The sequence below is a fragment of the Rattus norvegicus genome, chromosome 4 (assembly GCF_021556685.1).
Source record: "Rattus norvegicus strain SHRSP/BbbUtx chromosome 4, alternate assembly SHRSP_T2T, whole genome shotgun sequence".
NCBI classification, from domain to species: domain Eukaryota; kingdom Metazoa; phylum Chordata; class Mammalia; order Rodentia; family Muridae; genus Rattus; species Rattus norvegicus.
Window position 1 is genome coordinate 58,455,001 of NC_141537.1, and position 66,545 is coordinate 58,521,545.

At 47.2% G+C, this 66,545-nt stretch overlaps 1 protein-coding gene and 1 long non-coding RNA gene across 10 annotated transcripts in view; one reads left to right on the forward strand and one right to left on the reverse strand.

Annotated features, from left to right (window-relative positions):
- The window catches only part of LOC147994779 (uncharacterized), a 21,346-nt gene extending 13,028 nt beyond the window's left edge, over positions 1–8,318 (reverse strand). For 5 of the 7 annotated variants that reach the window (XR_015685974.1, XR_015685969.1, XR_015685975.1 and 2 more), the window contains exons 1-2: positions 8,049–8,318; positions 487–621 (exon numbers count right to left, since the gene is read on the reverse strand). This is a non-coding gene — a long non-coding RNA (uncharacterized LOC147994779). Of the gene's footprint in view, positions 1–486; positions 622–2,184; positions 2,230–8,048 lie in introns of all 7 variants that reach the window. The other 2 variants (XR_015685971.1, XR_015685970.1) reach the window with 1 other exon arrangement.
- Positions 8,319–17,996: 9,678 nt separating this feature from the next.
- Lep (leptin) lies at positions 17,997–32,167 on the forward strand. Of its 3 annotated transcripts, none has more exons than XM_087656156.1 (3): positions 17,997–18,019; positions 27,306–27,483; positions 29,066–32,167. In XM_087656156.1, exons 2-3 carry the CDS (start codon positions 27,340–27,342, stop codon positions 29,420–29,422), a joined length of 501 nt encoding a protein of 166 aa, XP_087512282.1. In that variant the 5' UTR covers positions 17,997–18,019; positions 27,306–27,339; the 3' UTR covers positions 29,423–32,167.
- The last annotated feature ends 34,378 nt before the right edge of the window (positions 32,168–66,545 follow it).

A 66,545-nucleotide genomic window follows, 5' to 3' on the forward strand; every position in this document is an offset into this window, starting at 1 on the left:
ACACACATACACACAATACATACATATACATATACACACAACACACACAAATACACACAACACATATATACATATAACACACACAGCACACAATACACACACCATATGCATATACATACACATATACACACTAGACATATACACACAATACACATATACACGCAATACACATACACACACAAACACCCACCACACACATGAACATACACACAAAGTCACCTAATATCTTAAATTGTGTATATGTGTGGTGTGTGTGTATGTGTATGTGTAAATCCGAAGATAGCTCTTGTGGAATTCAGTTCTCTCCTCCTCTCAGTTGAGCGCTAAACTAGAACCCAAGTCATCAAGCTTAGCAGCGAGCACATGAGCCATTGTGCCAGCCTCCCTTCTAGCACCCAAGATTGAGATATTTGCTTCATTGAAGGCAAAGTTCACCTGAGCTAGCTTGGCCTGTATCATAGCCACTTAGCCTCGGCTTCTACCTACCTGTAAGCAGCCGACTAGAGAGAGGCCAGGCGGGCATGGCAACAGGAGACCTAGGAGTTTGGAAACTTCTCCGGTCCAGTCTCAGGATCCACCGAGGAAATGGGGCTAACCTTCCTCAGAAGCTGAGAGGAGAGGCTGAGAAGACAATAAATACAGAGGTGTGCTTGTGGAATAGAAACATACCAACAAAGTGCGGGGAGCTCCTCCCCAACACACATTCATTTTACAAACACGCTTCCTCCCAAGACATGCACTAGGGGGCGAAAAGCTTGGAGGAGGAACAGTCTGCTCCCTCAGACTTGTCAGTCTAGTGAGTGAGGCGCGGTGTGTGTGTGTGTGTGTGTGTGTGTGTGTGTGTGTGTGTGTGTGTGTGTGTGTAATAAAATGTGGTGGGGCTGGGGATTTAGCTCAGTGGTACAGCGCTTACCTAGGAAGCGCAAGGCCCTGGGTTCGGTCCCCAGCTCCGAAAAAAAGAACCAAAAAAAAAAAAATGTGGCAAGTTCCACCATCCATCTCCAGGGCACATAGAACCCAAGAGGACTCCTTCCTTACCCTGTGGAACTGGAGGTCACCTCCAGGAGGTGACACTTTGAAAGATGTATACAGTTCTAGCTAGAGAGGAAAGAACAGAGGGATTCTGGGTAGAGGCCGGCTATGTAAAGATTGTAAACAGGAAAGTTACTTCTGGCTCTGTGCAGTGACAGAGAGGGGCACGCCTCAGGCCATAGAGTGTGGAAAGGGAGTGATGGAGCGTGTCCTGTCAACTTATCACCCAAGCTTCAGTGCCCCTCTCCTCCTGACACTGCCTAGAACCACAGAAATGCTAACTTGGCCTTGGCCCCAGCACTCCAGGCTCAGTCTGGTGGAAACTTCTCTCATCTGCCATACGTTAAGTGAGAACACGTTTGTAGGGGACCCTCAGACACAGGCAGATGTATGAATGTCTCGGTTACCTTTCCAGTGTTGTGAAGCAACACCATGACTGAAGCAACTTATAAAAATAATCGTTTAGTTGGGGACTTGCTTACCCCGTCAGAGGGGAAGGCCCTGACCATCATGACAGAGAGTATGGCAGGAGGCAAGCAGGCATGGCGCTGGAGCAGTGGCTGAGACCTCACATCTGACCCACAAACAAGGGGCCTGGCATGAGTTTTTGAGACCTCAAAGCCCACTCCTGGTGTCACATCTCCTCTAACAAGGCCACACCTCATAATCCTTCCCCAAACAGTCCCACCGTTAGGAACCAAGTAAGTATTCAAAAATCTGAGCCTTTGGGGACCAATTCTCATTCAAGCTACCACAATGAATGCACAGAAACGTAGGATCACACCCTCAGTTTCCTAATGGGAGTCAGTGAGATAGCTCAGCTTGATAAAGACACTTGACAGAAAGCATCTCCCCATGAGTTTAATCCCTAAGACCTGCAAAGTAGAGAACCAACTGCTCCAAACTGTCCCCTCACCTCCCACAGGTGTGTGGGTTCAGACGTGAGTCCGCGCATACTCACATGTGGAGGGAAAGCAAGAAAGAGTCGAGTTCATGCCACATGCTGACAAACACACATCAAAACGTCCAAGCACTGCTTGCAACTTGCTGGCACAAAGCTGCCATAGACCCTGCATAGCGGTATAGATTCTCATCACCTATGGCCCCAGCCTACCCAGAATCACCCAGGGCTTCCTGGGTCAGTCAGCTCACCTTGAATGGATCTCAGCACCGCTTCTTGCTCCTCACTGCTCGGCTCTGCCGTGATTGACATGTGAATGCTCAGGCGTGCGGACCAAACAGCTGTTAACCTGTGCTTCCATACGTACCCTGCCCCGCCCCCGCTCTCCAACTCCGGTTTTCACTTTTCTTTTGAGAACACTTAACAGCAAAGGTTAATCTTTGAAGTCCCTAAAGATTTGAACTTTTCGCAGAATTGGCTGCAGCTTCTAGTGGGTTAGAGTCTAATTGGAGTAGAGCAGAAGCTAGGAGCTGTGCTGGGGAGGGGCGGGAAGAAGAGGCCACAGCAGAAAGCCGCTAGTCAGTCAGGCCAGCATCCTCCAGCAGACAGGGAGCAAAGAGGTGACACTAGGGTATTCATGCTAGGTAGGGAGCAGGGCTAAGTGACTCGGGGCAGATGCAAACGGACAGGAAAGCTTAGCACTGTGTTCTGACTACGGTTGGATGGCCCTTCCATTAATCCTAACATGCCAGGCAAATCACGAAGCTCCCCAAGCTCCCCAAGCCACTTCGAAGTTTCCCTTGCCACCTCCCAAGGTCTCTAGATCAGATTCCGCTTAGCTCTGCTCCTTGGATTTATGTTACAGTCAAGCCAGCCAACCTCTGCCCCTGGGGCCAAACATTCCTATCCTTCTCTGGCAGAAACTGCATGAAGGCCAAAGCTGAATTCTGTGAGAACAAATGCACACTTTGAAAGATAAGAGTTTAATAATAGAAGCGAATGTGGGGGTGCATGCTTGAAACCCCAGGCTATAGGAGGCTAAGGCCGAGCGGGAAGGAGACGAGGAGAGCTAACCTGGGCTACAAAGTGAGGCAAATAGCCAATCAAAAAGTGCTTTCTTTCTGTTCTTGCCAAGTCTGAAATATGTGCACATTTGTTTAAAAATTCAAAAAGGGGCTGGGGAGATAGTTCCGTGGGTAAAATGCTTGATGTGGAAATGCCAGGGCCCCGGCACCCACATAAAAGACCAGCATGGCAGTGGAAATCTATAGCTTCAGTGCTGGATGGAAGGATCCCCAAGGTTCCCTAGCTAGCCAGTCTAGCTGAAACTGGGAACTCTAGGTTGAGTGAGTGATCCTACCACAACAAGAAAGGTGGGGATTGATGACAGAAGACCCCCACAGTAGTCAACCTCTGCTCCTACACACATGTGCACAAGAGTACACATCATACATATACACACACAGAGGTGGGGCAAGGGAGGGAGAGAGAGAGAAACAGACAGACAGAGACAGAGACAGAGAGAAACAACTGACAAAGACAGACAGAGACACATACAGACAGAGACAGAGCTCAGTAAGCCCCTTTGTAGCTCCCACCCAGTATCTTTCTCAGAGACCCAGAAATTATTCCTTCTAATTGCAAAGCAAGATGACATCCCGACTCCTAGTTTTAGGGTGAAAGAGGAATTTGGCCATGAACCAAAGATATACAAAGCTTATTAGCTAAGGTTAGAGGTGTGGATCAATGATAGGGAACTTTTTTACCATGTGTCACATTATGAGCACGAACCCCTTAGCATAACAACAACAAAAAATAAACCAAACCACAGATTGCTAACCCAGGCCCACCTCCCAAGACCAGAGCTCTAGGACAGACTGTGTAACAAATGCTGACAGGTGCAGCCTGAGGACTCCTTGTGGATGGTCCTAAGGACAGGTACAGAGTGTGGTGGATCTGCTGGGCTATGCTGATGGTGGGTGTCAGCACTGGGCCTCCCACTGTTGAATTTTTCTTAGTCAACAATAAACTGTTTTCTTCCTCCATTCCTTATGTGGGAAGTCTTCTGAGCTGGAAAGATTTTTGTTTCTCATCCCAATCTCCCGGTGAGTCCCACGCTACCCTACCTACTCCAAGGATGAACAGGAAATCCAGGGTAAAGAAAGGCAGGGGAAGATGGAGAGAGCTGAGGGGCGGGGCATGCAAGCCAGGCCAAGGTCAGTCTGGCCAGGGAGAAACAGCCTAAGTCGGCCCTGTCCCAGGTTCTGAGCTCCCAGGAGTGCGCTGCCCCCGCCCCGCCCCCTCCTCGAGCATCTTCCTCACAGCTCTGGTCCTGCTCCCTGCCAGGTCTCCATTGTGCCTTGATTGTTAATCTCTTGTCTCTCTGCGTTCAGAGCCAGAGTGCCATCAGCCCACTGCAGAGGTTTACATATTTGATTTTCTATATCCTAACTTGTCTTGGTCCCCATGATGAAGCTCACTCGTGTGGAGCTGTTTGTGACAGTTCTTAAAGAGTCGTTTTTATGGGCAAAGACAAAAGTGTACCCTTTTTTTTTTTTTTTGGTGTTTCCTACAAAGAAATACGATGTCTGGTAAATGTTTCAATGAATTTGCTGGAGACACTGAATTGGCTTAAGAGCAGGAGTCCTTTCGAAGGTTGACGGCTGGCTCCCTTATCCTTGCTCCCTACAGCTCGATGGGCGCTCACAGAGGATGAACCACATCACCCTGAATTCTGTCCTGATCCGTTGGGGTGCACTGGCCATTTGGTTTGAGCCCCTAGACTTTCATTCTCAACACTAAGTTGGACCCCCTAGGATGCTTTAAAGGGACACAGGCAAATGAGCGAACCCTGTCCTAAGGTGTCTGCCTTAAATGATCCCCCAAATATGAGGCAGCATCTTTCCTTAAAGGTCCCGGTGATTTTAAGGAACTTCTGAATGGGTCACCCAGTCAGCTGTTGCCTGTGCATTCAGGACCTTGAGATGACAGTTGTGAGGTCAAGACCTGGTCACTATAACACCTGGAGGATTTTCAAACCTCTGATGCCTAGCGACAAACCCAGGCATTCTGGTCTTATTGGGTAGAGCTAAGACTAGGTCCCAAGAACATCTACAACAGAACCAGGGTAAGACTGACTGGGGCAAGAGGAAAGTCCAGGCTATTGGAGACTCAACCCGGGGCTCTGATGGACACCTTGAGTGAATTCATTGACACCTGCAAGCCCCTACTTTCTCACTTTGACCATGAGACTAGCATCGACCACCTTGAAGAGTTGCCTGTGTCTGGCTTCTGCCACTAGAACAGTGTGGGTTAACATCTTAATCATTCTTCCTTGTCAAAAAAGGCAAATTTACCCTCAGTAATTAACTCTACTATCAATAAAAATTCATTTCTTATTAATGCAGAAGTGCTGCTTCCAGAACCGTGGAAGAAGATTCCAGGTTTGCCTGTCTGCCTGGCTCTTGTGGCAGGTGTCACTCCAGTGGAGTCTCTCCTTATCTCATAAACTCCTGTCTCCGGAGGCCAGCTCCTTTGAATCAAATTAGAGTTAATTAAATCCTCTCTAAAACTCACCAGGGGAACTCACAGCATATATTGAAAGTCCTGTCAGGCGTGATAGCACACACCTATAATCCCAGCACTTGGGAGGTGGAGGCAGGGGGATCAGGAGTTCAAGGTCATCCTCTACTACATAGTTGAGTTCAATGTTTGAGATCAATCTGAGCAACAGGAGATCCTGAAGCAAAACAAAAGTCATGGGTGCAAGAGCCTGTTACAAATAAGTGAGTCTTTTCTGTTACACACAATCACATTTGTATCACAGTATGAACAGGAAACCCTTTAACTGAATAACTGAGAACCTAAGAGTTGATACCATGGAGTCTAGACCCACAAGGTGCCTTTGGCCATGCCCCTTTCCTTTTCCAGCGTCCACGTGCTCGATGCTACTTTAGATTGCTGTTTTTTTTGAAAGGTATGCTTGGAAATGCTGCCATTGCCTCTCCAAGGAGCGTGCAATTTCATAGTTCACACTTGCCACCAGTCTCAGCAGCAGGGGGATGCAGATTCATGGCACTGCAGGGTGTGCCTGAATCATTTAAAGACCCTCCTTTCCCAAGGGTGTTCTCTGTCACACTTTCTATACCTGCTCTTGACACAGCACCTCTGACAGGTGTGGAGCAAGGTGACAAAATGGTTGCAGATTCTGCCTGCCTACCTGCCTGCCTGCCTGCCTGTTCAGAAGCTCTGGTTGCGATGTGTCACTGACCCCAACGTGCACTGCAGAAGATACCCTGCTGGGGCCCGGGGGAGGCTGGCGAGAGAAGCTGATGTGATAACTGTATTAGGAAGAGTGGAGATGGGTAAACAGGCAGAAAATGCCCTCTGAAGCCAAGCAGCTCAGGGTGTGAAAAGGCAAGAGTTGGTTCCTGGAGACCTTGGATTACTTTCAAAGATATTTCTACAAGTGACTCTTTGGTCAAGAGGTGTGCATCTTCTTTTTTTTTCTTTTCTTTTCTTTTCTTTTTTTTTTTTTTTTTTGGTTCTTTTTTTCGGAGCTGGGGACTGGGACTGAACCTAGGGCCTTGCGCTTCCTAGGCAAGCGCTCTACCACTGAGCTAAATCCCCAACCCCAAGAGGTGTGCATCTTTTAAGCATTTGGGACACGTTGTCCACAGCCCTCCAGAAAAGATTCTCAGTGTACCCTTGGGCAGGCAGTACAACACCACTGTCTTAATCTCAAGACTGGAGCTGGAGTGCAATTTGTCCTGTCAGCTCAACATTTGCTCTGCCCCTCTTCTTCCCTTGGGCTGGGGTGGGTGTATAGACATGAGAGCGCACAGCACTGCCTTCTGAACTCAGCCTGAAAGAGGCATTCCACAGTCCACAGATAGGGCAACCCAGGGCTCCCTGAAAGCTATAGCAGATGTCTGAACTGCAAAGAGTCTGTCCTTTCTAATTCCCCTCTGTGAGGCATTCCCTTCCCTCCATGGAATGATCCCCACCATTCTGCTTCTTCTTTGGAGGCAGGGACTCCCCCAACTCTTTCAAGGGGCAGCTAAATGTCTAGCTGCTCACGGGCCGACCACATTCTGCCATTTCCTTTGTTCCAGCTTCTCTTTCCTAGCAGATGTCTTAGGATTGATGTGAAGAATTACCACAGCCAGAAGCAACTTGAGAAGGAAAGGGTTTATTTGGCCTACATATCCCGAATCCACTAAGGGAAGCCAAAACAGGAACTCACTGAGCAGAAACCTGAAGGCAGGAGCTGATGCAGAGGCCATGAAAGAATTCCGCTTAGTGGCTTGCTCAGCCTGCTTTCTTACTGAATCCAGGACCATCAGCCTAGGGTGGTCCCATCCACAAGGGGCTGGGCCTTCCCCATTAATCACTAATTTAAAGATGTGCACTACAGGCTTGCCTATAACTCAATCTTAAGGAGGTATTTTTTTCTCAGTTGAGGTTCTCTTCTCTCAGATGACTTTAGCTGTGTCAAGTTGACGTAAAATTAGCCAGCACAGCAATGTAGGGGTTTCCAAGATGCTCGGTGATCTGTCTCCAGCTTTCCACAAGTGGCTTAGCTGGGCCTCTGCAGGACCTTGGGTAGGAAAACCATTACTGGGAGCCTCATCCAGGGAGCTCTCCTACAAAGCCTCGAAACTGTGCATGCCCATTGGATGGCTTTTAGAAATGATCCTAAAGAAATAAGCAGAAATATCTGCAGAGATTTATCTGCAAGATTATGCATGAGAGCCTTGTTTATGGGAAGAAAGAAGATCATTGAAAATGTTCTCAAGTTTCAACCAAAGGGATTGGTTAAATAATTTATGGCACATTGGTACAATGCAGGCGTCATAAATTACACTATGGAAAGATACTTAAAGACGTAGTCAGAAGCCCGAGACAAGTGCAAATATTATGTACTATGTGATTCTGTTCTGATGGAAAATATATACATATAGAAATGCAAGCCGAGAGAGAAGTTATGCATCCGGAATATAAAATATTTAAAAAAAGAATATAAAATATTTGTGATTTCAGGGGAGTGCAATTATCAGAAATGTGAATTCTCTGGATGTTCACGACATGCATATCAGAATAACAGGCACCTTACTTTTAAAGTCAGTATCTCCCAGGCACAGACAGAAGAGCGATGATATGCACAAAGCACTGTCTTAGGAACTGGGGAGCCACACCCAGGAGCAGGCGTTTGCAGGGGAGAGCAACTCCTTGCTGCTGGACCAGCTGCTCAGCCATAGCTCCCCCCTCCCCTGCCACCCCGGGTCATGCAGCAACCCCACTGCTTATATAACCAAGCTGCAGAAGAAATGCACTTGGCAGCCTCAGCCCTGGGCAGACGGAGCTTCTGACTCCTCGGTTCCCTAACAGACCATAATGGGACAAACCACAACTGATGGTTGCGTAAAAGTAGGAAGGATGGACTTTTTTGGCCTCTGAGTTCCACTCTGCTGAGCAGGCACATCCCTTCCCTGCTGGTTACACAGCACACGAGTAGCTGGCTGTGCTTAGCTTCCAACTCTCCTGCTCTGATGAATAATTAACTCTTGCAGAGTGCTTCACTTGTAATAGCACAAATGTTGCTCAAAGCGCCGTAGGTGTCCCCGCAACGTCCCATTACAGAATAGGAGAGAAAACAGAGAAAGCAAGGCCGCCTACACCAAGCCATGCACCCATAGGTGGAGGAGACAAGAGTCAACCCAGCCAAGGTGGCTCCAGGTCTACCCTCAGCACCATGGCTAACAAGCTCTCTCTGGTATTGTTTCCATGGTGATTTTTCCCCCCTAGGAGTGCTGAATTCCTTCAGGATATGAACTACATCCTTCATGTTTATGGGACCAAATAGAAACCAAAGTAGTAAGTGGGCACACTGTACATTCCTGGGGACCTACACCCTGGGGACTTGCAGCCTGCATTCCTGTCCTTACTACTTCAACAGCCAACCCTAGCTGCTGGCAGCTCCTCTGTGGGTGACTACAAGACTGGAGGGTGCCCCAGATGTGTTTTCTCCACTTCCAGGAGTTAAGACTTCTTGCCACATCTCTAGAACATCTTCCCCAAGGATTGCTCATCCCTGGGTTCTTGGAGGATATGTTTTCTGCATATGCTCATGGCCCGGTGCACTCCCACAGCAAAAGTTGACCAGTTGACAGGATATGGCTCAGACAGAAGGCTGCTGCAGCTCCCTTCTTGGTTTTTACACCTCCCTTAAAGCTTCAAAGCTGGCCACCTAGTAGAGACTATACGCTATTACCAAGTCAGCGCTTATCGGAAGAGACACACAAGCCGGGCGGCCTCAGCGTGTTGGGACTTTGGGTGATTTTGCTGGTGGTTTGCTTCCCTGCTTTTTCTAGCTCTCTGAAACAGACATGAAGGGTGTGTGTGTGTGTGTGTGTGTGTGTGTGTGTGTGTGTGTGTAAATTAAATAATGAAAGTGAGAAAAAAGTAACTGTTCTTACTTTGTCCCTGGGTGTGCGAACGGAGGATGGGGTGGGGGTGGGGCTTTTCTCCCAACCTTGTGTAAGCTGGCCTCCTCCTGTGGCTTCCTCAGACTCCTGTCTGATGTTCAAAACCAGCAAATTCCCACCCCCACTCCCTTATTTCATACCTTCCACTGTAGACTAGTTTGTGCAACCTTGTGGGTCACAATATACCACAGTCTTAATCCTGCTGGTCCTTACAATTCTGCCTTCAGGAGAAGTTGCTCACACCTTCTTGATGGTGCCTGGATGCACAGCTCCCTCTTTGGTACTGCACTTGGACTTCAGCCCCACTGACTGTTTAACATTTATAGCATTTTAGCCCCTCCCCTCCCTGCTCTCCCCTTCCCCTTCTTAGTCACCTCCTCGCTCCTGTAGCAACAGTGCTGAGTTCTGGGAAAACTGGAGGTACTATGACTGTTTTATCCTGGTGGGGCATTCAGCAATCAGGGCAGGCGTTCTTACCTTCAAAATGCCTCTTGGGTACGTCTGAATGGTTTGCGTTTTCTTCTAATGTAGCATTGTGTTTATTTACTGTATCTATTTTGCAAACGGTACTTTTTAAATGCCCTAATATCAAACAATCTGAGTAATTTATGATAAATGAAAAAGGTCAGCTCACCGTTCTAAAACCTTTTCAGATACCATATTCATACATTAATTGATGCATAATTAATTCACCTTTTACACATCCTGCCTGGTGTCTCTCTTGGTATCTCATAATGGGAGTTCAGTTTCAACACAAGGTTTGGTGGGGCTGGTCAACCTAAGAGGTCTCTTTTCTCCATCTCCAATGTCCCTTATGTGCCTGAGCACTGCTGAGGCACAGACTGCAGGTCGCTTGCCTTCGCAGCTATGGGGTCTAGCCTAGAACCCAGTGCACAGCATGCCCTCAGTGACCTGGAGACAAGCACAGGCTAGCCCAGTTACTATCTTGATTGAAGCTGGCAGTTAGTTGCCACTCACAACTCATAAGGCCCTCGGATCCGAGAGTGAAGAAACAAAACAAATAATTGTTCATAATTTGTCATCTTGATTTTAGGGTCTCATCCCCAACAATCTTCCCCATATTTCTCTGCCAGTTGACTATTCAAGAATGGTGGTTTGAGCACAGGGACCCACGTTTATGCTTTCAGATGTTCCCACTGGCTGACTACTTGGCCTCCCTTGCTGATGCTTCCTGATATCTGTACCACAGTACAGTAGGCATCCTTTCCTACTGGGTGATGGGTGGTTACAGGAAGAACCCCGATCTCTTCCCGACTCCTTGCATGGCTACAACTGAGCAGTCTCCTTCCCCAGCAACGTTGGCCTTCTATAAGAAGCGTCAGACATGGTGATGGGCGACACTGGGGAAGTGCTTGCCTCTGAGGCTTCACTCTCATTTGCTGTTCTGTCACTATGGAGACAAACACAGGCTAGCCCAGTTACTATCTTGATCACAGCAGCTGTCAGCTAGCTGCCACTCACAGGAATAAGGCCATACCATTGATCCACTGAACCTTGATCTAGGAATTTGGCTGGGGCCAGTTTGCGGTGTCACTCATGACTCTAAGATTGTGTGTTTGCTCCAGGAAGAGACGGCAAGAGGATTACCTTTAAAAGGTTCGGAGTCTAGCTGTAGACAGCCCAATGGGTATAACAATACTCACTAATCATGGGCTGAGATCAAAGAGATATCATTAGTAAGACACTGTAACTGTTTTTAAAAAATCACTAAAACAATTGATTGCTCATCATTAAAAAAAAACCCAAAATCCACAGTGGAAGAGGAAGAGGGGAAAGGGAAGGTCACAAGGAAAAAACCAGAGGAAAGGGGAAGAAAGCAAGCTTGATGCTTCAGGAGCAACTTGGGGTACTTCTTGGGGAGCATCTCTCAAAGCCCAGGTGGGAGAACAGTCCTGCCTAAAATGCCCTCAGTGGGCTGCTGGGAAAAGGTGCAATCATTTGTCCAAAGCATCCCCTTACACCTTTACCCTCTTGTTCATTAAACAGGGACACATTCTCTCTGACAAGGCCAGGCAGGACCAGATATGCCTGTGTACTAAACATGAAGCCCTACACTTCTCTTTTTTCCAATGCCCAGTGGCTAGATCTAGCATTTGATCAATGTCTGGGACATTGAAGGACAGCTAAGCTGACTGGATTGCTGAGAGATGAAACTCAATCCTGACCGCCTTGGCTAGCCTTGAGGCCCACTCCAAGTGACAAGGAGAGAGTAGAGTTAGCGTGCTTGTCAGCCCTAGGTTTTCACAAGCTAAGCCTCACTGGAGTCCTCTCTTGGGAGGAGAAGAACAGACCTTCCCTAAGTAAGGGCAAAGGTGAGCAGGACAAGGCTTGATTGGCATCAATGGTCCCCTTCCACTAAGGACTCAACTCCCAGCTCAAACCACCCAAGTAGAACACGATGAAGTGAAAATTGCTTTTGGAGAGAACTAAAGAAATTAATTCATCATCTTTTAATGAACAAAGACATCAGGCAGAAGTATAGAGAGCTGAGAAACAGGAGAGACCTGGACCCACAAGTGACCTCTGAGTCTGTGGTCCCACGGAGGCTAGCAATCTGACATCCCTGTCCAGACTTTAAATATTGCCTACTAGTGTGAGGACCAGATGCTTGCAAGGTATCAGCCATCTTGCAATCTCAGGGCCATAAGCGCAAGGACACAAGAAAACAACATCAAAAGAAGAGAATTCACAATGAAGCTACTCCGTGAAAATGCACCTGCCATCCTTGGGGCTCCTGGGGAGGAGAGATAACTCAATATCCTCAGTGCTTAAACCATTGTTACTTGCAGTCAATTGCATATGCAAATTGGTACAATCTCTACGGACTGCAACTTGGCAATATATTTCTATTTTGAATGCACGTACCCTTTGAATGATGATTCTACTTATCAGAATTTCTCCCGCAGGTATACTCACACAGGGATCAAAGGAGTGTATTTAAATATATAAGTTACAACATTACCTATGTAACAACGTGGTGAGGTCGATTATGGTACATCCGTAAAATGGACCACACACTGACGGTGAAGAGAAAGACTCGGGCCCATGTACAGCGGAAAGAAATTATATTCTAGATATATTGAGGGAAGGGAGTAAGATTAGTAATGGTTGGAAATAGATGTTAGGAATGTGAAGATATTTTAATGCCGTTTTTTGGTAAATGTGTAATGGAGATTTAAAATTTTCCAAAATATAAAAAAAAAATATTTAAAGACAAGAGTTAAGAGTAGTGGTGTGGGGGGTTGGGGATTTAGCTCATTGGTAGAGCGCTTGCCTAGCAAGTGCAAGGCCCTGGGTTTGGTCCCCAGCTCCAAAAAAAAGAAAAAGGAAAAAGAAGAAGAAGAAAAAAAGAGTAGTGGCGTGAATTGGTATGGATGTTTTGTTGTTGCTGTTGTTGGTTTTGTTTGTTTGTTTGTTTATTCACTTTACATCCTGATCTCTGCTCTCCATTTCCCCTTTCGCCTCTGAGAGAGTAGAGGCCCCCCCACGCCCACCCTGATCTCCTCACCCAGGCTCATCAAGTCTCGGCAGCCCTAGGTGCATCCTCTCCCACTGAGGCCAGACAAGACAGCCCAGTTAGGAGAACATATTCCACAGACAAGCAACAACCTTAGGGATACCCCATTCCGGTTGTTGGGGGACCCACATGAAGACCAAGCTTCTGACTGTTACATATGCGTGGGGAGGCCCAGGTCCAGCCCGTTGTGTATGCTCTTTGACTGGTGGTTCAGTCTCTGAGAGCCCCAAGGGCCCAGTTTAGTTGACTCTGTTGGTCTTCCTGTGGGGTTCCCATCCCCTTCAGGGCCCTCAATCCTTCCCCCAACTCTTCCATAAGAGTTCCCGAGCTCCACCCACTGTTTGACTCTTGGTGTCTGCATCTGTTTCAGTCAGCAGATGGGTGGAACCTCTCAGAAGACATGGCGTTCATCTACTGTGCCCCACAGCCCTGGGTTGTAATCCCAGCACCACATGAAAAAGAAAAAGACAGGCAGTCAGTCAGTCAGACAGACAGACAGACAGACAGACAGAATATTGACAAATATTAACTTTCATCTAGATTTTAGTGTTAGATATAATTTCTTTATTTCCTCTTTATTTTATTTTTTTATGATTGGATTTTATGTAGTAGCCTGGCTGACCTCTGTTCCTTCACCTCTCAAGGCCCGGATTAGAGGTGTACGCCAGCATGCTCAGCTAACTTACTCTATGTCAGTGCTGCTCAGTTCATGCAGGATCCCTAGGTAGCAGTTCCCCTAGTGTCCTCTAAGAAGTTGGCATTGGGGTGGCTTAGCTTGAGACGGTCAAGCTCTACAAACAAGCTAAGCCTCCTCCTAGAGCAAAGTCACAAAGATGTTGAGAACAGAAAAACTTGATTATGTATGAGTGCTAACGTCTATAGACAGAAAGTGAAATTAACTCATTCCCGTAGGATAAAAAGATTCCTCTTTAAGAAGTAAGTGCTGGGCTGGAGCTTTGGGTCCAGGGTAGAACACTCACTTAGCACGCTCAAGGCCCTGGCTCCAATCCCGAGCAAGGTGGGACTGTCCATGTGGACATTTTCTTTTTCCTTAGCATACATTAATTGTACAGAGTTGCATGCTCCTTGTGGCATGTTCACACGTGAACATACTTTGATCATAGCCACATATGTCCCACTGCCATCTCGTCCCTCTTTCTCAAATGGCCTTCATGGGTATTTTTTTTTTAATCACAAAAGCATGGAAATTAGGAAGGTGGAAATCCTTCCTAATTACATTCCCAGCGATACATTGTATCTCAGTGTAAGCCTTCTACCTGCTCATAGGAGATCTGGAAACCCATGCCATCTTATCAATTTTCTGAATCAAGGTTGGTAGTTCTATGCTGGCCCAGCTGTTCTGGAACTATGCAGACCATGCTGGCCTTGGGCTTACAGAGATCCACTTCCCACTGTGTCCCATCCCCACAGGCTGGGCTGAAGGCATGTGTCCCACGGTTTGCACATTTTGTAATCTTATCCATTGTCATTTAAAATATACCATGTTACTGCGTCATGAATATCATTTTGCAACGTGGCTTTAAATGTCTGTACATTGTGCTAACACTGCTGGCCAGTAATGTTGCTAATTCCCTGGGCGGAACATTCAGTGTTATTTCCCTTTCTTGGTGGCGATCACTTTCTAAGCCACTGCTAACGCTGATGCTGATCCTTTCTGGTTTCCACACATACCTACCTTAATTTCCTCTTTCCCACCTTAGACTTTATCTCCTTCAATAAACAGCTGTAGAGAATGGGAGTGTAGGTCAGAAGTAGCACACATACTTAGCACCAAGAAATAAATACTTATTAGGAATAAAACAACCAGATTCTGACACAGCAATTATATAAGTCTGAGATATTTGGGGGAATATGATGTGCACTTCCAGGACCTTAAAGAATTGCTACTGCTTGATAGTGATCTTATGGTTAAATAAAAAAAGTCTTAGTTGTTAGAAAATACTCAAATATTTAGGGGCGTGACAATGTCACAGTGTCTGCAATTTGCTTTAAAGATTTTTAAATATTTAAAAAAGTTTTAATAATTTTGAAAAACTGAAGCTACACTATGGGAAGTGGTAATTGTTACATATGGGTAATAAGTATAATTCGTTATATTATTTTTCTTAGAATTTTTCATTTGAAAATATATGTTAAACCCAGAAGACATGGGTTATTAAACAAAAAATATAGTATCAGGGATAACGCCTTACAAGTTATTGGTCAGGGAGGTCTCCAAAAACAAAAACAAAAACAAAAACAAAAACAAAAACCTCAGCCCTTGGCTGCCCTCCAGAACTGGAGAGTAAGGACCCATTGCTGAAAGCACAAAATTCTTTGGGTGGAGGACAAGAAAACGTCAAGCTGGATTGACCTGGAAACTTCTTCCTTGCTGTCCTGTTTACCCGGTGCTAGCAGGTGCTTTGCAGGTGACCAGTCGAGAAACGCCATCAGTGGTATTCTCCACGGGTGAGCCCTGCATGCTGCAATACCACCTTGCCAGGCCAGATGTAACCACAAACACAAAAGCGGCACAGCCGTTATAGGCGTAACCAATTGATTTGGGATTGGACTTGAGGCCTACTTCAGAACTTATGCCTAATACTGTAAATCTGGCCAAAAGCCCAGCTTAGAGAGGTTATAGGCCTTAGCGGGGAACTGTCTACTGTGATTTTGCTGAATGGGCATGTTGTCAAGCTGCCTTCTAAACATTCATGTTTATGCCCACAGACTAATGCTGCCCTCCACCTTAGCCAGAGAAGCCTCTCCCTGAAGTGGCCAGCAGTTAATGCAGAAGCTTATAACAGGCTAACGTGCTGAGGGTGCGTGAGAATAGAATTCCTATGTCAACATCCCCTCCTCAGACCTGGGGAACCTTACAGAAAAGGGTAAAGAATGCCACAGTCGGAGGATAAGGAAGAACGGTGTGAAATACCATCTTCTGGGCATGATATGACGTTTACTGCAGCCGTGGTTACCTCTGCAAACCTAACAGGATCAAGCCAACACGATCACTCAACATTCCAACATTGGAACTAGGGCGTGAAAGGGGGCAGGAGGCAATGCATTGGGGGTGTCTTGGCGATAGAGCGGAGTTGGGGTGCACATGACCAATATACACTGTTTACATGTATAGCATTGTGAATGGAGACATAAAAAGATAATCTAGCTTTGTGCTAGGTAGGTGCTGAGCTCTTAACAGTGCTGGGCAGAAACCTATAACCTCACAGGGTGGGTTGTCTTTGAGGAGCGTGCTAACCCTAGGAAGTCTCAAATACAATGTGATGGTTGCCCCCAGGCACCACCTTGAACCTGGTCTTCCTGGTTTCTTTCACACCATTACCACAAATACATTTTCTCAGGTTTAAAAGAAGTCCCACTCCTTTCCAGTGCCCTAGATCTAGAAGCACATTCATAATGATGTACACTAACCCGACAGCTGTGTGGTATATGGTATCCCAGAAGTCACCTCAGCAAACCTTTCCCGGGGAACCTACATGGTGTTGGTGCTGTGAAGGTACCAGGTTGTCAAGGGTAAATGGCAGAGGCCCCTGTTCTCTGTCCATAGTCAAAGAAGCCTCTCAGATGGAGAGCAGGGCCTATGCAAAAGAGGGGGCTTCTGTAGGCAGAAGGGATGGACTAGCCTCCGGACATAGCCATAGAGAGGCTGGCAGGACTGAGACCCAGGAGAAGCCAGCGCAGGTGTGCGGGCGTGTGTATATTTCATAGTTTGCAGGTTGGCAAACAATTCCTGCTTTGCAGGCCAAGAGGAAACTGAAGGTGACCCCGTGAGTGCTTACACAAGAGAAAACAAGACAATTTTTGGTTGACCAAATTCAGAACTTTATTTGAGGATGCTAAAGTTTAAATTTCTTTTTTTTTATATTGGATATTTTATTTATTTAAAGTTTAAATTTCTTAAACTTCTCACATCAGAACAAACATTCCTGTTTGTTTCCCAGCCATTTAAAATGATTTCTTTAAAAAAAAAATCATGGTTGGGGATTTAGCTCAGTGGTAGAGTGCGCAAGGCCCTGGGTTCAGTCCCCAGCTCCGGAAAAAGAGAGAGAGAGAGAGAGAGAGAGAGAGAGAGAGAGAGAGAGAGAGAGAGAGAGAGAGAGAGAGAGAGAGAGATCATTCTATTTCGTGGGTGGTACCAAACCAGGCCAGTCAGGATTGGGGTGTAGTCGGGGTCCTTCTACTCAGTGTAACTCTCTGGTTGGTTCTGAGGGCGATGGTTTGTTTTCAAAACTGCTTTCAGTTGGAGTGACCTCAATAGGCCTGATCCAGTTGTTCAACCTGGCTCCCTGGCTTTCTCTAATCCTTAACAGCTAGCTGAGGTTTTAAGACAGGAAGCCAAACTCTTCCGTATCTTTTCCTCCCACTAGGAACCCAAAGATATTTCCTCCTAAGGGGGCGGGGCATTGTTTGATCGGGCACAAGCCCTTGCCACCTGCCTCTGGAACTGGTCCAGAGCATCCCGAAACACACTTGCGAACTTCGAAGCAGGTGCATTCTATGTCATCATAAGACGAAATGAGATGACTGTCTTTCGGGTACCAAAGGACAGTTTTTGCCCTGAGCGTGCGACTAGTTTCCCCTCTGAGCAACCGGGTTAGGTATGCAAAGAGCCGTCGGAAGAAGCAACTGGTTCTGGCTCGCTGGCCTCCCTGTCCCAAAGCAGGCCTTCTATAGCCCGACTGCTCCCCGCGGTGCTGGCAGCACCATCCCAAGGGACCCGTCCTTAAACTACCTTAGACTACCGCTGCTCTGTAGCTGCTGGCGCGACCTCCAGGATTACCCGGCTCATACCAAGCGCCCCCAACTCGCACTCGAGGGAGCGGCTGAAGTCCTCCCTTGAGGCACCCAGAGCAGGACCTGGCTCCTGCGTGGAGCACTAGGCTGCAACAGCCACCGTCGCTGACCCGCTGGGTGGGGCGGGAATTGGCGCTCGCAAGGACTGGGGCTGGCCGGGCAGTTGCGCAAGTTGCACTGGGGCAACTATAAGAGGGGCAGGCAGGCATGGAGCCCCGGAGGAATCCCTGCTCCAGCAGCTGCAAGGTAAGGCCTTGGGCGCATTACTTTCTCCTCCACCAGTCTTTCTGATAGCACCCCACCCAGCCCTGGAAATTAGAGAAACTGAGGCAAGAAGGAGGTAGTGTGGACAGCTTGGTGCTGAACTAAGTTTTGCAGGGAAGGACTCTGCAGACGGAGCGAAAGAGGCTGGGAGCTGAGGGGCATTAGAATCCTGGCTGGGCCGGCCTGTGCCCACAGGGCACCAACCTGTTCTTGCAAAGCCAGCCAGGACTCCAAGCCTGTCTTTGGTCTGCAGACTTGAGATGATTAGGGGACAGAGATGAACAGATCCGGCAAGGCTGGGCGTGCAGTGGAGCAGCCCACAGCTTTCTGCCTTCCTGAAGACCAGATACAGCTTCGCTTTGCTGTAAGAATTCATTTTCCATTGAGGACCTACCTAGTACTAAAACTACTGTTAAGTAGAGATAGGTAGAAAAACTGTCAGGAAGAACACACACACACACACACACACACACACACACACACACACACACACACACCAAATGAACCATCACCAACAACGAAGAAGCTAGGATAGGACTCTTTCCACATCTGTCCCAAAGCCATACAAATTATCTTCTTCAGAAGACAACAGAACAGCAGATCGTAGGAAAGGCCTGGAACCTGCACCCTTTTTCACTGGCAGGCATTTCTACCCAGGATGGTTAAATGCACATTGCCAGCCTGAGGCCCCAACATGCCCCTCCTTCAGCTGTCTTTCTCGCTGGGGTTCATTAGACTGCATTCTGAATATGGTGCCCATATACTCCTCTATGTCTTCCTCTGGGAAGTGGTGCGTTAAATATGGTCAGATACCACCGCGCTGCCTTGTGTGAATTGCTACTTGGGAGAGGACAAGGCAATCAAGTCATTTCTATTGGGAGCATAGTGTTCAGGGGAGGTAGGCAGAGGGCGGAGACTTGGTGGCACCATTGTGGGAGCATAGGTTCTCTGGGCGTCCTTTGCAAGGTGGAAATGGACTTCCAGTAGTGAGAGTCATAATTTTTTTGTAGAGTTCTTGGTGGACAGTGGTCAGCTGGGACTGGGGGAGCATTTCTGAGCTTTTCCTGATCTGTATGGTACCTAGAACCAAACTTGAAAAGAGGCATGTCTAACAGTCAGGTCACTCTCCTGGAGAGTATAAGGACCACACTGATCATGTATTTCGTTGAGGCATGGAAGAAGCGCCCCTCCCCCTCCCCCTCCCCCTCCCCCTCCCCCTCCCCAATAACTCTTTTTGGGTTCTGTCCTTCCTCAAGCACTCAAGGACATTGGGCTGAGGGGGAACATGCCCATGTTGACTAAAGAAGCATCCTTCTCATATTTGGTAGATCTTATACCCAAGTAACAAGCTCTTCTTGGTATCTGGGGGAAATATTTTCCTCCCCCTGTGTTCCAGGAAAAAGCTCAAAAAGCCAAAGACGGAGCCAGGAACGCTGCAATAAATTCCTGTCCATCAGCCCCAGGCAGATGCCTCGCATGTCTCGGTGACCCATGTGGGACGCAGAGATGGCTGTCCCAGACGATTCCCTTTACGCAGCCATCAGTCTCTGTTGCACCCCAGCCTGCATCCCCCTACAGGCACATGGGGGACAGGGAGATAGAGCAGGGTCTCCAGGAACACAGAATTCTTCTCCTCTGTCTATCCAGTTACCTCCAAGAAATGCAGAGGTTAGATTAGAGGGGAAGACGAGGCACTCGGATACACTAGGAGGCTCAGCACTGCTCCCCATGGGAAGGCAGATGTCCCCCACTCTACAGAAAACTGCCTGTTCCCATCTCTCTTGCTGCCTGTGAGCTCTCTGTGATCTACAATCATGTCCGTGCTGACATTTCACCAAAACCATAGACTAAGTCTCCATCTGTGTGCACATTGCCTTTGCCCTCAGGAGAACCACAGAGTTCTGCAGGGAAGCCACAAAGTAAGCAGTAAGAGATCAGCATGGGTCCCTTGGCAAAGACAGGGCACCTAGAGCACTGGAAATGGACAGCTCGTGGAGGGGTGTGTGGTGGGGAGTCACTGGGAATGACAGTCCACACAGCACAGAACTATGTAGGTGGGGGCGGGGGGGAGGGGAGGATACAGAGGAGATGTGGAGGCTCTCCAAAGCTTTGGAGGGAGAGAAAGCTACGTTAAGACAGTCTCTTAGGTACTTCTGTTGGGCACAAGTAAATTCTAAAATGGCCGGCCATGCCTGTAATCTCAGCACAAGGAAGACAGAGGTAGGAGAAGAGAGTGTTCACAGCCAGTCAGGTCTATGTGAGGGTATCTCAGAACAGAGAAAGATGATTTTCAAGTGGAAGCCACCTTAGGGACAGTTTAGCCTGGTCAGCCAATGGTGATGAAGGATGGGGAATACTTTACTTATTCATTCAACAAAAGTTGAATAAACACCTGCCCTGCGTCAGGCCTTTGATAAATGCCGAACCAAGTGCAGATGTCATTAATGGATTGTGGTACAGCCCCCCAAGCCTCCTGGTGTGTGGCAGGAGCTCCAGATTCCTTCTGGACAGTGCTCCGGGAAGCCACTGAAAATTGATCAGAGTTGACGCAGGAGTTGAAATCTATTTGCTTTCCCTAATGGGAATGAAAGCAATATAACCCCCTCACCCACACTGTGCCTACCAGCTAAGAATGTCAGCATGATTTCTCAAGCAAGGCCTTTGGTTGCAGAGAAGAGAAAATTGCTCCTGCTAAGCTTAGTGACTTTTTCAAATTGTGTACCATGGCCAACACTTGAGGAATGAGATAAAATCCCCACGAGATCACCTGCAGCAAGGGCAGATCCTTTAAAAAAGAACCCCTCTTGAAAACAGTGTGTGAGTGTGTGTGTGTGTGTGTGTGTGTGTGTGTGTGTGTGTGTGTGTACAAGAGAGTCATGGCACATGCACATGGCACATGTATGGAAGTCAGAAGTCTATTTGCAGGAATCAACTGGTTCCTTCTACCATATGGATTGTGGGAACTGATCTCAGGTCATCAGGCTTAGGGGAAAGTGCCTTTACCCTCTGAGACATCTCACCAGACCTTGTTTATCTGTTTGTCTATCTAGAATGTGTGTGAAAGGGGGAGGGGCAGGCATACATGAGTAACAGAGGGCATGTGAAGGTCGGAAGACAAGTTGTGGGTCCAGCATTCTGGTCCCACAGATAGAATTCAGGCTATCAGGCTTGCTATTAACTGTCTTTATCCAGTGGGCTGTCTTGCCAGCCCAAGAGAAATACTTTCTAACTCTATAGTTCAGTAAGATAGCCATGGACCATAATTAGTTGGACAATTCAAAATACCTCATAAAAATTAATATTGAGAAGGCAGAAGAGATGTCTCAGTGGGTAAAGTGTGTGCTAGTATACACAAACACATACTATATATGCAAAAATTAACTTAAAAGAAAATTTTATTATATTTAATAAAAACCTTACTTTTGTTATTTTTAAGGGAAGGGGAGTGATAGAAAGGCAGACAGACACGGAGAGAGAGACAGAGATAGAGACAGAGAGACAGACACAAAGACTCAGACACAGACACAGAGACATATACAGACACAGACACAGATACAAACACATAGACACATACACAGACACACAGACACAGACACACAGACACAGACACAAACACACAGACACACAGACACAGACACACACAGACACAGAACACAGACACACACACAGACACACAGACACAGACATACAAAGACACAGACACAGACACAAACACACAAACACACAGACACACAGACACAGACACAGATACACAAACACAGACACAGACACACAGACACAGATACAGACACACAAACACACACACAGAGACACATAGACACACAGACATAGACACACAGACATAAGACACAGACACAGACACAGACACACACACACACAGACACACACACAGACACACAGACACACACAGAGACACATAGACACACAGACATAGACACACAGACATAAGACACAGACACAGACACAGACACACACACACACACAGACACACACACAGACACACAGACACACACACAGAGACACATAGACACACAGACATAGACACACAGACACAGACACAGACACAGACACAGAAACAGACACAGACACAGACACAGACACAGACACAGACACAGACACAGACACAGACACAGACACAGACACAGACACAGACACAGACACGAGTGTTGAGTTACATTCCCTCAGAGCTAGAGACCGATGACAGTCCTGGATCTACAGTTACTGGCAGCTATGAGCAACTTGACTTGGGTGCTGAGACCTGAACTCAGGTGCTCTGGAATAGCAAGTCCTGTGCTCTCGTGACTATGGTGCCACCTCTCCGGCCCTGACCAAAACATTTTAAAAGAAGTCACACCTCCCGTGTAACATTCCCTGTTCTGCCATTCAGCATTGGCCTCCCTTTTCTCCCTCCCCATCCCCTTCTGAAGCTCAAGAATTGTCATTCTCCTCTCCAAGCTTTGGGTTTGGCATGATGTCCCCCGATTTCATCCAGGTTGCACTGATGGCAGCATTTCATTCGTTTTATGGCGAGTACTATTTCATTATGGATATGCACCACATTTTTATTTATTCGCTCGTACCTCAGTGTGCACTAAGATTTGATTCCGTATCTTGGCTATAAACATGGGAGCAAAGTATCTCTTTGACGTACTGACTTCTTTTCTCGGGGTATCCCTGGGAACAGGACTGCTGGATCATAAGGTAGTTCTATTTTTAGCTTTCAGGACCATCTCCACACTGTTTTCCATAGGGGCCGTATTCATTTACAGTCTCATTAGCAATGTGTGTGCCTTCGCCTTCCCCACACCCGGTCCCAGGCATCTGCTATCTTTTGTCTTTTTGACAAAAGCCATTCAGGAAGTGAGATGATATCTCACTGTGGTTTTGATTTGCATTTCTCAGATATTTTCATGTGCTCCATAGGCAAACATTATCTGAATTTAATTCATAGTAGCATACCAAAGACTGTCAGGGAAAAAAAAATCTACTTAAAAAAAATCTGATGGCTGGAGAAGAAAGAAGAGAGAGTGTGTGCTTTGGGTCTCTTGGTAATCTCTGGTGTAATCAGCCCGGGAAGCTAGGCTGAGTTCAAAGATGGCGGCCTTGGCCAGCAGATGCCTCTGTCACCCAGTGCTTCCCCAGGCACCAACATTTCCCCCATTGCTGCATGGAGGCAGTGGCAGGCCCGACCAGGGCTCTGCTGTCTTCCAGTCTGGATCTGAAGAAGCAGTCAGCTGTGCCCTGCCTTGCCAGTCTTGTCCTGAAAGGCCTGTCCTGTCCCCTGGATGGACGGAAGCTGAGAGTGCTCACGCCTGAGACGACCAGTGTCTTGGGGAAATGAGGGTGTGATCTCATCTGCAGGGATGGGTGACAGCACAGAACTGTCCACAGAGAATCACCTAACTGGGGGCAGGCTGTTAGGTGAGATCAGAAAGGGGGAGCAGCGCTACAAGCCTCTTGCATCACACCAGTCTTGAGCCTTTTTCTGAAGACGTAGCACTGCCTGGAGCTGCCTTGGGGCCTCCCCTCGCCGCTGTTCTTTTAACCTCTCCAGTGTGCCCTGCCAGGGAGTCACAGTGGAGAAGGGGAGGCATGGCATGGGTAGATGGCCACGGGGGTTGGGGAAGAGGCAGGCAGCCCTCAGGTGAGCTTTCCAGTGAGAAGACCTGAGTAAAACAGAAGCAGAGGGCAGGGAGGTAGCCTCCCCATGCCTACCCGTCCTCCTGAATGGCCCCTCTTCCTTCCAAGGCTCTGCTGCAATAGTCCCAGAAGTGAGGAACGTGGTGTACTACCTCAGTGTGTCAGTATGTTAGCAACTCCTCTGCCAGCTCCTAGGCTACAACAACTCCTAAGTTAACCACTCACATCAGAAACTTCCAAAAAGGTTTTTTTGTGGCCAGGTAGCTGCCAGTAACCTTTCTCCCTGCCCACCCATCCATCGGCTCCCTGGAATCACATCCATGGCCCCTTTCTCTTGAGCTCCAACCAACCCCCAATTCTAACTGGCAACTAGAAAGTAAGTATCCTATCATCCTCAGGGTTAACCAAGGCAGTGAATGATCAACTTACATGTTCCCCCTTCCATTGCAATTAGTGGTGTTCATTCTTATAACAGAAGGATACTAATTTGCACTTTAATTTTATGAGCACCATTTATTTATTTTGGGTTTTGTTTGTTTGGTTTTTGGTTTTGTTTTGTTTTGTTTTTGTTTTTTGTTTTTGTTTTGCTTTTGGTTGGTTTGTTGTTGTTGTCGTTGTTGTTTGAGACAAGGTCTTGCTCTGTAGCTCAGTCTGGCCTGGAATTGACAAGAAACTCCCCTGCCTTAGCCTCACAAATGCTAAAATGACAGGTATGCGTGGGTCACCATAAACAACGTTGAGAGCTGCCACATGGCTCTTCTGCTTTTGGTTGGATGATCAGCATTTGGCTGCATACCTGTGCCTAACGGCAGAAGCAAGCCTAGTGGTTATTCTCCATGGCCACACCTCTCCCTTAGGACTTGGCGTCCTTTCAACTGGGAAAGAAAGAAAAATAAGACATGGGGAGAAACTAGTAATCGCCACAACATGGCTATGTACCTTGATGTGTTAGTGTATGTGTGCCTGTGTTGCATAAGCATGTTATGTGCTGTTGGGACATCAGTTCTTAACATGACCTTGATCTCAGGTGGATCTGTGACCACTTCTCTCTGCAAGCGCCGATGTATGTCCCAGAAGCCTGGCCTATCATCTTCCGCACACTTACTTGGCGGCAGCATCTCGATTCCACATTTCCAGGGCGCTGTGATTTATTGCCAGCATCTACTGAGGCATAGTGTCCATGCCGAGAGAGGCCTTGTAAACCTGCCTGTCCGTTCTGATAGTACGGGGTGGCCATTGTGTGAAAATAGCTACGGTATAACCATAGTTAATCTGCTAGTAAGCTTGGTCAGGAAGGAGGGTGTCATTGACACATAAATCTTGGAAATGAATGCCACAAATTATTGTGCTGCAGGGGGGAATCCACAAGCACCAGGTACCCATCTGGAATGCCCGTGGGAGGCACTGGGCCAAGGGTTCGACTCAGAGTCAGCTGCAGGTGCTGTTGCCCTGAGCATTTCAAGCTCTGCCCAGCAATTCCAATAATTTTTAAGTAGCTGGCATTTACTCCCTCAACCCTGAGCCAGGCACAAGTCAAGATAGGCAGGGATATAAAAAAAAAAATTCCTCTCATTTACCCTTCGATGCCAGTACATGTGTTAACTCCACTTCTCTGATAGGACCAGATGAAGTTAACTCTCCTTCCCAGAGACACATGGGAAACAAATAAGCAAACAACAACAACAAATACAGCGCCTGCCGTCAAAGTCTGGGGCCTAACTGTTACACCTGTTTCCTCGGTTGGGGTCTCAGGGAACTCAGTGGGGGATATCAGTTAGCAGCCCCACTGATCTGTAGAGAACCTGTTCCAGGACTTCCGGTGGGCCCCTGAAAACCCGTGAGAATTCCAAACCATTTCTATCTATTTATTCCTCAGATGGGCCCACAGCACTCGGTTCATCTCTCCTTGGACGTTTATGTTTATGCGATGCCTTAGGAGCATCAGTAAATTAAATAAATGTTACTAGAAACCCAACACTGTGATTCCACGACAGTTGATCCGATATCCAAGCAGCTCCCGTGTGACTCAGAGGCACGTAATGTATACAGTGTAGACAGCCTTGGATGAGGGATGATTCACACCCCAGGGAGGGACAGGAAGAGACAGTTTGAGACGTCATAGTCACACTCAGCACGGCACAACCGAGAGCCATTATCCATTTCTGGAATTTTCCATTTAGTATTCTTTTGGATCACAAATGACCACGGGTAACTAAAGCCTTGGCAAATGAAGCCATGGATGGCGGTGCGGCGGGGGTTGGGGGTGGAGGGGGAGTTGCTGGATTTCAGTCTGTCCCGCACACAGCTCAGCCTGACACTTACCGTTTTGACTTTGGGAAACTCGGCTCATCTTTCTGAGCCTCATTTGTTTTCTCTTCTGTAAAATTCAGATTAAAAAGAGCGTACCTTGAAGCAAGCACGATAAATAATATATAAGCAGATTGCTCGTTTTGGCGTACTGTCACAGGGTGAATTACATTAATACTACCACTGATGGAGGACAGCCGTGTTACCTGTTCCCACCAAGACCCAGATGAGGAAGAACAGAAAGAAGTTAGCTTTTCTGCTGTCTCCCCTCTTCATCCTAATATTCATGAACGTCTTTATTATTCAGGCTCATACGTACACCCTTAGTACGGTTCACTGGCTACAGGCTTGCATACATTTAACTTTATTACCTTTCTGCCTCATGCATCTCATCAGGCCTCTGTTTCTTAATCAAGAATCTGCAGAGTGTTAATTTAAAAACCGATGGCTCCATGACTGGAAATTCCAGCATTCTAAGCAACCATGCTAGGTCCTCTCCTGCCTCCACGACTTTGCACGTCTCGGCTCTTGGCCACTTGTGGTAACTGTGTTCTACTCTCCCAGCCTGTTCTTGGTCTTCGACACCAGCCAAGGCAAACCCATTCTGTGATATCAAACACTTGTCCCCTCCCCTTGTGGAGCGCCTACTTGCTTGTCTGTCCCTCCTGTTACCCCGAGCCGCAGGAGGGTAGGAAGTATCTTCCCTCCTTGGTGTCCTGCGTCGGACTGGCGGAGAAATGCTGCTAGGATTCAGATTCCCGGTGGGAGAGGAAGGAAGTTATGGATCAGTAATGAAGACCTTAACAGACATAACAAGAGGCTGCTGCGGTGAGACTAACAGGAAGGGCGAGGCAGCCCTGGGTCCCTAATGATCTTCCACACGCATTAGCTAATTTGATCTTCATAAAAGCTCAGAGAAGGGTAGACCATAGGGAGGAAGGTAGTTTTGAGTGGTTATGTGATATACCTTGCAGTTAGGCAGTGAGTAAATGACAACATTCAACCTAGACCATAAGAGTCGGTTCTCTTTCCCTTGAAATATGCAACAAGACCTCCATCATCATCAAATCCATTTGACAAGACTTGCCCCATGATCTATAGGACACATCACTGTGGTTTTATCAAACTGTCAATACTCTTCCCAAGGGTGGGCATTTCATTGATCTAGGTTCCATAATGAATTGTCTTTGACTTTGACAAGATGGTAGCTAGTTAGGGAAGAAAGCAAATTTTATCTATCCACAGCCTACAGCAGGTTGGCAGCAGCACCACTGGATGGATTTATATTGGGTCTTGAAAATGGCATTCCTTCTGTTTCTAGGTCCAAGAAGAAGAAGAAGACCCCAGCGAGGAAAATGTGCTGGAGACCCCTGTGCCGGTTCCTGTGGCTTTGGTCCTATCTGTCCTATGTTCAAGCTGTGCCTATCCACAAAGTCCAGGATGACACCAAAACCCTCATCAAGACCATTGTCACCAGGATCAATGACATTTCACACACGGTAGGGAGTCTCTTGTGGGGAAGCAAAGGAGAAGTAGGGCTAGAACCAGAGTCTGAGAATCACATTGAGCGCCTTCTGAGTGTCATGCACCCCCTAGAACCTGAGAATTTGTAAGCCTAGGGTGTCCATTCTTCCTGGTTATGGCTCGAGACACTACTGCCTGCTGGAATTCAGAGCTGAGTGGCTCCAATTCTAAACCTAGACTGCTCAGTTGTGCTATGTGAGTACCACATAGCTCTCATTCGAAGCCATCTCAGGGATTTTAACGTTGTCCTATGCTCCCATGATGAAACCATAAGCTCCGTGATAGCATATGGCGGCCATGCTCACATTCACTGCCACAGGAAGCCCAGCCCTCCATGGCTAGCTGAGCATGTAAGGCTCACATCAGGCCTAGGAGAACCCACGTTCCTCCCTGATTCCACAGACCACTCTCTCCCCTTCCTTAGCCCTTTGTTTCTGTCTCTCTCTTTCTCTTTCCTCCATGAAACTACTTCCTTGAGTCTAGTTCCCAGGGTATAAGAATCCCTAAAGGTCATGGCATTCATTCCATTGACATATGACTGGCTTCCCAGCAGTGTCTCCACTGGGCAAGAGGATCTAACGGTTTCTAACTACAGCTTCTCCTGCCTGTTTCTGTTACTCCTTTCAAAGTCACACAGAGAGCAATCTTTCCCTCCTTTACAACCAATCTTCTGTGAAGTTGCTGACAGCTGTCAGTGCCCACCGTAGTCTTTCTCCGAGACTCAGCATCCTACATCTTCAGTCATTTCCTCAGAAGTATCTAAGCGATTCGTATCTCACCACATCTGCTTCCCATCTGTAAGATCTTAGGCAAGTTCTTCCCGTGGTCTTTAAACCTTGAGTTTTACCATCTTGACAATGGTAACATCATATCACATCACCAAGTTGTTCTAAGGCTTAAACGGGCTACAGCAAAAGACTTCCTTCTGGAGCCATCTGGAGCCACATCCTGGCCAATGTGGATGCCTCACAGTGGCCTTGGCAGCCCAGGAGAGGCTCCATATTCAGGATCAAGGACAACTTAAATTAAGACATTTGTACGTTTTGTGGAGAAGTTCTCATCATCTTTCAAAAATAGTCATCAGGGCTGCACATGGAGAGACCCAACTACCCAAATGTGGGTAGAAATGAGAGGAAGCCAGTGGGGAAAACCCTTCCCATAACCAGATTCGGCAGAGTGGGGGAGGGGCACAACTTTGACCCTAATGAGGGAGAACCACACAAGAAGACTAGGAGGGAGAGATCTGATGAGGGTAGGAGGCTAGAGAAAATATAAGGAATGGAGAGCTATGGCTGGTTCCTCACGGATGTCATTTGGAGAAAGGAATTGCTCCACATTAGTCAGAAGCGAAGGGTGGAATGGTTCGGAATGAACAGAAAGTCTGGGAGACCAGCTCCATGGCTCCCAGTCAGCTGACCACAGGAAAATAAGGACCTGAACCAGGAAGGTGAGAAGGAGAGAGGCAGCTCAGGCTCACGGACATGAGGGAGGGCTCTGGAGAGCGATTTCCCTGCCATTTGCTGAGCACCTGTTGTTCCTCTTCCTCCTGCACAGCAGTCGGTATCCGCCAGGCAGAGGGTCACCGGTTTGGACTTCATTCCCGGGCTTCACCCCATTCTGAGTTTGTCCAAGATGGACCAGACCCTGGCAGTCTATCAACAGATCCTCACCAGCTTGCCTTCCCAAAACGTGCTGCAGATAGCTCATGACCTGGAGAACCTGCGAGACCTCCTCCATCTGCTGGCCTTCTCCAAGAGCTGCTCCCTGCCGCAGACCCGTGGCCTGCAGAAGCCAGAGAGCCTGGATGGCGTCCTGGAAGCCTCGCTCTACTCCACAGAGGTGGTGGCTCTGAGCAGGCTGCAGGGCTCTCTGCAGGACATTCTTCAACAGTTGGACCTTAGCCCTGAATGCTGAGGTTTCCAAGACCACCGGGCTCCCGAGGATCATGTTGAGGGAAGAAACCTTGGCTCCCAGGTATCCTCAGGAGAAGAGAGCCATGTGTTCACACCCCTCATCCAGGACCCTGTCCGTTTCTCCTACTCCTCTAGACCGCCCTTCAGAAGGCATGGCTCTGCAAGGCTTGACTAAAGTTATCCGCACGATTCCATGAGCACTAGGAGGGGATTGAAGCCTTGAAGAGGGGATTCTCACCTGGTTCTTCGGCAAATATAGATAAGAGCCGTCCTGTCCCCTCCGTGTTCCACCTCCTCTGGGTGCGTGTTTCACTGTGGCCCAGCGGATGTGAGGAAGGGGTGGGTGGAGCCTCTGGACTGTCTCAGAGTCTTTGGGAGCACCATGAAGGCTACATCTGCACACAGCTGGAAACTCCCAAAGCAGCACATGCTGGAAGACGCACTTATTTATTTATTCTGCATTTTATTTTGGATGGATTTGAAGCAAAGCATCAGCTTTTTCAGGCTTTGGGGTCAGCTGGGGCTAGGAAGGCTCCTAGGGTGCTGTTTTCAATCCTACTGATGGGTCTTGCCCGAGGCAAACCTACTTTTTTGAGTGACTGGAAGGAAGGTTGGGAATCTTCCAAACAAGAGTCTATGCAGGTAGCTCTCAAGTTTGTCCTCTGGTGGCTGGTTTGTTTCTGTCGTGACTGACTCTATGCAAACACGTTTGCCGTGGCATTGCCTGGAGCGCAGGCTAGGTTATTATGAAAAGAAGATGAATTTTGTCAAGTGTAATATGCATCTATGTGCACCTGAGGGTAGGGGATGTGTCAGAGGGAGAGAGAAGGATCCAGAAGCATTCTCTGAATAACAGAGCTGTGGTAGACTTTTCTGAAAAGGCGAGGCATTTTCTCACCTCTGCAGCCACATAGTGTGGCTTTGTGAAAAGGACAAAGGAGTTGACTCTTTTAGGGACATTTGAAGTATACCAGACACCCTTAGAGGGGGCTAAAGTTACAGGCCTTTTGTTGGCATATTGCTGAGCTCAGGGAGTGAAGGCCCCACATTGGAGACAGTGAGCCCCAAGAAAAGGGTCCCTGGTGTAGCCCTCCAAAGTTGCCCAGGGTTGATCCCACAATGCATTTCTTAAGCAGGCAAGTATCCCTGGTAGATGTTTGCCTGTCAATATGTGGTTCTCATCTGATTGGTTCATCCAAAGTAAAACCAGGTCTCCCACCCATTCTGTGGGGCAGTTTTGTTCCAGTGGGAATGAGAAATCACTTAGCAGATGGTCCTGAGCCCTGGGCCAGCACTCCTGAGGAAGTGCCAGGGCCTCAGGCCAGGCTGCCAGAATTGCCCTTCGGGCTGGAGGATGAACAAAGGGGCTTGGGTTTTTCCACCACCCCTGCACCCTTGTGTCACCATCCAGCTGTGGGTGGCAGATCAATGCAAGAAAACTTGATCGAACGCAATACACTTTTAAGACTGAGCACAGCTCTGTGCTCAGCCCTGACTGGTGCTGTGGGCTAGAGAAGCTCACCAAATAAACATAAAAATCAGAGGCTTTTGTCCCTGCGGTCAGACCCTACTCAACAGCGTGCCAAGGCGCGTACTTCGCCACAGCAGCCCCACACAGTTGAAAATACAGTGCTGTCTTCAACGGAGGAGAAAGGACCTGAGCTGGGGGTGGCAGTGCCCAGGGGACCCCTGCTTACAGTCTATAGCATCTCCATACCTTTCAGGGCACATTAGCATCCACAGCTATCGTAGCACACTGTTGACACAGGATAACTGGGATCATAAAAATAAGAAAATACAGGTTGACTGTCCCTTATCCAAAGTGCTCGGGACTAGAAGAAGGGTTTTGGATTTTAGAGTCTTTCCAGGCATAGGTATATTTGAGTATATATAATGAGATATCTTGGGGGTGGGACCCAAGTATAAACATGAAGCTCATTTATATTTCATAATACCGTATACACACTGCTTGAAGGTAGTTTTATACAGTGTTTTAAATAATGTTGTGTGCATGAAAGAAGTTTTCACAGCGTGAAATTTTCTTCTCGTGGCATCATGTCTGCACTCAAAAACCCTTCAGGTTTTGGAGCGTTTTGGATCTGTTAAGAGATGTTTAGCCTATACCTAAAGCTATACTGACAAACAGGTTACAGGACCAGACCAGACCCTGGATCCTCAGCCCTGTGAAGTGTGTCCTTCCAGTCAGGTGGAGGTGAACTGGATCGGGTTTCATGGTGCTGACTAAAAGAGAGGAATTTGAGGTAGATTTTGGAGGAGCTGAGGGATGTGATGTTGTTTTACTAGACAGTGGGTATGTGGAGGGGTAAGAGTCGGAACAGGATGTGACAGGGAAGACTGAAAAGAACGGGACAGAACAACAGGAAGTGCTGAGAGGACTTTGTGGGCCGAGAAAGTGGCTATTGAAAGAGTCCCAAGTGCCACAGTCTGGAGCGAAGGCTTGTGGTAGCTGGTGTCATGGCTGGTGTCAGACTGCTCTGGGGTAGCGCTATGTCACCTTGGTCACCTCATCAAGCTGGAATGTCCTGATCCTTTTGCTCAGAAAACCTTGCACTGTGGCTTGTTCCCAGATTGTGAAACTTCCCATATGCAAAAATGCTTGGTTTGGGTTTTGTTTTTTTTTGTTGTTGTTGTTGTTGTTGTTTTTGTTTTTAAATATATGTGTAACAACAGCAACAACAAATTTTTGTTTTATTTTGTGTAAATTCAAATAAATTAATGATGCCTCCCTGCTTTGTTTTCTGTCTCCTGCTGTGGAGGGGCTTCCAGAGCACTGTTTGTGTGTGACAGGGCAAGGCCTGGCTGGCGTCCAGCCATCACCAGGGTCAGCCCCACCCGGGCTTGGCCACAGCCAGCTACCAGTTATTCAGGCGAAAGGATTACCCTAAAGCCCAGGGCTGGGCAAGGAGCACATTCTGCACCAGAGGCTGTGCAGTCCTGCAAACCGGCCTTGAGAAGCACCAGGTTATTTTTAAAAGCCAGAGTCAAAAGTATCAACAACAAAACCCCAAGCAAATAACCAAACCCAAACCTCACAGACAAACGGCAGGTCAGCCAAGCACACAGAGCCAAAATAAAGAAGAAGGGGGAACCTCGCTCCTAGCAGTCACAGAATAGCCATCCCTTCAGGACCTGGCCTGCTCAGTTCCTGTCCAGAGGGACTGTGGGACTATCAAAGACTGTCATTTCCATGGCAACTTAAAAGACCATGTCCTCAGCAGAAAGGTCATGGGTGTCTCTAAAGATGAGATGCTAAGGAGGACCCCACAAAATCCAAAGTTAAGCAAACCTTCCTCCCTCCACATCTCAATTAACAACAGGTTTGGTTGTTAGTTGTTCGCTGGGGAGCATAGGGGTGTCAGCTTCCCCACCAGCTGCTACAACAGAGGACTATGTCTAGGAGGGTGAACAACAGACATCTTTCCATAATCCTGGATCCTGGATATCCAAGATCAAGACCCAACATGGTCAGGTCTGTTAAGGGCCATTTACAAACTGCAGCTGCTATCTTAATGCAGGACCCTCACACAGTAGAAACAAAGGAGGTCCCTTTTGTGACAAATGCTAGTCCCATTCCTAGAGTTCTTGTGAACTAACCCCTTCTCCCAGACCTCATCTAACTCCATCGGTCTGGGGATGAGGACTGCAACATATGAGCTTGGGGAGACACGCCATTCAGTCCGTGTACTTCTATACAACGTAAGGGAGGGGCTGGACTCCCAAGCTCCTCGGTGAAGGTGGACCACAGGGGGTGGTGCAGATGTCATTTCAGCAGCTCCTTGGGTCTCGAGAGTTCAAGGACGTGGCTGCCGATTTGAAATCCTTTCTCTGCTAGTGTCAGAAAACCAAGGCAAACCACCCTGCTGAAAGAGACACTGCATCTCAGCCCACGAAGATAAGGAACCCAAGCCCACGTCCCTCTTTAACACTTTCCCCTGCGTTTCTGTCTTCCTCTGGCAGCCTCACTCTCGTACAGGGTTTGTGAAGATGGCCTTCAACATCTCCAGGCTTGTGGGGTCCTTGGTGCCCATCACAGCAGGAGATGGACATCTTTTCCCATTCAGTGATACCAATGAACACTCTACGGAGGGCTCTTTAGCCAGGCCTGAGCCACATGCTCCCCTTGTTACTTAGGACAGAGCAGCTCCATGTGTGCATGTCTGGGAATGGGCAAGTGAAGACCCTACTTTTTAATTCACAGAAAAACAGATGAGTGGATAAGTGAGACAATTTGGCTTAACACATACATACATACATACATACATACATACATACATACATACATACATACATACACACATGTGCGCATACGCACACACACACTGAGAGAGAGAAAGAGAGAGGGGGGAGGGAGAGAGAGAGGGAGAGAGAGAGAGAGAGAAACAGAAAATGTATACCTGCCAAAGCCTTTCAAACTCTGTTGCGTTCCATTATGTGTATAACTTGGCTGGCGAAGAAGTCTTTGAACCCAGCCTCTCAGTCCTGGAAGTTCCTGCTACGGCCACCTATAATTTTGGAGCCCGGGACCCACACCTGGTAGACTGGATACAGCAGCCAGGCCTAGAACCATCACCACATACAAACTCTCTTGGAAGAATGTAGAGTAGTGGGGTACCCCCATCCACTCCACCACAGGGCAAGGCTGCTGGGGAGGAGGGACACAGGGAGTTGAGCATGCTTAGGAGAAACTCCTACTGTCCCTTCAGCATCTCTGGGGTTTCTAGCCTTAGCTCACCCAGCACAGGCTGCCTTTCATGGTCCCACAGAAGAAAAGGTCACTGGAGACTCTAGTTCACCATCCTGTGGATTCCTGGAGGTGACATCTTGGGAGGAAAAGGTGTCTGGAAAATGGCAGAATGATGAAGTTTAGGTGTCACTTCCTGAGAGGGCAAAGCTAAGCTCTTGCCCCAGAGGCATAGAAAGGTTCAGCTGTCCCCTGACAGTCTGGGGCAGGCCCACAGATCTGGAGATGCTGTTCCAGGTCCTTGGTGGCTGGGACAGGTTAAGACCATCTTGTTTCTGAGCAGCCCTGAGCCTAAAGGCCCAACCAAGAAGGCTTGGAAAAACTGTCTAGTACTAAAAGGTGTCCCCAGAGCAAAGGCCTGAAGGTGTTGTTCCACCATCTGTGGTCATGCTGTTCAGGCCCAGGGAGGAGAGATTATCCTTCTCGAATTCCTTTTTCTGATCCTTTACCACTCAGGGGCATTGCGGTTTGAATGAGAGATGCCCCGAAGACTCTTGGCATGTGAAAACTTCAATCCCGGTTGAAGTACTGCTTAGGTGATGCAGCCTTGTGGGAGAAAATAAGTCAATGGAGAGAGGATTCAAAGACATAAAGCCTTTCTGTTTCCAGTTGGGGCAGTTCCAGATATAAGCCCTTGGCCTTTTGCTGCCATGTCTGTGTCTTGCTGTCATGCCCCCATTCTCCCATCATGGATTCTTATCCCTGGGACTGTCAGCCAAGATATCCCTTAAACTGCCTTTCTTTGCAGGGTTTTATCATAGCATTAGCAAAGTAACTGATATGGGCGTTCTGTGTGTCTCCCCTAAGACAATAGTTCACTGCTGCCACACAAACATGTGGCAGGCACTACAAAGAACCTTCAAAGTTAGGCCTTTGCCTTTGCCATGTTTAGTGAAAAAGGGCCAGACTGACCAAGCAGCCCCTTGCAGAAGATCCAATCCCAAAGGTTTTCTGCAATTCAGTTCAGGCATCTATCTATCTATCTATCTATCTATCTATCTATCTATCTATCTATCTATCTATCTATCTATCTATCCATCCATCCATCCATCTTTGGTTTTATGAGACAGGGACTCTCTATGTAGCCCGGGCTGTCTTAGAAGTCCTATGTAGACCAGCCTGGCTTGGAACTCACAGAGATCTGCCTCAAGTGCTGAGATTAAAAGCGTGCAGCCCCATACCCAGCTTGACTCTAGATTTTTAACACCTGCATCCAAGTCTACTGATGCCCATCCATACAAACCCACCAGGGTTCCCAGTACATGGCTATTCTCAGCCCCAGGTGATTTACCTGGGAAATCACCCTCTTAGACTAGGGAGGGTAGAACCAAGTGAAAATACGAAGAGAAGTAACAAGGCTCCTGCTGTGATCCTTGTTTCCTCTCCATTCTCCGCCAGTCACCAGCAAGTGCCCAAGGCTTAGGCATAAGGAGACAGGTCTTCAGGTGAGGAGATGCTGGGAAGCCACGAGGTCCACAGCTGGGTACGGGAAGTAACCAATGTATTACGTAGTCATTATTATTGCCAGCGAGTCAGACCAGCAAAAAGAAGGAAATTGCTGCAGCAGATGCTGCAGAGCCCTGGTGTGCTGTGTCGCTGCAGCTGGGGCCAGCAGCTCCTCTATTCAGTACAGCAACATTGCTCTGCCCTAAGGAGCCATCTCAGCCCCCACACAGCCTGTGATCCAGGGTATATGTCCATGAGTGGGAACCGGGGTCTGTGGGGAAACACGTGGCTTTCTTCTGTCCCTGGAACATCATGGGTCACTGTCTGCATAGAACCGAGGTACGCACTGCAGTGCCCACATTAATATTACACTTTCTTCCTGGCCTCACTCTCTGTGAATCTCACTCCTACCTTCCAGGGACACTTGTCCATTCACTTCCTGTACTGGAGTCTACACACACACACACACACACACACACACACACACACTCACATACAATCACTCACACTAACACACAAGCATACACTTACTCTCACATATCACTCACATACACATAACATACACTTACACACACGCATATACTCACACACACATATACTCACTCACATACACATACACTTACACACATACATGAATTCACATATATACACTCACACACGTATACTCACACATATACAATCACTTACACACATACACTTACATACATGCATACACTCTCTCACACACATATACACTCACACACACAAACTCACATACTCCACTCTTCCTCATACACACTCTCAAACATACATTTCCTGTCACTGTCTCTTGTCTTTTTCTGTCTCTGTCTATGTCTCTGTTTCTGTCTTTGTCTCCATCTCTGTCTCTCTCTATCTCCCTCTCTCTCTCTCTCTCTCTCTCTCTCTCTCTCTCTCACACACACACACACACACACACACACACACACACACACACACTTTGTCTTATGCTCTGTTATTGAACTAACCCAAAGTAAGAGAATTTCAAGGAATGTGGTGCAGATAAAACTAGGAAGCAGAGCATGCAGAGCGGTACAAGGAGCTGAAGGAAAGACACCCCCACCTCCTAAGGGAAGGGGTTAAGAGAAGAGGGCCCCAGAGAAGGAGGAAGTCCTTGTCAGAGAAGCATCCGAGACACAGCAAAGATCAATGAGAAGACAGAGTATCCATAGAGAAGGGAGAGGGAGGGCCGTGTTTAAAAGGGAAGAAGGAAGAGGGAAGAAAGTAAAGGATGGACACACATGTAGAAACTCAAACATTGTAGACCAATGGACGAGCCATGACCATTGATTGGGTACTGGGTCCATCGCAGCCCGAGCCCTCTGTCCTCACACTCACACACATGCATACATTCATTCACACACACATACGCTCATTCACACACTCACACACATACACTCACTCTCACACATATACACTCACACATACATACTCACACTCACACACATATACTCACACTCATATACACACTCACTCTTACACACATACACTCACACACACTCACTCTTACACACATACACTCACACACTCACTCTTACACACATACACTCACACTCATATACTCACTCTCACACATATTCACTCACTCACACACAGGCCTGAAGAATTGAGATTCTTTGAGAAGACTGAGTGCAGCGGTTCAGCTATGTACCCAGATTCTACTCACTCTTCCTTTCCTTAACAAAACTCTGAATTCCCAGACATCAACAGAAGGGAAATTTGAATATAGAGTCCATTTTACTTTCATTGAAAATAGATTTTCTCATTTGATACATCTTGACCACAAGTTTCCCCTCCCTCCATTCCTCCTAGTCCCTCCTACAAACCCTCTACCCCAGATCCATTAGAGGTGATGATAGCATGGTGATGTGTAATCTTCAAGCGCTGCCTTACGTATTAGCAATCCAAACTGAAGCAGGTTAGGCTGAACTGGCATGAAGTCTAGGGTTGTAGTGGTTTGAAAGAGAACAGCTCCCGTACAATGTTTGGTTCCCAGGTGATGGACTCTTTAGGAAGGATTAAGAGGTGTGGCTTTGTTGGAGGAGGTGTGGCTTTGTTGGAGGAGGTGTATCACTGGGGCTTGACTTTGAGGTTTCAAAATCCCATGCCAGACCCAGTCTCTCCACTCCACTTCTATCCCCCTCTGCCTCCCCCCTCCCATGCCCCTCACCTCCCACCTCACCCCCCCTTCCACCTTGTGGATCAGATGTAAGCTCTCAGCTATTGCTCGAGCGCCAGCCAAGCCTACCTGCCTGCCTGCCGCCAAGTTCCTCTCTCCGCGATGACCATGGACTCGCCCCACAACTAAATGCTTTCTTTCATAAATTGCTTTGGTCATTGTACTTTGTCACAGCGATAAAACAGTGACTAAGACAAGGGCTTACCTTTGTTATCTACTTCAGAGAAACGCAGGCTCGAGCTGAGATGAACAAGATCAGCACAATGCCGGCATCTGTTAAAGCTCTGTGTTTTCGGGTAAAACTCGCAGATAAACACTTCAGAGGTTTCTGGCTGCCTGAGCATCCTGCATCCCAGAGAAGGATAGTGGCGACTGGGGGAGGGTGAAGACAATGAGGGTATGATGAGGGTCTGAAGCTGAATTTAACTTTCCTTTGATTTCGCTGCCTGGCAGATGTCCCAGGGCGTTGCGGGGGGGGGGGGGGGGGGGGGAGCAGGCTGTCAGAGTGGGTGTGAAACAGTGAACCAAAACAGAGATTTAGCAAATCAAAGAAGGAGAGAATGGGAAGAGCCAGCTGTGAGATGCTGTGGAGGGGAAGCCTGAAGCTCCCAGGGAAAGTCAGAGGAGCAGCCAGCAGGGCCTCAAGCTCTGCCTCGAGCCTACTGTGGCTACTTACAACAGAAGCCATCTCTCCTGCCCAACGGGATCGTGAACGGGGATCGTGAACGGGGATCGTGAAGCGACCACTTGGCGGCCATCCCATCATATTAAAACCATACAGGAAGGACTCCTGTCTCCTGCTCCACTTAGATCACTGTGGAATAAGATACTTAGCTCTTTTTAGACTTTACCCATAGTGAGACGGATGAAACCTGGGATAGGCTCCTCTCCATCCCCCTCCCCCCATCTTGTGTACTTTAGCCCTTCTCAGAGCCACCACTAACCCACCTCCAAGGGAACTCTCTGGAACTCAGGAGATGCGCAGCCAGTGGGGCAGGGCAGGGACCTGAAGAGGGTGCATGAGGCATCCATCTTTGTGCTTCCCCTTGGTACTGACAGGTGGTCCGTCCCTTACTAAAGCTAGTGAACCATCTCAGTTACACGACCCCAGAAAATATCACCAATCAGAAAACCTCCCCTCTCCTCACTGCCTCTCCACCACACACACACACACACACACACACTCACACACACACGCCACACCATACACACACCCCATACACACACCACATATACATCACACTACACATCCATGTACCACATACACACACATACACACATCACACATGCACATACCACACCACACCTAAACACACATGTAATACACACATACATCATATCATACCTAAATGCATATATTACACACACATACACATACCATATCCCACATACACATATAGTACAACACACTCACATATACCATATCGCAGCATATACACACTATATACACACACCACACCACACATATACACACATGTAACACACATACATCACACCATGTCTACACACTTCATCACACATAAACACACATGGAACACACACATACATCACATCACACCTATATACATACACATACCACATCACACACCACACAGACATACATTATACTACACACACATACACACATCACACCACACATACATGTACCACATATACACGTATAGCGCACACACACACACACACACACACACACATTCCTGCCCCTCAGAGTCTTTCTGTGTCTAAAGGGTCTGCATTTCTCTGAGGAGAACAAGTCATAGGCATAGGAAGCCTAGCCTTTCCACAGGGGCTTGTGATAGTCAAGCCCCCAGCACTCCCCTCTTATGGAATTAGACCATGACATTAAAACTTTGAAATAGAGCTGCACACTGGTGACTGATCCTGGGTCCTCCCTCCATGCTCTAGGAAGGCAGGGTTTGTGATCCTTGCCACCCTTGGCAGAGTAGGACAGGGTGTCTTAGTATTCATCCCAGTTATTGGATAATGGAACAGAAGCCTAGAGGCCTCATAATGCTTGCCCCATAATTCACATCTGAGGATTTGAATCTCTGTTCCACATCCAGGCCAAGATGGATTCATGTATACCTGACCTGAACCCGGCTCCTTCCTGCCTTAAACACGCATTCAGATTTCCACAGGTTTTCAGCACATCCTCTGCTCTCCCATCAGCCTCAGCTGGTAGGGAAAGTGTGCGCTAGCTCCTGACGCTGAGGTCTAGGACACACACTCACAGAAGGTCAATGCCTGCACTGTGGTCTCCAAGTTCACGCCTAGGTCTGCGACCTTTCCCATTGCCTGGTCTTGGACTCTCTCTAGTTGTCATCTGCCCAAGGCTGTATCTCTCTGGTGAAGAGCTCTTTAATAATCCTTTTGTAAGGGTTGGGGATTTGGCTCAGTGGTAGAGCGCTTGCCTAGCAAGCGCAAGGCCCTGGGTTCAGTCCCCAGCTCTGAAAAAAAGAAAAGAAAAGAAAAGAATCCTTTTGTAAATTTTTATTTATTACAATTGTATGTCCATAGTGTGTTTCGGTGAGCGTGCACATAACCCAGTATGGATAAAGAGGTCAAAGGACTCCTTTGGAGTCTCTCCTTCCACCTGGGTTATCAGGATTGCAGCAGATGTCCCTTCCCTGCTGAGCCATCTTGCCACCCTGAGGAGCTCTTTAAACCTCATGTCCCTCTCCTTACCTTTTCAGTACCCCTCACATCCATATAGTTTGTTAATTGATCATCCCATATGAACGTGTAGGCCACCAGCAAGCAGCATTGACCTTTTGGCCTATTTTATATCCCTCTATAACCCCAGGATCTAGGACAAGTCTTGGCACATAATAGGTACAAAACAAGTATCTGTGGGTGAAATGGGTATCTGGTCTCAAGAACCAAACCCCTCTGCACCTCTTTGTATTCAGGCTATTAAGTTTAGGAGCAAAGAAAAAGGCATGGGGCAAAGCAAGGTTCAGGACAGTCTGTCCACTTAGGCGATCCCAAGGCAGATGTGGCATCCAGAGCCTTGTCACATGGATAAAGCAGTGGGAATTCTACCAACCGGAGAATTCAGCAAGAGGCAAACTTTGCTATGTTTGTTTCACGCCTGGAGCAGCCGTGAACCAGAAAGCTGTGTTTCCGAGGCAAGGCAGAAAGACAGAGAAAATTAAGGGGTATGGGAAGAGAGACGAGCCCCTTGTCCCAGACTCTCAATCACACTTCTTCCTGGCTGAGAGTCAAGAATGTCAACCCAGCTGACAAATCACAGCAGACAGCCTACAGAGACAAAGCCCTTCTCTGAGAGAGATATCAAACGAGAATCTTTATAAAAAGCCGTACGTGCTTAAGACCAGAGCGTGGGCATCCACCGAGTTTGACTTTATCGGCACTCTTCTCTCACCTTTAAACCTGAACCAAGCCCTTCTTAAAACACATGACAACTTTCAAAGAGGAGAGAAGTAATCCACATTTGGAGACAGGATTTCATATATCCCAGGCTGGCCTTGAAGGTGCTGTAGAAATGACAACGATCTTGAGTTTCAGATCCTCCTGCCTCTGCCTTTTGAGGGCTGGGTCACAGCTGTGTGATGTCACACCTGGCTTGTGTAGTGCTGGGGATAAAACTCTGGGCTTTAAACATAGTAATTAATTAACAATTAATAATGCACATTAAACAAGCACATCACTAACTGACCTACATCTCCAGCCCCTCCCCTCCCCTCCCCTTTCTCCTCCTCTTCTTAATTTTTAAAAACTTTTCTTATCTTTAAACCCAGTTGAAAATCTTGTCCTTCATTTTATCTTCAAAACCTATCCAGTCGTGTACAGAGACATGAGTCACTCGTCAGCACTCCTGAGAAAGCTGAACTTGGCTATGCCTTTCTTACGGTATATAGTATTATTGTTTTTAAAAAATTTGTTTGTTTCATTAGTTATTTAGGGACAAGGTCTTGATATGTAGCCTAGGCTGGCCTTGAATTTACAATTTTCCTGCTTCAGTTTCACAAATGCTGGGATCACAGACGTGGGTCACAACGTCTGACTCACTACTCTCTCACCTCTCTTAAATTTATTTTTGCTCCCTTTTAACCTCATCTTTATCTAATAGACACAGCTGTGCCTTACACTGACTCATCCTGAAATCCTTTGCTGTGATATAGTCCAGGTCACAAAGTGGAAGTTCCTAGCTGGGGCAGGAATTGTCCTCAAGCTGCAGGACTGCTCCTCTCCAATGGCCGAACAGCAGGGTCGTTGCAGTGATGGGTTCCAGGCAGAGAACCTTTCCTAGTTCTGCCCCAATCCCCACTGTGCAGTCTCCTCCTACCCTGACTGTGCACTTGGACACACAACACGCTTTGTCCCACCAGACAGTGGTGAACAATACACAGCAGAGGCCAGAAAAGAGTTTGTACCCAGAGGCTTGTTCCGAAAGCCCTGCCACTGTCCTGTGAGCAAGCCCAGACTAGCTTCCAAGAGGAGGAGCAGCCATCCTGGCTGCATTAATCACAGCTTTTATTTTCTGAGGCCTTGATACCGTCAACAACTGACTCTCTTAGGGAGCAAACAGCTCGCACATAAACCAACCAATCCAGAAAACACTCGTCCAACCACATCCTCTATGGGGCTCTTCCACAAATGCCTGGCCTTGGGGTTTGAACCTGGGACTTCACACATGCTGGTCAAATTCGGTAACTCTGAACTACACCTCCAGCTCTCCCTCTCCTTTTAGATTTTAAGGCAGGATCTCACTAAATTGCCAAGGTTAATGTTAAACTCATGCTCCACCCCAGGAAGTTCTTGAACTTGAAATCATCCTACTTAGGCTGCTTCTGGGTAGGTGGGATTTTAGGCCTGAGCCACCGGGTCCTGCTTCCCTGTGGGCCTTTTATACTCAAAGCATTTCCCTGCTATACTCTCAGGGCTAGGTATCAGACAATGAGCTAGGTAACTGATAACTCATACACAGGATGGCCCACTGAAACAACTCAATCTTGCCAATTCGAAACCTGATGATTCTATATGATGATTAATATTGTCCACCTGAGAGATGAGACTCTGGGCATTTTGGGGAGGGTTCATCTAGTTTAGATTAGCCAAAGGGATGCCTGTGAGGGATTATCTAGATTACATTAATTGAGGTAGGAAGATCCACCTTACCCATGGATGGTACTGTTCCATGAGCTGGGGTCTTGACTGAATAAAATAAAGTGAGCTGAGCTGACTACAGATGAGATATGATAAGGTGCAGTGAGCTGCTGCCATGACGGACTATACCCTCAGAAACTGTGAACCAAAACAAAACATTCCTTCCCTAAATTGCTTCTCATATTTTACCACAGCAACAGAAAAGTGACTAAGACACCTGGCTTGCCTTGTCTCCTTTAGCTCTGAAACCAATGGGAATCACTTCATCTCTTGGCCTTGAACTCTTAGGAAGAGTCAAAAGAGAAACTCTCTAAGCAACTGCCCCACGCCTTGACAACTTCCTGCAGCGAGTGCAAGGACGTGTCCTTTTTAACTGTGCCAGCCAACTTTCGGGTTGGCTCTCATTGGTCTGTTTGGACTTCCTGCTTACTGCTGAACCAATCATCCCGCCCAGGAGAATGCAGCACTCTGGTTGGTCAAACCAGGGTCAATCCCAATTGGAATGAGAAGGAAATCCTTGTGCTAAAGCATGCCGGGAAATCGTCCCTGCCTGAGCGGGTGGAAAGAGAAGACTCGCTCTGACCCTTTACTTTCACCCGACACCAAAGCCCGCTCTCCAGATGAACAGATAAATGATCTTTGAAACTGGACATGCTCATACACGCAAGCAGTCTCACCAACTGAGAGCTGGAGACAGGAAGATCAGGAAGCTGGACTACGGGAGACCTTGTCTCAAAAAAGAAAGTAATGTTGGATCCCAAAATTAGAAAAGGGTAGAACAACTGTTCTTGACTCTCATGACTATTTCTAGTAAGAATGAGGAGCCCTTTAAAACATTTGTCGCGTTTATTTGTTTATGTGTCTGTGTGTGTGAGCGCATGCACCTGTGGAGATCAGAAGACAACTTGAGTCAGGGTTTTTCTTCCCACCATGTGGGTCCAGGGGATAGAGGTCGGGTTTTCAGGCTTTGTGGCAAGTGCCGTCCTTTACCCACAGAGCCATATTGCTGTCCCTGAGGAGTGCTTTTGTTATGAACTATACCTGAGTGAGCCTTAATATTAAATCATTCATATTGTTCTCATGTGGGGTTATTTATTGATCTTTCTGTTTTGTCTAGGGTCGTTCTTCCACTGGGAAAATGGGCTCTTTTCTTCATCCATCATAATAGAGTCTGTGTTGCTACGGTTTTACTAAAAGATAGCTATTCTCGTTCCTCTACAATAGACAGGATGAGTATAATGATTACCTTACAGCAGAACAGCACCTTGTCATCTATGAAGGACTTTAAGGCACATCATTAGCTTTGATCCCCTAAAATAACCTGGGTGGAGGAAAGCAACTTGCATTCTATTCATTTTCTATAGCTATGAGCGCTGATTCAGAGAGGTTAAGCAACTGACAAAAGGTCACAGAGCTCTGTAGCCTTGGGCAGCAGGAAAATATCAGCAAGGAGTGAGTTTATTCACAGCTTTGTTTATTTAACAAGATTATATTTTAGTGCCACAAACCCGGTCAGGGCCAACTCCCCAGCTAGACTTCTTCCTGCAGTACACAGACTCTGATAGCTCAGAAAAATAAAAACCCAAACCGAGCCAAACAGAGCCATGAGAAGAGGCCAGCACTCGAGCTCAGCTGCGACGGGTAGATGAGCTTCAACATCAGACCCCGGACTGTAGCTCAGGCCTCACTGCAAACAACAAGGGCACTCATGGTTCATCCTGCTGTGGAACTCGCCTGCTCAATCCTCTCTTCTGATGGTAGGACAGCCAGGAGCCATAGCTAGGGTTTTGTCAACAGAAGAAAGGGACAAGCCACACAAGCTCTGGAGGAAAGGGCGAGCTCTGGTTTGGAGTAGAAAGCCCTGACAGTCAGGAGCTGCTCCTTTTGAGAACATCCACCTACCTCCTGCATCCAACCTGGACTGCACCGTTACCTTCCCAGCATCCCCCAGTCACACAGTACAGCCCTGCCCTCCCTGGCCCACAAGAAGAACTCGGTAGATAGTCAAACTGCATATTGCTTTGAGGCTTCTATTCCAGAAGGGCCCTCCAGGCAGTGGAGACACAAACACCAATTCCAGAAACGCATCCATCTGTTAAGATGTGTTCCCCCCGCCCCCTTGGGAGAAAAGCCCAATCATACCTTCTCCCAGTTGGAGTAACTGCAATTACTCCCTCATACCCTGAAGTGGGAAAAGACTGTCACAGCCAATCAGATGACATCAGCCTGGGAACCAGGGCATCCCAGCACCAATCTTTTCATAAAACCCCATATGGGAAGCTACAAATTCAATTTGTCTTGTCTAGGGGAAAAACGAGGTTTAAATATGTTGAATCAAAAATGATGTCTCATGTACCAGACATTAGTGATCCAGAACAAATGCCTTGGGAAAAAATTACCCTGAAAATGTCAAGTATTCAGGTTACTAAAGAACTGGGAATTTCGGCAATGACCCAAGCACAGAAAGTCCACACCAGACACTGCATGTTCCTTACTGGGCCCTGGAGGCCTGGGTGCCTCAGCAGAGCCCTGGTTTCTGAGGGATGGCCCGGGCAGCTTCCTGTAGGGATGCTGCTTACCTGACTCCTGGGGAAGTCCAGCCTGGACACCTTCCTGGTGGGTTGGGCCAGCAGGAAGGAACTCAAATAGTCCAGCCTTATCGTGTGTGTGTGTGTGTGTGTGTGTGTGTGTGTGTGTGTGTGTGTGTGTGTGTGTGTGTGTTTCTGAGCCAAGAGCAAAGAGACAGCTCCCACCTAAGCCAGCTGAAGTCAGCTTACCTTACTGGAGGGCCAAGCACCTGAGAACCTGAGACTGGATGTCAGGAGGCTTGAGTCCCAGACCTCAGCTCTGTGGCTGTCACTAAGCAAGTAACAAGGGTCTTCTCCCTAGACCTTAGTTAGTAAAAACTAGGAATAGATTTGAGTAATGTCCACTAACTACTTCAATTTTGCAACTTACAAGTTTTTCTTCCTTTTGCTCTTTCTTTCAAGAGTCTGTAGAGCTGCCAGGCAGTGGCGGCACATGCTTTTAATCCTAGCCATTGGACAGTAAAGGCAGGACAATCTCTGAGGTGGAGGCCAGCCTGGTGTACAGAGTGAGTTCCAGGACAGCTAGGACTACACAGAGAAACCCTGTCTCAGAGACAGACAGAGACACAGACAGAGAAACAGATACACACACACACACACACACACACACACACACACACACACACAGAGGGGGGGGGGAAATCCTTGAACAGGAATAGTCATTTAAATCAGTCTTCCTGGGTTCGAATCCCTGCCCTGACACTTCAGACTCTGATGTTGAATAGTACTGTTTAACATAATTTGGAAATAATAAAATTCACCTTCTGGCCTGTGAAAGCATGAGGGCCCAGAATAACATAATAATAATGTATAGCTCTTCTTTACGGAGCAAGTGGTGTACACCAGGCCGTAAACTAGACACCACCGATACAGAGATGATCTAGTCTCAGAGACTTGAGAGGCCAGGGTGGGAGGGTTGCTTGGGTACAAGAACTGAAGGCCAGCCTACAACAGCCGGGCAACACAGTGAAATCTCATCAACTGGGAAAAACCAACATCAAAACAGAGGGCTGGGAGATTTCTCAGCTAGCAAAGGTACTACTCACTGCTGGGCAGACAACTTGAACTCAATCCCTATAACCCAGAGGATAGAAAGAAAGAAAACCAACTGCTTCGAGATGTCCTCTGACCTCCACAAATGTGCTGAGGCACACCCCACACCCCTACCACACACAAATAAAAACAGACAGAAATGGTCCATAGAGCATGTCCCTGCCCAGCAGAACATTGTCTCTTAGTAAGATGTTGCCCAGAAAGCCCCGCCCTGACAGTCATGAGTTTGCATCCCCCAGGGTGTCGTGATCCTGGCACCCAGTCTCTGGCATAGAGCTGAGCATGGAGCAAGCCGGTCCCCTTGCAGGAATGAGGCACACATCGACTGCCTGATGCCTCTGATGTTTCTTTCTCTCCTGCCTTCCTTTTCCCTCTGGATACCACTTGAAGTCTCACTTCAAAGAGCATTAAGAATGAACAAAATCTCTCCAAGAAGGTTCCTCCTCCAGAACCCTCCTCTCTCTGACTTTCTTCTATCTCTGTTTGTTCCCATTGCATCATCCTGTCTCACAGCCTTGCCCCACTTGCCCTGTTTAGGGAGCTCTGAGATCCCTCAGTGCTTCCTGCTCTCCTAAGAATACATTCTGGCCTCACTCTTCCTAGAACCAGACTCAGCCACGATCTGCTTGGCTAGTAAGGACTCTGGCTACAGGAACAGTCAATTGTTTTCCCCAGAGGCTGGCTGGGGAAATCGTTCAGTTCCTGTATCGTCAGCAGGGAAGGGAATTATCTGGGCACTGTTACACGCAGATGTGTCCCCAATGCAGAAGGAAGACAAGCGGCTGCTGTCTCAGGGACCAGCTGTGGCGGGTCAAGGAGATCTTGGTAGAGGAATAGGGCCCTGGCAAAAACCACCACCACCACCACCACCAACAACAACAACAACAACAACAACAAAAGCAAAAACCCAGTCAGCCCCAAAGGTTTACAGGCAATGTTCTGGCCATGGGGCAGACTGGTGGATGACTTTCATAGACATGGCAGAGAACTGGTAAGTTGAGTATTTTCACATCAGATGTTTAAGGAATTTCCACATTCTTTGCTTAAACCTAGGTTATAAAAATAAAATAAAATAAACTACCTCTAGAGGAATCCTGAGGCCTCCTTGCCACCATGCACATCCCAGAGGCTAGGAGAGAGAGAAGAGAGAGGGAGAGGAGAGAGAGAGAGAGAGAGAGAGAGAGAGAGAGAGAGAGAGAGAAGCAGACAGACAGACAGGAAGAGAGAGATAAAGAGAGAAGCAGACAGACTGAGGCATACACACAGAGAGAGAAAGAGAGAGACAGAGAGAGGGGGGAGAGAGAGTCTCCTGTGGTCACCCCAAGTTTCTAAAGTCCAATCAAATAAAGGAAGGTGTGGCTCGGTGGGTAGAGAGGTATAGAGGGAAGAGGTTAAGCCCCTGGGCTTCAGGAAATACTACAGTGATCTTTAGGGTTCAGGTGCCCCTGGAACTTGCCCCCACAACACCCCTTACCTCTGTAGGTGTTCTAATCCTCCCATGGTATTCATGGTTAATAAAGAGTTACTTCTGGTTGGTAGTAGAGAGATGGCTCAGTGGTTAAGAGTGCATACTGCTCTTTCAGAGGATCTGGGTTAGGTTCCCTGACCCATGTCAGGTAACTCACTGCCATCTGTAAACTCCAGACCCGAGGATCTGTAGCCCTCTTCTGGAATCCACGGGTACCTGTACTCATGTGCACGTCCCCACGCACAGACATACACGTGACATGAAATTAAAAATATAATAACAATCACAAATGTTGAAAAAGAGTCATTTCCTCTGATTTCATGAGAAATTTTCACAAAACCCTTACATCTTCCTGTAGCAAAATTTGAGGCAACCACTACACCTGCTGCCCTGAGACAAAGAGACTAAGAGCTGGGGCAAGTCGCCGAACTCTTCAGTCCTCTACAGAGGCTGGAGCTTTCAGAAGAGCTGAGAGAGTGAGGGAAAGGGTGGGGCCGGCATTGCAGCACTGTCCACTCACTAGGACCACACACACACACACACACACACACACACACACACTCACACCCATTCTCCTCACATACCTAAAACCATTCTTGCCACTGAGTTCAGTGTGGTCCCTGATCAATTGTGCCCAGTGCCTGGTGGCTTCCCAAGAAACTGGGGCCCATCTTTCTCTCCAGGAGCATAGGAGTCCAGTGGCTTCTGTGGCCTTCTACTTCCAGGCAGTGCTTAGCAAAGAAACCCAGCCCCTAAGACAACAAGACAACTGGCAACAATCACTGGCAGAATTAGGGGACAAGAAGAGTCCTCGGCCACAGTTGGTGGGAATGCAAACTGGCACAGCCACTCTGAAAATCAGTACCGGGAATCCTCAAAAAAAAAAAAAAATCAACTAAAATTAAATTTACCACATAACCCAGCGATACCACTCCCTGGTGCATGCGCAAAGGACTTGCCATTCTATTCCGTAAACACTTACTCTCCAGTGCTCATTCTCACACTGTTCATAAAAGCTAGGAAATGGAACCAACCAGCCAGGAAACGGAACAATGGGAGGGGGTTGGAGGGGCAGGGAAAAGGATGCAATTCTATTTCAATTAAAACACATTTAAGAAAGAAAGAGGGAGAGAAGGAGGGAGATGGAAAGGGAGAGAGCGAGTGAGGGGAGGAGGAGGAGGAAGGGAAGAGGAATAGGAGGAAGAGGGGGAAAAGGAGGGGGAAGAGGGGGAAAAGGAGGGGGAAGAGGGGGAAGAGGAAGGAAAAGGAAAGAAATCCAGCCTTGTCTACCATGTTAGCAACCCCTGCTGGGTTGAGCTGAGTATTCTCTGCCTACAAGATTTCAAGATTTTCCCCAGCTAGGCTCTAACATGGAGCTAAATGGTTTGGGAAAGTCAACATGTTCCCTTCAACCAGAATAAACATTCGTTTATTTGGATTCTAATCTTGATGCTGTATTGCCCTGGACAAATAGGTTTACCTCTCTAGGCTTCCATTTTCTTCCGCGAAAATTCTGGATCCTGCATTGTATAGCTAAATTCTAATGTAAGTCTATTATTCTAGAATCCCATGAATAAATGAACCAGGTCAGTGCCCATCAATCAAGTCACCCAGAAACCTCAATAACTTGCCTCTGAGCCCATGCACTAGCACGGAGAGTTTGAACAACAGCCCCATTCCTGGGCTTCTCAGTTCTGTTTTGGAGAATCTGAAACCACGTGGGTTCCAGCAGGTGATCCAGCAGGCAAGGGCTCCAGGCTGAGCACCAAGAAAGAGATTTTTGGAACCCCAGCAACAGCTCAGTAGCTTACGGGCTGTGTCCCCACCCCCCACCCCCCGCCCCCCACCCCCCGCCCCCCACCCCCCACCCCCCACCCCCCGGTTGTCTCAGCAGGGGTCGGTGGTAGAAATGAACTACAAGATTGTCCTGAAAATTCTTGTGTGGGATCTAGAGAGCAGTGGGTAGTCAGCTGCTGCCTGGCCCTTCTTGCCCCTGAGGGTTGGAGGTGAGATGGCAGGGAGACAACAACACAGACCCCAGGAGCAGGTGAGAAACACCCACGCAAACTCATCTGAACACTTCCTTAATACCCTCCACCCGTGCTCCATTGGTCCCAAGAAAGCATCTCTTTTAAACAGCAGTCCCTGATTGGCTGGCATTGTCTAAGTCTTGGTCTCTCCAGAAGTCCTTAATTAGATCCTCCTATGGGAGATGCTTTTGTGGCTGCATTCCCCGCCCTCTCCCCTCCAGGCATTTACATAGAAGTGGCCTAGCATTCCTGCTACAGTCCGCAGAGTCTGGTAAGGGTGTGGAAATCGGGAGAAAGAAACGGAAGATGTACTGGTACAGGGGCTGGCCAATCACTTCTGTGGGTTTTTTTTGTTTTTTGGTTTTTGGTTTTTTTTTTGGTCTGAGTGTTTTTGTCTGAGTGCCCAAACCGTCTCACTTGCCTGCCAGTCCCCGCAAGGAAGGGAACTAGAAATCTTCATAGAACGCAGTTGATAAAGACTCCGTTTCCAGAACCAACTGAACTGCCGCATATCTGAGTTCCCAACTTCTTACCTTCAGCTCCATTCTTAGGACTAAGAGCCTCTCCTCTGACCTGGAGTTGGAGGGACCCTGTTCTCACAAATGCAAGTCTCCTTCGGATCGGATTCCAACCTACTGTTCAAGTTTTACCACCCAGTAACTGCCGCGCGATGTCCGGAAACAATTCCATGGCTCAGCAAACATATTTATTGTTGTTTATTTTTGTCTGTTGTTTTGTTCCCCTGGGCTTATTTTTCTTCTTCCATTTAGTGACCAATGCGAGCCCAGAAAGGCAGATGCGGCGAAAAGAGTGAATTCACACCGAGATATCCCGGGTTTGCACTGTGGTTCAGTCCCTTATAACACTTTGATCCCGAGGTCTGGGAAGAAGAGCAACCAGTATGTGTAGCCGCTGGGTGGCGCGCTTGGCGATCATTTGTGGACACATCCCTTTGCCAAGGGTGACTCCTTGCTCCTAGAATCCCAGCTCTGACAAATGATGACTTTGTCTCTTTGAGGAGGGACGCAGTACTTTTCAATTTATTTCATTGTCACTTCCTGTGAGCAGGTCCTTTTACATACTTGACATTGTTATTATCAGGAGCCAGACCAAACGATATACACAGAAGGGTTGGGCAGGATCAAGGTTTCTAAAACCCACATCCTTTCCACTGCACCCAAGTCACCTCCATCCCCAGTTGGCAAGGAGGCGACTGCTGAACCTCTGACAGGACCCTCATCTCCTGGCGGGGCAGGACAAGAAGAGAATGCCTCTCTTCTTTGTGAAGCAACCCAGCTTGCTTCACTTTATTGAAAGTCTTGGTTAAAAGAACATAAACGTTCCGAGAATGCATTATGGGTAAAACATGCAGATCTCCCACATTTCTCCTGTCTTTCCCCATGGCTAGCTCAGGAACTTTATAGCCAATGTTTTCGCTGCATGGGAGACATTTCTCCAGGAATCATTTGAGAGAGCCCTGCATGACACCAGTCGATGTCCAATTGGCCCCCACACGTGGAACTTTCTAGAAAGAAGACCACCAGCTTTGCTTTCTGAACCGCTGTTAACCAAGGGCAGGCATCTCCCCTTCTAGGAGAGTTATGGGGGTGGATTACATCCTCAGGATATCAGCCGCCTTTCAGGTGGAGAGCTTAGAGAGTCCTTAAACAAGTCTCTAGCACCCCAACTTTTGTTCCTTGTACCCCAACTCCCCCTAACCCCACCAGCACAGAGCAGAGAAGGAATCACATGCTCCCAGATAAAAAAAAATGCTGAGGCTGACCTGTCTGTACTGAGTTCTTCACCAGGCCCGTGTGGGACACTTGGTCCACCATGGCCAGGGATGGAATGATAAGAACATATACTGGCTAAGAGGCCTTCTGGAACTCAGGGCTTAGCCCATGTTTCCTGAACCCCTTTCCATAAGAACCCTCTGACCCTTTCTGTACAGATTCTCCGAGACACAAAACTGTGTTCAGATCCCTTCCCTACCCATCACTAAGAACAACCCAATCACAGAAGAGAAAGAGTAAGTGGTCACAAACACTTCAGGGTACCAGTGGACTCTGACTACAAGCAAATGACCCAATGCAATCTTCGTTGCTTTGGGGTTTGTGTTTGTTTTCATTTGTTTGTTAATCTGTTGAGATAAACTGTCTCTGCTTAGTCCAGGGTATACCTCCAACTCTTGATCCTCCTGCCTCTGCCTTCTTGGTGCCGGGATTACAACCATGTGTCACCACATCTTATGAACCAATAAATATCAACATATTTCTCACTTAGTATATATTCACTGAGGGGTTTTTCTATACCAGGCCTGGATAAGGCTCTAGGAAGTAGGAATAAATAGGATGATAAATCTTTGCCTTGCTGGGAAGCGAGCTGGATTTGAAACAGTAATATAATATAATATAATATAATACGGTTTATGCTGGGGAAAGTGGAGCTACCATGACCTACAGGGGTCCCATCCCAGCATAGGGGACAGAGAGCTGGGTCAAAACAAAAAACAAGCAAGCAAAACCAAACAACGACAACAAACCAAACAAACAAACAAAAACCACTTTTTAAAAAATTGGGGGCTGGAGAGATGGCTCAGCAGTTAAGAGCACTGATTGCTCTTCCAGAGGTCCTGAGTTCAAATCTCAGCAACCACATGGTGGCTCACAACCATCTGTAATGGGATTTGATGCTCTCTTCTGGCGCGTCTGAAGACAGCTACAGTGTACTCATCTATAGTAAATAAATAAATCTTAAAAAATTATTTAAAAATTGGGCAAGAATCCAAGAGTTGAGAGTCTCTGAGCAGATAGGGTGGATGGAGGAGGCAATATTTTTGAAATTTGCACAGGAAAAGCAAGGCCCTTAGATGCATGCTAAGTAGAAGAATCCAGATCCAAAGAGCCACATGTTATATGATTCCATATATCCAGAATCTATGAAGAGGAGGTGATGGTTGCCAGTCAGCACCTAGCATGAGAATGTGCACTGGCCGTCACCGCGCACAGCTGTCTGAGAAATAATAACAATATTGCAGAACCAGGTGATCCCGATACATAAAACAAAAACATTGACTTTGAGACTTTAGCAGTCAATTGGAGCCTAGAGAAATGGTTCAGTGGGTAAGAACACTTGCTGAGCAAATATGAGGCGTGTTCAAGTTTGCCTCTGGATTGCTGTGCTAAAACTCTAACCAAAACCAAGCTGGAAAGGGAAGGGGTTTTTTGGCTTACACTCCTGGATAACAGTCCATCACTGAAAGAAGCAGAGGCAGGAACTTGAGCAGGAACCTGGAGGCAGGAACCGAAACAAAACCAGAGAGAAACACTGCTTCCTCCCTTGCTCTCCATGGCTTGCTCAGCTTACACAACTGAGGACCATTTGCCAGGGGTGGCAACTGCTCACAGAGGGCTGGGCCCTCCCATATTAATCATCAATCAAGAAAATGCCCCACAGATATGCCCACAGGCCATTCGGATAGAAGCAATTCCCCAGTTGAGGGTCTCTCTTTCCAGGTGACTCTACTTCATTCAACTTGACACAAACTAATAAGCCTAGGAGCCTCGAATCCCCAAGACGGGCATAAAAATCTAGGCGTGGCCACATGTGCCTGTAACACCAGCATTAGAGAGGTAGAAACAGAAGGATTCCAGAAGCTTGCTGGCTGGCCAGCCTAGCTGAAAGGGTAAGCTTCAGGCTCAAAGAGGAACCCTACCTCAAGGGAATAAAGTAGAGAGTGAGAGAAAGACACCTAATATCCATCTACAGCCTCCACATGTACAGGTAGGTACCTCACGCATACATGTACCCATACCCCACACACAAAGGGATGAATGGTTGTAGGTCATAGTTCAGTGTTGTAAAAGGGTGGCTCTGGGGTCTGCTGAGCAACTGAATCATATTCGCTTGGGATGGAAGGACAAGTTGCCCCCTGACAAGCTGATCCTGAGAGCCATGGTAACCAGTGGGTATTTGTATGAAGAATGACTGACGTAGTCAGACTTGCCCTCTAGGAGTCTTACATGGACGTCCTGAGGAGGACACGTTACAAGGGGGACCAGTGGGAAAACTGGCACTGTTCTCCAGATGAGAACCAGGGGCAGCAATGAAGGAACAAAATCAGGGTTCCAGGAGGGACCAGAACTCAGGGACTGTAACGGGGTGGGTGTGTGTGTCTGACAAGAGCGAAGAGCTGAGGATGATTGAGGTGAACGTGACTGGGGTAAGGGTGCCACAGGGAAGGAGACTAGAAGCCATTTATTGGGATGGGGTAGGGGAAAGAAGCTGAATTACATCCACAAGGGGCCCCCTGAGTTGGAGACACCTGCATGAAACTCCAGGAGGAGCCACAGGGCTCTGATCACCACGGCTTTGGGAATGAGCGTGTTGCCCTGAGTGAGTGTGGAAGGCAGAAGAGAGAGAACCAAGTAGTGGTCTGGAGAGTTCAAACACACAAGAGACCAGAAGCCAGGAGCCAACCACGAGAAAAAAGAGGGGCACTCGGGACCCCAGGAAGGAATATCTTAAGAGCTTGGTGGAGAGAGCTGGGTGGTTAGTGAGAACTAGGACAGGAGTTAGGGAGAGGCCAGGTCCTGGAGATTCTGACAGGTCATAGTATCCATGATGCAGGGAGATAGGACAGATTGACGAGAGAGAGAGGTTGGGAGCAGAAGAAATAGATTCTTGGAATGAGTCTTCGAAGGAAAGAACTGATGTTGGGGGCAGGGCTGAAGCAGGAGGGGAGCAAATTTGTTTGAATTCTCAAGGCCTGGAGAGGTGGGCACCATTGTATTGAAGTTTCTAAAGAAATGGGTATAGTCAGAATCCACAGCCTGAGATGGGGACACCTTCCTCTGAATGAAGGTCATGAAGGTTAGGCTGTGTTGGGTGGTGGGGTGCTAATAAACCCAGAGATGAGGGAAGGATATTGTCACGTGGCTTTTACTTTGACGCAAGGCAGGAGACAAGATCAAACGCTGAGGCTGCAGGCGAGGGGAAGGCAGATGTGGAAACCTGCTCAGGGAGCCGGCTGTTAAGTTTCCAGGAATGTGAAGAACAAGTTGTTAAACATAGTTATTGAACATCAAATTAGACTGGCGCCATATAAACCTCTCCAACGCCTTTGTGAGCACCGCAACACTGGGGCCGCAGATCTCAAGTCATGGCATGGTAGAGATGAGAGCAAGTCACACTCGACAAACTGAGCAGAACGCCTTTCCCGCCTTTCCCGGGGCTTCAGCAAACTGAAGCTCCAGCCCAAGGAACTCAGAAGCAATGGAGAGGGGTCAGACTGCTGTGTACTTCACAATAGGCCAGCCAGCTCTTATTGATTTTCTGGGCTAGGCTAAAGTTTGGTAATTGTCCTCTCTGGTCATGGGCATGGTTTCAAAGGATGTTTTCCTTTCTTGTGGGTAAACATTCTGACCTTGAGGTTTGTGGGCTAATGGACAGTGACTTAACCCCATAACTGCCGAACTGCTCCTATTGCTGGGAGTCCCTGTTTTCACACTGGAGTCCCAGGCTGTGTTAGCTCTAGACTCACAGTGGTTCTCAACCTTCCTAATGCTGCAACCCTTTAATATAGTTCCTCGTGTAAGCCCCAAACATAAAATTATTTTTGTTGTTACTTCTTTGCTACTGTTATGAATTGTAATGTAAATGTCTGATGTGTGACCCCCACCTCCCCCAAGACGGTCTCCATCTGCAGGTTGAGAAACACTGTTCTAGACCTAAGCACAAGATAGGGTGGAGCAGAACATTCCAGCTCCAGCAGACAGCAGGCCGAGTTAACCCTTCATTGTTATGGTTTTGGGTAAACCATTTCTCAAAAATTCAACATGTCTGCCTGCAAGAGTTCAGTAGAACCTGACCCCATGGGTTAGGACAGCAAAGGGGACAGACTCAATATGAAGGCAGAGATTGTCAGTCCTTGCATAATACCTTAGTCTCTCATCAGATGTCTGCAGGTTTAAGCAAAGAGTCGGTGTCTTTAGAGAAAGCAGGCTTCAAGTTGCTGGGAAGTAACCAAGGCAACTGTCATCCGAACCCACACATCTGAGGTCTTATCTCTGGCAAGCTCGTGGGAAGCTAATGGTGCATTGCTCAGCTGTGACCTCCAAAATTAGCGATTTTTAAGTTAACTAAGAGGGAATGCTGTGATTTTTGTCCTAATAGATGAGCTAACTTCAGGGGCTTGCCAAGGGCTTTTGGTGGGATAAAGTTTGTCCTCCTCAGCAACTTTGTCATTGTCATTTAGATGGCCATCTAAAGTGTCATTGGTCTTAGCTTAGTCTAGTCACAAAAGCCCCTGTCTGTAAACATTCTGGCCTTGTGACCATTTAATCTGGTGTTTTACAGCAAGGCAGTTTAAAGTATTTAATAGATAACAGGTTAAGAGCCCGGAGTCTATCAGGTTTTTGGACCTGGTCACCTCCTATCTCTATGGTTCAAAATAGCTGGATGAATGGATAGCCTTCTGCAACTGGTGTAAAATTGAACACCGTTCCTGAAAGACTTTGTGAGAATGAGAAGATGTTCATTATACATTCGACAAAGGACACGTTTACCAGAGTTTATGAAGAAGCCATATAATCCAACAGCGAATAAACAACCCAATTAGGAAAGGAACTGGTATACACATGGGACACAGCATATGGCACACGGAAAATACTCAATCACTAACCTTCGGGAAATGTACAATGACATTTTATCGCACGTGCAGCACCCAAATTGAAAAAGAAAAAAAAATTCAGGGGAGGTGCAGAAAAACTGGTTCACTCATACACATGGCATTGTCCATTAGCACAGCATGTCAGTGACCCAGCAACCACCCTGGTAGACATTAGTCCAAAAGAACAAAAACGAATGCTTATGTAAACCCTTCCGGGTTCAGGAGCTAGAACTAGAAACGACTCAGTGTCTTCTGATGGGTTCACCGTGAAGTGACCTGTGGTTCTCACCTCACCCATGCCTCAGTAGACTGCTCAACAAGGACAGGATCATAGAAGCACCAACTTGATGGCCCAAAGCCCATCCTCAAAGATCATAGGTCATAAGATTTGGTTCATCTAATGTCACTAAACCAGCATGATAATGAGAACAGATTTATGGTTGCCAGGCATTGGGGTCGAAGGAGAAAAGAGAGTGGTGGCTTTGGGAACAGAACAGGAGGAATCCCTGTGGTGACAAAAAAAAAAAATGTTCTGCATCTAACCTATGTCCAAGTCAGTGTCCTGAAGAAAAGCTGTGTAAAGGCATCAGAGGTCTCCTTGTGTTATCATTGTCTTTTGTCTTTTTGGAGATGGCCTCACATGGTAGTCCAGGATTGCCTGCAACTCACGCCCTGTTATCCAGGCTGGCTTCAAACTCACAGCAATCTTCCTGCCCCAGTACTGGGATGGTAGGTGGGAGCCATCGCTCCATGCTCTTTGTATTATATCTTACAACTCCACGTGCATCTGCAATCATCTCGGAGTTTAATTAAAGACGTGGAATTTCATTTATATAGCACAGTTAATGGACAGAATTAAATATTCAGTTAGCAAAGATGCAGGGCAGGTGGAGGGCAGTAACCGTTTGTTACTGGAGGGCTCCTGACAATGGAAGTCACAGGAATGGTCACATGTGAGGAGGAACTCACTCCTACATATGCAGATGACAGCAGATGGAGTATAAATCTGAGCCAAGTGGGTGAGCACTTCAATGTTAGGTTCCTGGATGCGATATGGTTCTATAAGACACCGTCATTGGCTAAAGGATAGGAGACCTCTCCGTGTTCTTTTATTTTTAATTTAAAATTTATTTTATGCCTATGGACGTTTTGCCTGCATGTGTGTCTGTGCATCTTGTGTGTGCAGTGTCCTCAGAAGCCAGAGGAAGGGGGAAGAGCCTCTGGAACTGGAGTTATTAGATTGTCGTGAGTTGCATGTGAGTGCCTGGAATGGGACCCAGGTTGGGTCTGGAAGAACAGCCAGTACTCTTACCCACTAAGCCATCTCTCCAGTTTTCTGTCTTATTTCTTACAGTTATATTTAAATATAATCATATCACAACATTTAAGTAGTACAATTACAAATCAGTGCGCTTTTAAAAAAAATAGCACTAAAATCATACAACTTCCTGTTTCACTTTGTCAATGCTGCTTGAGTTGACATCTGTTGTAACATCTGCCATGTTGGTAGCCTACAGCAGACTGAAATGGGAGTATTTACACCATCAGAATGGGCAAACACTACAAAATCAATACTTTCCTCCAAGCCCGCTGTTACACATAAAACAGTGCACCATGGGGTCATAGTCTGGGGCAGTGGAGTTCTCTTTGAGGACAGGAGCAGGAATAGTGAGATTAGTTGGGCACTGTCCATAATCTAGTTGGGTGGACACCAGGACTTTATGGTGACCTAGCCTGCCCTGCTTACCATTATGAATGTTTTTGGGAGAGTCTTTGAGGAAGAGCTGAGTTTGAACTAAGGGCTTCTTGGGTAACCGTCACCTGAAGCAACTTGTTTCTTTCTCACCCTTCGTAGCTGACTCTATAACTCCCACAGACTGGTACAGGGACATGGCAGGTACCCTACTGAGAGGCTGCCTGTGAGCCTGTATTCCTCAAGCCTGTCTTCCTCAAGGAAGTTTACCAGCCCCAAGGTACCAGAGGCTCTATGCAGGGAATCTACTGGGGCTATATATGTCACATCTGTATGGTGGACATACATTTACTAAAGTGCCAAACCTCTTACCCTCCTCCATTTGCCTGAGAATGGGATATGAGCTACTCATCTGTAACTTGGTATAGATTGTTCTAGATTCTATACCATGGGAGGTCTCCTCCCAGAACACAAAAGGAGATATCAGTATTGCCTTGTGGATCTGAATTCAACCCCCACACAGTCTTTATCGTGTTGCTTTCCCCTGTTGGGGTTAATAATTCGTCTCATAAATGTCTTACCCCCTAAAATAAAATGAAAAAATTGACAGTAAGCGAATCTGTTACCCAAAGGGACAATCTGCCTTAGTGTCTCTGCTTAAATCCTACAATCTGAGATATTACAGGGGTTAAACTCATAGAGTCCAAGTTGTCCTTAAGATCCATAGATAGCCAAGGATGATCTTAAACTGAATATTTTCCTGTCTCTGCTTCCCAAATGCTGGGACAAAAAGTGTGCAAAACTGCTATACAAGGCCTACTCAGCCTCAGGGAACTATTTTAGCTGCTCTTATTGTAGCTAGCATTCTTCCATGTGCCTGCAAGGGAAGGTCAGTGGGGAGGAAAAGCATTTAGCATATAATAGTTAGTGCTTGGTGTTGAGCTGAGAATGTGGAACCTGAGCTGAGAGAGACACAGAGGTAGCAAGGATGAGGGCTGAGAATAGAGTAGAGGTGTCCACAGGCTGGAGGCCCCAAGGGGCTTTAGCATCACTGCTGTTCAGCTGATAGGATAAAGGGGAGTGGTAGTGGTCAGAAGACAATCTCTAGACTCTCCAGTGTGGCCCTGGATATGTGCAGGAGCAGAGATGAGGATCCTCTTGGTTTATTTCCAGGGCGTCTGAAGCCTCCTCTGGTTGAGGCAGGATTTGGGGTAGAAGAGACGCTGGAAAGAGATAAAGGAAAGTAGAGGAGGAAAGAAAACAGAATAAAAAGGGAAAGCCTAAAGAGAAAAACCATTCGTTCTTAGCACAGTCAAGAAAGGAAAATTAATGTAGAAAGCTAAAGGGAGTTTGGGAGAGCGCAGGTGATATTAAATGTCTCTATTTTAATCAAAAAGGCTAAAGGTCTTAACTGAGAGTCTAAATCACCCTAGAGGCCAGACTAAATTGCAGCCTTTGTAATTCTCAAATTGTCATAAGAGTCTGAAATTATCAAACTTTTCAGAGCATGTCCCAAGTCACAAGACAAAGGTTACCTACAAAAATGAAAGAGTGGCCAGGATAGTCTTCTTGGTTCATGGGGACCAACCCCACTGACATCCCTCCATAGCTCCCAGTCCTCAGTGGCTGGGTTGGGGCAGTGGGGGCAGGGCTGGAGACGAAGCTCCATGCTGCCAGCAGGAGCAACCTGAGTTCTTTTTAGAGACCTCTGTTCAGGTGAAGCCAGTATTATTGACTTAACTGCAGACAAGAATTTCAGGGTGAGCCAGTGAAAGGCAGAGTTGGAATCAATTAGAGGAGATCTAGGCTGAGCAAGCGTGGGCTTCCCTAAAGACAGTCATACATGAGTGTCTCTACTAGCCATATATATGATTTGGGTGGCTTCTGAAGTCACATCTCAAAGGGTTCTATTTATCTTTTTTTCTTGTGAAATAAACTGTACATTACTTCCTGGTGTGCACTGAAGGGGATTAGGGCTGATAAAGGAAGACCCTGGATCACAGGGGATGCGTGGATGTGAAAGCGTTTCTACTGTGAACAAAAGTGAATATTGTAGAGAGCTCTAGAAACTATCTGGGAAAAGGTAAAGCCGTCGTACTAAGACCTTTAGCATGGTTCGTGGCTATTTTAGCATTCTTCTTTGAAATTATCTCTCTGTAAAAGCAGTACTGTCTCTATGTAGGCAATATTCCCAGCACATTTTGGTAATTGTGCCGAAATTCTTGATTCTCAGCAAGCCCAAAGCTTCTCCAGACTCCAGAGTAGGGGTTCCTTTCCTCTCCCATTTTTCAGTTGCCCCTAGATGGACTAGTGGGGAGAAGGAAGCGTCCTAGACAGAGGAGGTTTGAACTGGAAGAGAGGAGGCTGAATTGAACCGCAGGAAAGTCTGAGCCCTGTGGAGAACCCAAACATGGGCTCAAGAACTTAGTTTACTTGCACCTAAGAAGTGAAAGAATCTGGCAGTCCCTTCGAGGCGCAGAAGCTGTGTCATCGCCTCCTCAAATATGGATTGTGTACTGTCGCATAGTGCTCAGCAAATGTTTACAGACTGAAAAGCTTAGCAAATGTTTATAGAGTTAAATGGAGCTGAAAAGAGAAGGACGGACGGAGTCAACTAATCCATTGGGAATGTGGTGGAGTCTAAACTCAAGATGGGCAAGGGAGGATCCTCTTGGTGGAAGATGAGTGGAGACAGCTTTTCTTTTCTTCTTAGTGACCCCAACACCACCTCCCAACCCTGGCTGGTAGGTCACCGCACCAACCATGCCTATAGCCATCGCTAGTTATCTCGGGAGCAGCGGGACCACTCAAGCATGCTCCCACTAGATAATTTCTGTTGTGTCCAGTGCAAAACTCAGCACGTTGGGAGCTCAGAGAGGCCCTAGGGTAACACTGCAGGGCAGAAGTGGGCCTAAGCACAGCACCTTCCAGTGGTCTACCACTTACACTGGCTGAAGCCACGCTCTGCCTCTCACTTACTCCGTATTTGTGCCCACTGATCCCTTCAAACAAACACCAGTCCTGCCCGCTCAGAAGCTTGTGCCAAATAACTTCCTTGTTCTGTAGGTAGAGGTGGGGCATGGAAAATTCCATAGTTCCCATTGTGAAAAGTACTCCATTTTGGGAGCAAAGGAAGGGCAGGGGGAGGAGGGAGAGAGGCGAGAGGAGATGATTCAGAAACAGCTGAACTTTGAAAAACGGAAGAAAAAAATCTCTCATGCACTGCAGAAAAGTGCGTTTTTAAATGAAGCTTGCCAAGGGACTGAAAAATTGCTTATGAGCAGAGGGCATTGGCTGAGGGAGCAGCGAACTGACAGGGCAGACTGAGGAACTGCTGGGACCGTGCTCTGTTCAGAGGCGGCAAAAGAGACTCAGAACACATGCTCAATCACCAACGTGCAGGAGGCCACCGAGTCCTCCAGCCTCTGAATAATGTGACCACCAAGGAAGATGGATTCCAAATAGGACAGCCACTAAGTGCTATCGCCACTAAATGCCTTGAAGCTAAATATTATGGCTACTAAATACCAAGCTAGCAAATGTTAGTGGTGCTGTTTAACACCTAAATTAAATAGCCTGATGCTAAGTATTATAGGCAATAAAGAAGACTGAAATTAAGTACTTCTGATAATAAATATTGTAAGCACTACATAACACTGAAACTAATACTCCAAGGGTGGGATACTATGTGCTCTAAATATATGGCCCCTGAATCGCCCCGCCACTAACAGTATAGCAGTGAGACCACACCTCAGACATCAATATTAGTGTTAGCACTCTAGTGTGCCAGGCTGTGGAGAATCAAGAATGTTTGTGAATAGAATGACAGTCTTAGGCCCCTGAATTCTCATCTTGGACCTATTGTCTGAACTCGAGCTACAAAGTCTGGAGCCTGGTGGGCACTTGGACAGGAAGAAAAAAGGCATTAATTTACTTTTTTGAGAGGGGGCCTTACAAAGAGTTTATGGTTTCCTTCCAGTAGGATGCTATGCCTGGGGTTGGCAGCCAGTGTATATTGTCCTAACCCTAATGTTGGTTCACTCCTTTTTTTTTTTTTAAGATTTATTCATTTATTATATATAAGTACACTGTAGCTGTCTTCAGATACACCAGAAGAGGGCATCCGATCTCTTTACAGATGGTTGTGAGCCACCATGTGGTTGCTGGGAATTGAACTCAGGACCTCTGGAAGAGCAGTCGGTGCTCTTAACCACTGAGCCATCTCTCCAGCCCCCCTAACCCTAATGTTGGAATGCACTAATAAAAGACTTTCTAGGTAGGGATGATGGCACATCCCAGCACTCAGGAAACTGAGACAGGAGGATCACAAATTCAAAGACAGCTTAGACTACATAGTGAGACTCTGTGTCAAAACGCCAAGAGCTGCAGATAGATCTTAGCTGTGTAGTGCTTTCCTATTTAAGAGTTGTGGAGAGACCTCCCCTAAAATGTGACTTTTGATATTTCGTGATTCTATAGATTGAGAAACGGGCAGGGTTCTGGTCTAAAGAACCTTGCCAAGGTCTCATTTGCTCAACTGCATCCAGCCATTGGCCAGGCCAAAAGGCTCCCTCCCCATACCTACCACCTTGTTCCTTTCCCATATGGTCTGCTCCGTATGGCTATCTCGGGCTCCCACGGTCTTTTTTTTTTTTTTTTTTCCGGAGCTGGGGACCGAACCCAGGGCCTTGCGCTTCCTAGGCAAGCGCTCTACCACTGAGCTAAATCCCCAACCCCGGGCTCCCACGGTCTTAAGATAGTCAAACCAATTTGTTAGACTGGCCTCCAAGAATGTGCACCAAACAGTCAAAGACAGATAATATTGTCTACCTGCCAAGATCCATCCTCAGGACTTACACCACGTCCCTTCCGCCACATTCTGATGGCTGAAAGAAGTCATAGAATTATCTCAGATTTAACAAAAGGAAAGCCAGGCATGGTGGCACATGCCTTTAATCCTAGCACCTGGAAGGCAGAGGCAAGTGGATCTCTGTGAGTTCAAGGGCAGTCTGGTCCACATAGTGAGCTCTGCAATGACTAAAGATGCATTCTGCCAAAAGAAAGTAAATGAAAGACAGAAAGAAAAAAGAAAAGGAAGAAAGAAAAGAAGGAAGAGAGAGAGAAGAAGAAGAAAAAGAGACAGGCTCCATCTTTGACCAAAAATAAGGGGTAAAAGAATCTTCGGCCATATTTAATCCAAGCTATAGGTGCAATGAATGCTGTGGTGACTCAACCAGTATTTACTTCAGGGTGGAGGCATTTGTTTCTGAGGAACTGTTGGTGCTCACAGCTGTATCTTTGCTCAATAATGGTTTTCTCTTAAGGGAGGACATTTCCTGAGAGAGAAGAGCTTAGCTCCCTTACGTCAACTTTTATAATAACTCTAAAGGGCCGTGCCAGTTCTAGAGTCCCGTAGGTCAGTCACAGTTGATAGGTGCATTGGAGTTCAAACTTCTCCTCCTTCAGAATGTGTTCCCAAGCATCTTTCACAGTCACTTCCCTCGTGTGGCTCTCTGTCCCTAAGCGTTTCCCAAGTGCCTGACCTCAGCCATGAACGGGCACACAGTGGGTTAGACAGCATTCACAACAGGACTGGGCCTCCATCAGGCAACAGAATATGCAAAGGTTAAGGCTCAGTGGAGAAGCGTGGGGTTGATGGAGTGAGTGAAATGAGAGAGGCAGCTGAAGTTCAATCCAGGCAAACACTTTCCTGTCATGCTAATGCGAATAATCAGGACGTCGTCTGCCATTGTCATCATTATAAATACAAGGCATTGCAATGCCTGTCTTAAGACTTAAATTCTGTAACTACGGCTCTGGTTGCTTATTTCAGGGTGGATTGAAGATGTGAAAATGATGAATTGAAGGATGCGGCCATACTGAAGGCTACGGGAATGCTCCAGGTTCCCCGTTTTGCACCACAGTTTACACGGCATTCTCCATCAGCCAAGTTCTTTCCATTTACAAGAGACCGGATTTAGGTAAGGTCATTCATTCATCTGGAGAGTTAATTATTCATTTGAATTGGTTTGTGGAAAAGGCTCCAGAGAGCCCACAAGAATAAATTGAAAAGCCATTAGAACTAACGGGAGAATTTAATAAAGTAGCTGGATGCAAAATTCAATAGCTTCCTCATCAACTAGCAACCACCAATTAGAAAATACAATGGGAGTAAGCAGGCAGGGGGACAGCGATAACAACAATAACAAAAGCCCCTGGGATTCACCGGCCCAACAGGGCGGGGTACAGGAAACCATCCCATCAAGGCGGAATACAGCAAACCCACATCTTCCAGTTTATTAACTTTGAAATCTCACGACATGATTAGATGGGAAAGCGTGCCGTGCTCAAACGTGGGGAGGGAGAAGGAATACCCTGGAGAGAAGAGCTAACCTGCTCCGGTAAAAGGAAAGGAGAGTTGGATAGGGAAGTCCGGCATGATGGGGACGCATCCTTCAATCCCAGCATTCCGGAGGCAGAGGCGGGTGGATCTCTATGAGTCAGAGGCCACCCTGGTCTAAATGGAAGTCCAGGTCAGCCATTGCTAAGTAGTGAGACCTTGCCTCAAGAACAAACGTATTAATGACTAAGAAAAAAAGGTTCAAGGCGAGCAAGAAAGAAGTTTGCCTTATCGGATTAGATACACGCTGAAGCAGAAGCTATAAAAATAGCATGATGTAAGACTTGGCAGACACATGGGTGGGTGATACTTACCAGTAGATGCCAAGGTACAAGAAAAGCCTGTTCAGCACCTCAGGATGTGGCGCCTTACTTACAGCAGAGTTGTTGCCACTGTAGCAAGTTACACTAAGATGAGGTCATCCCGATATCCCATTAGATATTATGGGAGTCGGCTTGAGAAGAGGGGACATTAGGCAAGAGATGCAGCTCAGTAGGTAGAGTACTTGCTTAACATGTGTCTCAGTCAGTGTCCTATGGCTGTGAAGAGACACCATGGACCACTGCAACTCCTGTAACAGAAAGCATTTAATTGGGAGATGGCTTACAATTGTGAAGGTTTAGTACATTATCCTGATGGCAGGCAGCCTGGCAGCATGTAGGTAGGCGTGATATCCGAGAGATCTACATTCAGATCCAAAGGCAGCAGAAAGAGAAAGACACTGGGTCTAGCTAGGGCTTCTGAAGCTTCAAAGCCCACCCCCAATGACACACTTCCTCCTATAAGGCCACACCTACTTCAACAAGACCACACCTCCTAATCCTTCTAAGTAGTGCCACTCCCTGATGACTAAACTTTTAAATAGATGAGCCTATGGGGGCCGTTCCTATTGAAACCATCACAGCATACATGAAGCCCTGGGTTCAATTCCCAAGAGAGAGTGATAGAGGAAAATAAATAAATTTATATATATTTCACATCAAACTTTATAAAATGCAATACCTCAAGGGAAAGAAAGGCGCACACACAGAGACACACACAGATACACATAAACACACTTTGCGTAAGGGGATAGGGTATTTTCCCCACTATTTTTTATTCATTTTACATCCTGACACAGCTCTCCCCTTCCTCCTAGCCCCCTCTATGATCTCTTCCCCTGTGATAGTTTTGTTTTTATTCTGATAAAATACACACAGAATTTACCATTTGTGAACATTTTAAGTCTGTGACTCAGAGGCAGCAAGTGGATTCACAGTATGTTTAAGGTGCACTACTGTGATTTGGGGGAATGTTTTTGCATTTCAGAGCCTTTTCATCTACCCACATTCCCACGTGCCCTTGAAGCACTAGCCCCCTCCCCCCCCCCCCCCCCGCGCCCCCTTACCCTCAGCCTCCAGATATTTCGCTATGTTGTATTCTTTCTCTGTAAATGTATCTACTCTGACACTTTGTGGGCCTGAACCCACACAGTCTTTCCCTTTGGGTCCTGGCGTCTTGCACTTAGCTTGCTTTCAGGGCTCCTTTGCCCTGCAGTAAGTTTCAGAATCCCATCCTCTTCATGGCTGAGTGATGTTTCCTTACATGTAGATACACGCCACACTTTACCCATTCACCCCACAATGGCCACTTACACTGTTTGTTCCTCTTGGCTACTTGTATACTAACATTGCCTGTGTTGGAATTC

What these genes read in the sequence shown, in the direction of transcription:
- Lep (XM_087656158.1), top strand. Translation starts at nt 27,340, where the DNA reads ATGTGCTGGAGACCCCTGTGCCGGTTCCTGTGGCTTTGGTCCTATCTG. An exon ending in TCAATGACATTTCACACACG is followed by an intron (nt 27,484 to 29,062) that starts GTAGGGAGTCTC and finishes CCTCCTGCACAG; the next exon opens with CAGTCGGTATCCGCCAGGCA.